Source organism: Trachemys scripta, chromosome 8 (genome assembly GCF_013100865.1).
Source record: "Trachemys scripta elegans isolate TJP31775 chromosome 8, CAS_Tse_1.0, whole genome shotgun sequence".
In the NCBI taxonomy this organism is placed as follows: Eukaryota; Metazoa; Chordata; order Testudines; family Emydidae; genus Trachemys; species Trachemys scripta.
The window spans coordinates 50,613,767-50,684,800 of NC_048305.1; the positions used below are offsets into that span (position 1 = coordinate 50,613,767).

At 52.4% G+C, this 71,034-nt stretch overlaps 1 protein-coding gene across 1 annotated transcript; it reads left to right on the forward strand.

Annotated features, from left to right (window-relative positions):
* Positions 1–312: 312 nt before the first annotated feature.
* Positions 313–56,289, forward strand: BRINP2 (BMP/retinoic acid inducible neural specific 2). Its single transcript, XM_034779289.1, has 8 exons — positions 313–1,043; positions 26,128–26,464; positions 41,043–41,233; positions 42,779–42,975; positions 46,850–46,955; positions 49,947–50,183; positions 53,543–53,765; positions 54,179–56,289. Exons 2-8 carry the CDS (start codon positions 26,202–26,204, stop codon positions 55,293–55,295), a joined length of 2,334 nt encoding a protein of 777 aa, XP_034635180.1. The 5' UTR covers positions 313–1,043; positions 26,128–26,201; the 3' UTR covers positions 55,296–56,289.
* The last annotated feature ends 14,745 nt before the right edge of the window (positions 56,290–71,034 follow it).

Sequence of the window (71,034 nt, forward strand, 5' to 3'; positions counted from 1 at the left end):
TGGGCACCAGTGGCTCGGATTTAAGGAGCAGCCCCCCGCCCCGTGTCCAGCCTTCCCCCAGCGCCCCAGGTCAGCGCTGCAGCCCAGCAGGGCTCGCCCAGCCTGTCCCTGGCCACTGGCCCTGAGCCGGGGGGGACCCAGAGCCCCCCCCCCCGCCCCCGGCGGCCGGGCCAATCAGGGAGCGCAGGCACTATGGCCGAGGCTCCCATTGGCTGCCCGCATGTATGCGGGCGGGCGGGCGGGGGAGTGTGCGGGGCGGGCGGCGCGGTTATCTCGGGGCCCCTCCAGCGCCGGAGCAGCGCGCAGGTGACAGTGGCGAGGTGGGCGCCAGCAGGGGCCAGCAGCAGCGCAGGGCTGCGCTCGCCCGCGCACGGTGCACGCAGTCCCGGGAGAGGCGCCGCCTGCAGCAGCCCCCGGCCTGGCCCAGCGGATCTGCCCCCGCCCTAGAGAGGCCAGCATGGCACGTGGCGAGCGCCACCCTGGCAGTGCCCGCGGCTCGCCGGGCGCTGGGCGAGCGCGCTAGAGCTGGTGCCTGGAGTTCGCCCGTGCACAGCAGCGTGGGACCCGGCCTCCTAATGTGCAAGGGCTGGTGCATCAGCCATGGTGGGGACTGAGCCGCTGGACGGGCAGAGCAGCGGAGCCGCGCAGCAGCGAGGACCGGGAAGGGTGCGATAAGGGGGTGTCTCCGCGCCCCGCCGGGCCCCCGAAATACGAGCGAACCCCGCCAGCAAGACTTTGGAAAGTTGCCACCGAGGATGATGGGCAGCGTCCTCCCCGAAGGGCAGGCTCCTGCGAGGAGCCAAGGGAGCGCTCTGGGGGCGCTGGTATCGGATGATCTTTGCCTCGACCGCTCTGAAAACTCCCCCCGGGGGTGCTAAGGGAGTTGGCTGCAGGCCTGCCCGGCTGGAAGGGCTTCGGGACAGCGCCGCGGGGCTTTCCCGTACCGGATCCTAGCGGAGTGCTCGCACCGGAGTTACCACTCCGGCTTCACAGCGGCTGGCGTCCCTGGTTTGCCTTCTTGACCCACAATCCTATTGCCTGGGGTAAGTCTTGAAAGTTCCTCTCCCTCGCAGCTGTAACGGGGCTGTTCTCATTGCAGGCACCGCTCGCTCTTTTCCTACCTGATGCAAGCAGGATTGGTTATGCTTATGTCGAGTATGCTGCGCTGCCTTGTATACAGTGTATTCACCTAGGCACATATAGATACGTGACTTACCATGGAGAGATGCCACACACAGGGGGAAATGTGCTAATGCTGAGCTCTGTTAAGCATTGGGATAGTCCCCTAAGGGAAGAAGAGGCAGATCCATGGCTTGAGTTGTTTAAAACTGGACTGGCAATGGCATTGGAAAATATGCTGCTGAACAGTCCTGAAACAGCCAGCGAATGGGCAAGATGACCTAATTCCATCTCTACTGTCTATATGAATATGCCTTTATATATCACATTATATGTCACCAGCAGATTACATTTGCCTTGTTCTAGCCACTAAAACATGAAATGCTCCCATCCTACAACTGCATGAACTTGTGAGCTGCTTCTCCCACCCTCCAGCTCACTTTTCGGCAGCCAATACTGTATCCATTGCTTACTTACCTAGAGCAGGGGCTCACAACCCAGCGGTCATGACCACCGCTGCCCTTTCCCCATTGCTAATTAACAGCATGGCCCTGGCTAGATCCCAGGTAGATGGGAGAGAGGTGCCAGTATGCGAAAGGTTGAGAACCGCTGACCTACAGTATGTACATGCAGTCCAAACAGAAACTAGAAAATGGATTAACCTGCCAGAAAAGAGTTCTGTGATCTGACCATAGAGGTACCTACTGTGCTTGGGCTTCTGACACTTGGAGTGGTACACAGGGCGGGAGGTTATAACAGGGATTAATGCATTTGGCAGCTAAGGAATGGCTGTTGTACCTTAGATACTACAGTGATTGGTGCCCTACGAATACCTACATTAGATAAAGCAGGTCTTAAACTGTGTGCACATGTGCTGTACAATCTGCGGCGTGTATTCCGTCTGATAACTTAACGTGAACATGTCTGGCTGTCTCTTTTAACAGAGAGAGATAAGCAACCACCTAATTCAAGTGTACTGCATCAAGTGGGGGTTCTGGAGACACTGTGGCTCAGGAGAGCAGAGCATGACAGAACCCTGCAACGGGGTTTCCTTGTAGTACATAGTTGCCTATTTTGTTCTTTTAAAAAAATCTGCTGTTTCTCTGTGTTCCCAAGATGGCATCTTAGCAGTGAGAGACTGTGTCACCTGGATAGTAACACGGGGTGTCCCAAAACCACAGTTGTGCTGCAGATGACTGTTCATTAGTGCAGTCAGAAATCCTATGTTGTTGTGTGTGCTGTACAGGGATTGGGTGGGTGGGTGTGAGGAAATCAGCGTGTGTGTTTATGTGCGTGTGTAAGGGGGGTGATATGTGCACACACTGTTGCCAGGAAGTGTTTGAGGATGAGCAGTCAGTGTAACATGTTCTGTTCGGCTGGAGTGCAGCTTGTTCTGAATAGCAGTGTAGTTTGGGCACAGACAAGTGGGGGAGAGGGGGAGAACAGGGCGTACTCGGGCGATCTTATTCCACTTGGCGTTCAGCATTTCAGCCTCTTTTGTTAGGACTAGCTGCCATCCTCTGGCCCTGCATTTAAGACCATCCTATGAATAACCCTCCTTCTGGCTTCAAAACAAGTTGTTTATGGGGCGCTGTCCCTGTGTCATCCAACTCCTTCCTCTCCCTGGGTGCAGAGGACTCATCGGGGAGGGCTCAGGAGATGCTGTAGTGCCCTGTACCTCGCCAGCCTACACAGAGGAGCCCCCAGGGAGAGCGGAGACAGCTGCCGGGGCACTTTCTGCTGACTACATGCTTCCCCCCGCTTTTCCTGTCTGAAATTTTTTGGAGATTCAGTGCTTTCCTCCCCCCTAAGCGTTGTTGTTGAACAGCAGGTTGGTGCTGGTGCATTGCTTGAGCTGATAGTTTCAGCCCTGCTGGGATAGGAGGCAGCAGTGCAGAGAGTGGAGCGAAAAAGGCTGGCCTGGAAACTTTCATATTGTCGTAGTAAAGGGGGAACTAACCTAGGAAGTCACCACCTTCATACCATAGACATTCTGGCTTCACATCACTGCTGGGCCCTGGAAAGGGAACTTGGTCGGGTAGCAATTGTCCCACTGCACAAATAGTGGCCAGTTGGGAGGACAACCGCAAACTGAGGTACAGATGCACCTGTGGGTTCAATTCTTGGCTCTGCCAGTCTCCCTTTGTGAAAGGCAGCATGACTCCCATAGGCCCAGATCCTCAAAGATATTTAGGGTCCTAATGTCTATTGGAATCAGTAGAAGATAGGAGCCTAAATACCTTTGAGGATCTGGGCTCTCTATGGCTCTGCTTCCTCATCTGTTCCATGGGGATAATCACACTTCCCTACATCACAGGGAGTCATTCCTTACTGTTTGTTGGGTATTCACATGCGGTGCTATGAAATTAATGGAGATATCCCATCTCCTAGAACTGGAAGGGACCTTGAAAGGTCATCAAGTCCAGCCCCCTGCCTTCACTAGCAGGACCAAGTACTGATTTTGCCCTAGATCACCCCTCAAGGATTAAACCCACAACCCTGGGTACAGCAGGCCAATGCTCAAACCACTGAGCTATCCCTCCCCCCTCTGTGCTGATGAGGGGAACCATCTATAGAGAGGAAGAGGATAGCAACAGTGAAAGGTGCCTGGGAAGGAGGAAAGGTATTTGGGTAGGGAGATAAAGGAAGAGTACTGGGGTACAAAAAGCACATTGGGATGTAGGGGAGGTATAGGGCATGAGGACATGGGAAGGATGGTAGGATGTAGAAAAGGACCTGGGAAAGATATCGAGATGTAAGGACAATTCTAGGGTACTTGTACATAGAAGAATGCTGGGATCCAAGAGAAATGCTAGGCTAGTAGGATGCAGAGTCCTGGGAAATTGGGAAGCTGGACTGATCCTGGGATTTAGGAGAAGTACTTGGGTATTTGATGGTCTGTAGAAAATATACAGGGATAGACTGGAAAATTACCGGAGTACTGGGCTGTATGCAAAATTCTGGGACAGGAGGATGTAAGAAGCATCACAGTACACATCCCTCTAATGAAACCCTAAATGCAACAGCAATCGCTCTGTCTGCCAGTGATTTCACTGCTGAATGATCAAATCCAGTCAGCCCAGCCCCTGACTGACATGCACTGGCCCACACCTGCCGGGGTCCTGGCTGATGTGCATTGGCCAACATGAAAAGAATGGCTTCTTGGTAAATATTTGCTCAGACCGCCCCCACACTCAAATTTGCATAGCACTTCGCATCTCTCCACCTTGGAGCCAGAGCGGCTAATTTCACTGGGACCTGGGTATGCTCATGCTCAGCTTAAACAGCTCTAAAAAAATCTCAGCCATACTGTTGATTTCCCAAAAAGATACTTCTCCCTCCTTGAATTTAACAGCTAAAATACCCAGGTCCCTGAAGCATCTGTTAGTGGAGATTCTGATCTTAAACTCCTGAGCATGCTGTACCTGTGCGGGTCACCTGCTGCACCTCTCGCCTCTTTTTCTAACTGAAACATGCACCATCTGCAGCAGGAAATGTATTCAGGCACATTGTAAGGAGCATTGTATTGCCTGCAGCCACACAGCACCTGTCAGCTCTCACAAGCATAGTGGAGTCAGGCTGGGCAAGCACTTGGGTGAGAGCAATCCTAGGAAAAGCCCAGGGTGCCGCCTGCTGTGGTTCTGATGAACCAGCAGGTGTCACTCTTCCCTCTCACTCCAAGCTGAACTCATCCAAGCATCCAAAGGGAGAGATGAGGCATAACACTGCAGCCCAAACCAGTGGTGGTGGTGAGGGATCCCCATGCTGCCTTTCAGAGGTGTCACTGATCTCAGTGTCCTGCAATCCAGTCCCATACCCTCAACTGCCCCTGCTATTTCCTTTGTGTGCGCTATATTCTTCCTCCCTGCCCCAAACTGCCCGGCGGGAGGGCTGCTGGGTGTGGCTAGACATCTGCAATATGCTACTCCCGGAGATGATCCCTGCCCACGGGCTACCAGCTAGGTTCACACTGGCTTTATGCCAGCTGCCGCCAGTGTCAGACCTGGCAGGAGGAGCCGAGGGTGGAAAATACACCAAGGGAGAAGGTTGTGGGAGGCGTACGGTTGTGCCAAGCACTGCGGGGACTATTGGTGGCAAACAGTGGCCCCCAAAAAGAGGAACCGCCCAAAGCCATAGGGCCTGTTTAGGGAGCGCACCAGTCAAGTGTTTTCTCTCAACAGCCTCTGCCAGCAGGACACCTACGCAGCCACCATGGGAATTCACACTGGCCTCCCCCAGGGGGAGTCCCATAAGAGTGCAAGCAGTAATCCTTCCAGCTGCCCTCTAAACCACCCTCTTGGCACTAGGGGGCTCCAATGCAGAGAACTGTGAATCCCCAGCTCTGGGGAATCTGACCCTGTAGATCAGCTTACAGGGACATTAATCACCTAGAAACCCAGACAGCACAGGTTAAAAGCAGTTTCAGGCCGTCCCCTGCCCCTGAGCCCCCTGCCAGTGATTGGTTTTGCAGTCCTGTTTTCCCCTCCCTGTGGCTGTGAGAAAAACCCACACAGACAATGGGAAGCAGATTATACAGGCTTTACTGCACTCTTCTTAAATCCCCAGCTCCTGGACTCCTGAGGTTACCTGAACAATCTCATTCATTTAAAACAAATCTATTTCATTAACCCCCACCCCCACCCCACATTTCTAGCCCTCCTGGTGGCAAGGAAAAGCTTGACAGTGTGAACCCTAAAGGCTCAAAAAGTAGATGCCAAACAAGGAGAACTCAGTCTCTCTTTATATACATAAAATCTTGATATTTTTAAGCCACTCTCTTGATTTTGGGGGCCATGATTCATGATTTTTGAATGTTGGCTGAGACATCAACCATACCCAAAGCAAACAAAGACAAAGAACGACCCATTTTTCTGTAATTCAGATTAAAGCATCTTCCCACGTCACATGTAGATTCATAGATTATAAGGTTAGAAGGGACCACTGTGACATCTGGTTTGACCTGCTTTATAACACAGGCCTAGAACTGTTCTGAATGACTTGTAACAGGAGGAGGTAAGACATATCCAGACGGCGCAATGATATGGCCCCTTTAAGTTTCCACAGTGTATTGGGATGGCAGGCATGGCATGCACATGAGATTACATTGCTGCGAGGTTCATAGCAGAAGGCCGAGTCCCTGAAGCATGATGCCTATGTGTGAATGTTGGGATAACTGCACAACCCGCAGAACGCTTACTGGCCCAATGAATTCCCCATTGTGCAAGGCCTGGGCCCATAGTTACCAAGCTTTTGGTTTCCATTAGCTAGTGAGATCAATGATTCCTTGACACTTCCTTGGGAGATTATGTATATGACACCTGCAGAGCAATAAACTGTGCTGTCTTGCGATTCATTAAGGGGAGGAATATAAGCCCAACAGCAAAAAGGACACAGGGTGGAAAGGAAAACTTGTGCCACGTAAAGGAGACAAGCACAGGGAGAGTTCCCTGAACCCAGACCTGGCATGTCTCAAGGCAAAGTACAAGTGCAGCCTAGAGACATAGGCCAGGGAGACTCTCCCCTCCACCTGGGACATCCTGGCTGGGGAGAGTTCTTTTCCCTGAGAGGCAATCAGGTGATTGGCCTACTCCGAGATCTGCCCTCATGAGTTCCAGCAGTGCAGCAGCTGTTTGCAGCTGGATCGCACGGGGTGGGGTGGGGTGGGCTGGGGGGGTTGATCCCACACGTAGGGCTGCTGCCTCTGAGATACAAAAAAACAGGACATCTGCCTGCCTCCCACACCACATACACCCCAGTGTACTGATGCCCCCCCCCCCACAGGGGACCGTCTCCCTGTCCCAGCCCCAGGAGAGGGCACCAGCCCCTGTGGGCTCCTGGGGCTGCCCTGGGCACCGACCTCACCAAGCAGTATGCAGTGCCAGCTGGATCCACCCTGATTCTGCCCAGCATGACCCCTGCAGTCGGTACGTGTGCAGCGGGTGACCAGGCACTGCCGGCCCCCCAAGCTCCCTGCCCCCACTCCTGAGCCGCCCCATCCCCAGGGCTCCCAGACACTCTGGAGCCAGAGCTCCCTCTCCCATGAGAGCCAGAGGGGGTGTGATTGGCAAACGCTGGGGCATTTAGTGTCCCGGGAAGACGTACAGATTTCGCAGGACAGCTACCTAGAAAAAGGGCCAATCATGGGAAAACCTGGACAGGCGGCAACTCTAAAGGCGCTGAGCACTCAAGCCCCAGTGCAGCAAGGCTTTTGGGCCCTGATTCAGGAAGTCTCTTAGGCATGTGCTTAAGTCCCATTGACTCCAGCGGCCACCACTCCTGTGTGCTCAAGTGCTGTGCAGGATTGGAGCCAGAGGGCTCAGCACCGGGCAGGATGGAGCCCTTTCTTTGGGGCCCAACTAGGGCTCTGAGTACATGGAAATCTGGCCCCTTAATCCTGCATGTCAGGGTCAGGCACAAGGAGGGAGAAGGAGAGTGATCCGGGGAACCGGGTGGACTGGGAGAGGAGAGTGGACATGAAGGCAGGGCCTTGAGCAGATAGAGACAGAGCTGGATGGGGCCTGCAGCAGCTGGAGTGATAGAGAAGGAGATCAGCAGCCAGTGGGGGGTGGCTAACAGAGCAGCGGGCAAAGGAGACTGAGCTGCTGAATGGGGGTTTGTGGGGATCAGAGAGACCAGGGCATTGGGGGCTGGAGTGAGAGCACAGGGACTGGATCAGGGGGATGGGGGGTTGCTGTACTGAACTCTCCTGCTGTGGGATTCTTCTGTGGGCTAACAAGAGGGCGAGCCCAGGGACAGCTCTGCTCACTCAGATTTGTGCAGGACTCTGCACCGAGAACAGGCAAGGTGATGGGAGCAAAGGGGGCAGAACATGGTGTTCTGTGACCCAATTCCTCAAAGCAGAGGCTGGGCTGGGCTGACCCTTCCCTAGGCCTCCTCCCACTTCTGTGCTGCTTTGCAGCAATTTCTGGTTTTTAAAGTACAGGAACATTTGAAAGTGAGGCCCATGAGCTCCTGTGCTTGGGGCACTGTGTCGTGCAAAGGGGAATGGGGGCAAGTACCTCTCCCCGTACATGGACAGGGGCTCTGTGCGGTGCTAGTTAAACACCAGGGGTGGCATAGAGTGTAGGTTAAAACACAGGCTGAACAAGCTATGGGTCTGGGTAGGGCTTGTGTCCCAGAAAACAGCGATATGTTGTTTCCACAGCCCCTGCGCTTAAAACAAATGTGACCGTGTAATTAAAGACTGTGTCGCCCTGCATATGTAGAAGGGGACAGAGTTAAGGGTGTATAGGCTCCCTTAATTCTGGCATTTCCTAAGTGTTGAGAACTTCATTTGGCAGCCTTAATGTTCTTTTATCATGGGGTTGTTGGTTTTTTTGGTGTTACAGTATATAAAGATCTCCACAGCACCCAATACAATGGGACCCCTCCCCCATGCCACATAGGCCATTGGGAACCACCATAACAACAATAATAAGAGTTTGAGAGGCAGCGTGAGCTAGTGGTTAGGGCCTTGGGGTCAGGAGATTTAAGTTCCATTCCTGACTCTGTCCCAGAGCTGTTGTGTGCTTTGGGGAAGTCACTTCCCCTCTCCATGCCTCCCTTTCCCCTCCCACCTTGCATCCAGCTTGTCTGGTTGGACTGTCAGCCTTCGGGGCAGAGACTGTCCCTTACTTTTACAGCACCTAGCTTAAGCCAATATCTATTGACTCTTTAGTCCATCTTGCTACCTTTCCTCAGTCTGCCTTGTACACCCTGGTGGTGAGTGGGGTGCTGGGCTCCATGGCTCAGCAATCACCCAAGAACAGTGGGGGTTTTGGTATTTGACTGGCCTAAGGGAGACACCTGCCTGAAGAACTCCTGGGGATATCTTCCCAGGTGGGGGAGTTAGCCAGGTGCCTTGTTAATAATGCTTGCATTAGGGTAGACTCTAGAGGCCACTGCCAAGATCCAGGTCCCATTGCCCCAGGCACTGTAAAAACACACAAGAATAGACAGTCCCTTATGCTACAGGTAGACAACCCAGCATTGTTAGCCCCACTGCCAGAGAACAAAGGCACAGAGAGGCTTGCTCTCTCCATGTGCGACTTTAGGCAAGGAATTGAACCCAGAGCTTCCGTGCCTCAGGCTAGTGCTGTATCCACCAGACCATCTCTCTTCTCTCCTCTTCCCATTAACGTCAATAGGGACTTTTAATGAGATCCCCACACCTGGCCATCTGAAAACGGACCACTTGATGGCACGTCTCATCACACCTCACCAGCATGGCATTGGCCCATGGGGGAACAGGATTAGAGCTCTAAGGTAAACCCAGGATACCGCAGGAAATAGAGTTGATGATTGAGTAGATAGCAACCTTCTCTCCGAAACAGTGCCCCAGCACGGTGCTAGGGGGCACTGTGTCAAGCCCCAAATTGCCACGGCTGAATTCCCATCCTTGTAATTACGCCTCCTTCAGATTCCTCCTGCAATTTTCAACTGGAGACAGTTTTCATGTACATCCTAAACTGCTGCGTAATGTTGCTCTGCAAAACATCTGCTGCATCCCCTCACCCCCACCCCCAGCCTATAAAGTGCTTTGAGTTGCTCTGTGCTGAATAAATACGTGATAAGATTATCCTGAATATGTGTTTCACATATGCTGGGCTTGATTCACTCAGGACTTACTCTGGCTTCTGGCAACATAGAAAATCTACCAGGACTGGTGGTGGGTGGAAGGAGGGATTGTGGTGAAGGAAAGCACTCTGGCAGGGGGCTGATAGCCAATTACTACAGTACCCAGACCAGGTGGCATTGGCTGGGGAGGAGCGGTACTGAATCAGAGCTGTGCATGGGACAACCTGGGCTGGTAGGACTCCTTTGGAAGGTGGAATCCCAAGGGAATGACAATTCCCATGGGACGTAGGAGCTGGCACTGGTGTAGGAGTTGCGGTTTGCAGCCCCTTGAGCAAACAACAGAGAATTGAAGCCAAGGGGCCAGACCCACAGCTGGTATAAATTGGCATTGAATCAATGGAGCTCCGCCAATTCATACCAGCTGGGGATCTGGCCTATGGTGAGTTTCAGAAGGTGTTTGGCCCTGCTTTAAATTATATTTAATCTACTGCAGAAAGTGATCTGGAAAATGTACATGGCCTGACAAAATCAATGTTAATGTCCCTGACAATTAGCTAATGCCTTAATAATTGAACTACACCTGATATACAGTTACATCTCCAGGGATTGCTTTGCCGTTGACTTCAAAAGGAGCAGGATCACAGTGCATAGCTGTGCACTATGTTGTACCTGCCATAGAACAAGCTTCTGGGTTCTGTTTCTGGGTGTTGTGACAAGGTACTTGGGTTGACCCCCTCCTCTCCAGGCTGGAAGCTCTAGGCTTTCCTACAGGAGATGGTTGTCTCGCCAGAGGCAAAAGGAGGATGGATCTTGAGGTTAAGGCACTGGCTTGGAAGGCAGGAGATCAGGGGAACACGCCTGGATCAGCTGCAGATTAACTGCATGACCCTGGGCAAATAACATCTCTTCCCATCAGTTCCCCCATCTGCAAAGAGGGGGTTAGACCATCCTGTCTAGATTGCAAGCTCTTTAGAGCAAGGGGCTGTCTCTCACCATGTATGCACACAGCGCCTGGCCCAATGGGTCCCTGCTTCAGATGGGGGCCTCTCACATTCCTACACTAACCAGTGCTGCTGGGGGTGGGAACAAAGCACGTCCTAACATGAGAAGCTGAATCAGAAGTGGAGATTTGATGCAAAAGCCTCTGTCTGAGTTTATTTGCCCCCACCACCCATCCCAAATATTGATGCTCTCTCCCCACTCCCACCCTGTCTCCGCAGCCCCAGCTGTTCCACTTGCTTATTAGCTGACCATACACCCCCTGCGTGGTCGCTCCTTTCCTTTCCCCAAAGCAGAGATGAATTAGCAGCTGCAGGGAAGAAAGCCGGACAGCTTGAAAGCGGTTTGTGATTCAGGTCTGCAGGACTCAGCAATTTGACATTCTTTCTAATCCTGTTATTTCTCACCTTAAACCTACCTGAGTGAGCAAGGTGCCTTTATTATTCATCTAGCTGCTTGCTGTAATCTCAAACTCTACCCGCCTCCCAGCATCTGCCATCTCCCCTCCTCCCTGCGGGCTTGTAGGAGTAGGACTAGACCCCGAGACCCGAGAGAGGTTTCCATCTCAGCAACTCCTTTTGGGCAGTGAGTGATACTGACCTGCCAGCCTAGTTCTGCCCTCCAGTTTTTATCTCAGAGCAAGCTTCGTCTGGGCTATTGATTTGTGCTATGAAGAGGGAGTGGGTTGAGAAGTGTCAAGCCAGCTACCTACAATCAATTGCAGTGAAGGGGCATACTGGATGGCTGCGAGGGGCCAGAACAGGGTTAGGCAGAGCTGCTCAGGAAATGGACTTTGTTCCCATGAAAAAATTAACAAACACTTTCTCATTTCCATTGGAATTTTTCTTTGAGAGTTTAAAGGGGGAGGGGGGGACAACAACTATGCATCAGGCGCCTGAAAATTCCAGGATTTTTTATGAAAATCCACCATCAAAATCAGACATTTCACATGGAAAGTTCCATTGTTTTGGTCAAAGAAATATTTTGAACCATAAGCTCTAGTGTTGGGTCAGTGATGGTTCCTAGGCACCGAGGAGACTCAATTAGGGTGACCAGAGAGCAAGTGTGAGAAAGCAGGACGGGTGGTGGTGGTCGGGGGGTAAACAGGTGCTTACATAAGATCAAGCCCTGCATATCAGGATGGTCCCTATAAAATCAGGACATCTGGTCACCCTTGACTCAATAGCCAGGCTTCCACAGAGAAACCTAATGTGCATACACATGTGAACCCTCTAGGAACCACACGCCCGAGCCCATGCACACATGCCAAGACCTGAGACACCCCCACGCAAACTCCCAGGGCTGGACAAACAGCACCTGGACACACAAGCACAAACCCACACAGGACAAAGTTACACCCAGCCACACGGGTGCATGCACACACCCAGACAGGGCCTGATCTCTGGGGTCTGCCTACTTCTCAGGCATAAACTAGCCATGAAGCCGGGAGCAGAGCTTGAAGGCAGGGGAGCAGCATGGTCCGTACTGAAGCAGTGGGCGCAGTTAGTACTGAGGCAAGTGAGAGACAGTTCGGCCTGGGTGTGGAGTCAGCGGAGATCCCAGCAAACGGCGTGCTGGCATCTCCCACCCCCAGCGCGCGCACAGACCCAGTTCTGAATGGCAGTGCTCCTGCTGCTGCCGTCGGGGGCCAGTGGTGCCATGTCACATCACATTGCGCCTTCTGAAGCGGCTGCTGCGCTCTGTGCCCCGGCCGACCCCATGCTGTCAGTGTGCCTGGCTGCGCTGTCTCGCGTCCAGCCCCCGATAGGAAATGCTCATCGTGCGTGCACCGCGGCCAATGTGCCATCTGTCACCCACCGCTAGAGAAGGAAGAAGCACAGCAAGATATTTTCTGCATCGTTTTCCCTCCTCCTGCTGCGGGTCTCAGAGCCTGGGCTTCCGGGGAAGTGGGACTCTCCTGCAGAGAGAGTGCTCAAGTGGATGGTCCCCTCTGCTGAACTTGAACAGATCCCCCAGTTAGCACTGGCTCCTATTCTGAGCCTGGGAACGGTGTGTTATCTCCCATTGTCCCATGTCATGGGTCCAGGGCTCCTGACCTCCGTGACATCAAACACGGCGCTGACCATCCCCAGCTGCTGTAGCCCATGGTAATCCACCTGCATCAGCCCACGACCTGGGGCACCTCAGGTTGGGGGAAGACAAGGCCGCCTGACCAATCTGGCCACAGGTTCAGCAGGGCCCCTACGCAATGCAATGTCCCTGCATGTAGCTAGATCCCCGCTCTTCTGCATGCCTTACACTTATGCTGGCTGTAATCCCCCTGGGGCTGTGTTCCGTCCTCTCTCCTGCTTGTGAAACTGAGATGCCTCTGCACTGTGAAGACAGGGTGGCTCTGATGAACCATGGGATATTGTAAGAGGTAGTGAGACTATAAGGGTGAATGAGTGGGAGGTTCTCCAGAGCTGACTACTTGAGGGGAGGGATAGCTCAGTGGTGTGAGCATTGGCCTGCTAAACCCATAGTTGTGAGTTCAATCCTTGTAGGGGCCATTTAGGGCAAAAATCTGTCTGGGGATTGGTCCTGCTTTCAAGCAGGGGGTTGGACTAGATGACCTCCTGATATTCTATGATTCTTTTCCCTGTCCCCCCTCCTGCCCCCCATGCCTCTGAGGCCTGTTTTCTTGGGCGCAGGAGTGTGATAATACAGGCTTTTGTAAGAATCCTCTGTGTGGTTTACCTCTTATCCACATCACCATCACCTAGAGAGAATCCAGCTCTGAGGTTGAAACATGGTTCAGAGACCCAGATAAATACAGGGTCCAGCCCCAGCGAACATCTCTGACCCAGCCATACAGAGATGGGATGATCTCTCTTGTCCGTCTCCCTCCCAGTAGCACTAGACTCTCCACAACACACAGGACTCTGAACCACGGTTTAACTGCGGTTGTTTCCATGCTGAAGATGGGCCCTCAGTTCCCATGCTGTGGGCCAGATGCTGCAGAGTGCAGCCTGGCACACACAGATGGCACTCTGGCACATCGTTCAGCTGTGAACTCACTGAGCTCAAGGGACAGGGGTGAGCATGGCAGAGCAACCGAGGGGTGCAGTTTACACTGATCGGCCAGTTGGTGAGTGTTCAATGCACACACGTGTTGAGGGTGCAAAAGTGTATGGCAGGAAAAGGTAACGGGAGGGGTTAGATTAAGATGCTGCCTCCAACTTTACCTGCCCCCTCGGTCCTGGCCAGGGAGCCCCAACCCACATCCATTAGAGGTGTTGGACTAGACTGTCCCCTGCTGGTGCAGGGAGGTACAAACACCCTGAGCCTGCCCAGCACACTGATTCACCTCCCTTGCCTCCCATCTCTCAGGGATTGTGCAGCGGGAGGGCAGCTTTAGCTTGTGGTCAGGACTTCCAAGCCAGCTGTGTAAATCCCCTAGCTGCCCCAGCCTTGCCTTCTACTTGGCCAAAGCTGCTCCCATTTTTGGCCCTGCAGAGGAGAGAGATTATGGTGCCCCCCACTTGTCACTTTGCTAACATGGGCCCTGCTGGTGTGGGTACTGTCTATGTGCACATATGGGCTCTAACCCACATAAACCCAGCATGCAGCTCTGCTGAGAATGCTCAATCCCCTCCCCTCCCTATCTCCTGCTCATTCCTTTCAGCTTCTGTTCTGTCTGCCCCCCACCCGGTTCTGTCAGCCAGCCCAGATCTCTCCAGCAGATGGCACCTAGGCTGCTTGAGCTGGCAGGTCCCTCTGGTCCCCCTTCTTTTTTGGGGGGCAATAGAGGAATGCCTCCTTTCACCAGACACCAGCAGCCCTCCCCGCTCCTTCTCCAAGATGGACAGACCCCCTTTGGGAACCAGGGCATTTGGATTCTCCGTGACAGAGCATCAAAATTAATCCAGGGGCATCTTTCTGACGACAGATGGCCATCTCGCTTTGTCAAGGAAGAACATGCAGCTGGGGACAGATAATATAGGAATCCATACACAGAGTTAGGTAGGGCAGGCCAGATCCTCAGCTGGTGTAAACCAGTATAGCTTCCCTGACATCAGTGGGACCCTGCCAACTCACACCAGCCAGGGATCCGGCCCAGGGGTTGGAGAGAGAGAGAGAGAGACGCACACTGTAAAAGCAGAAGTGATGGGGTGAAATTAAGCAAAGGAAAATTCTGAGCGAATATCAAGAAACGTTTCCTATCAGTCAGATCTATTAGACCGTGGACTAGGCTCCCGAGGGAAGCAGCTGGAGTCCCGTTGCTTGAGTCATTTGAAAGCTGGGCTAGACAAAGCACTGGAGAATGCAGCAGAGGGAACAACCCTGCGCTAGCCACGGAGGAAAGATGACCTAATAGGTTTTTCTAGCTCTAATTTCTATTATCCCTGCGGTCTACCTGAAGAGGTGTGTTAACCAGCAGCCTGGAAGATCTGCATTGCCTGGCTTTGATCTAGGAGGCTGAGAGAGTATGCTGCAGTAAGAAGTGATTCTCACCCACTAGGGCCAATTCTGCCCCTCACTCTGGTCCCTCTATACCCTGCCCCTTGTGAAACCCAACTCGGGGGGGGGTTGGGGGGGACAGGGAGAGGCACATCGGGGAGGGGTGGGGTGGGGGAGTAGCCCTTGCACTCAGCACTACAGACATTTTGGGCCATGGGACAGCCCACAGCCACCCCTGGAGAAGCTGCCCTAAGGTAAAGTCTTATACCCAGAGTATCCATTTATAGGAGGAATATTCTGTGAGGGAACCGATTTGAGAAGTGGAGAAAGGATCAAAGAGAGGGATTGACAAGCCCAAAATTTGCCTCCCCTTCTCTAGGATAAAGCATCCACGTGAGAGTGTGTGTGTGCGCACGTGTGTGAGAGAAAAAGAGTGTATTTGCATGTATTTTCAACACACTCAGCACTCCCCCCACCCCTCCATAAAAACAACCAAATCCAACTGCCCAGCAGCCTGCCAGCAGGATCAGAGCAGCCCACACAGCCCAGCACCAGGACCAAACCAACAGTTATCTGCAATAACAAACCAACATGCATGTGATGGGAAGGGAAAGAAAAATTTCTTTTCTGCAAAGAAACAGTTTTCACAGGGCCCGATCCAAAGCCGAGTGAAGTCCAGGGGATCCTTTCCTGTGACTTCAGTGTGCTTTGGATCAGGCCCGCCAACAAGCGTAAACACAGCCCACTAAACTTCAGACCCGGCGCAGTGTCACAACACGTGCCCCGGACAAGACACTGGCAGCCTCCCCCGTTTGAGATACTGCGAGGGGGAGGCATGGGAGACGCAAAGAGGAACATCTCTGCCTTCTAAGGGAAAGCAACGTTGGAATGCCATGGAGATCTACTGCCATTGGGTGCCAGTGGCTCTGCCCATGTGCCTCCCACAGCATCCAGTTCCACAAGCCACAGCACATGTTGTGTTATGAACAGCAAGGAATGCATGAAAATACGTGGCGGGCGGGGTGCGTAGGCGCAACCAGGGTACTGGTGGCTCTAGACCTTGTAGCAGCAGGGAGCTAGGCAATCAAGCCAGCATAGCGTCTCTCTGAAGTGCTACTAGGATCTCTATTGTATAGATGGGGCTCTGAGGCACAGAGAGGCTCAGGGACTTGCCCATGGGTAGGCAGGCAATCTGTGGTGGGGAGGGAATTGAAGCCAGATTCCCAGCTAGTGCCCTAACCACTGGACAATCCTTCCGGTCTGTAGCACTGCAAGACTAGACGCTGGGGAGACTGTGTGAAAATACTCTGCCTGTCTGTCTCAGTCAGAGACTGCAGAACACAGCCCTGATTTCCCCTCCGTGGCTCTGCGCCCTGATCTCAGCGAAAGAAAGAGAGAGCCTGCGAGCTTGTTGAAGAGCTCACAGCGGTCACACGGCATCAGCTAGTTAATGGTCACTCCGGTACACGCACAGCGCTGAGTGTCAGGGATGTGCAAACCTGCCGCCCCAACGGAGGAGTCGGCAGGGCAGTGAAAATAGAGGGAATTGCTCTAATTGCTGCTCAGAGCCACTATAATCCCAGCGCCTGGTTCTCCTTCCACTTAGGCTGAGGTCACACCAGAGTATCATGGGAATCCTGCCTGGTGTGACTGAAAGGAGAACAGAGCCCAAAACCCTGTGGGAGTCTAGCAGCCTCCAGATCGTCTGGGCTCTGCTCAGCTCAAGGAAGCTGATTGTTGTTCTACATCCCCTTCTGCAACAGGGGGTGACCCTGTTTGTGTAACACACACCCCACCCCACCACCAGAGTTCAGGGCCAGCAAGTCACAGGAGCCGATGCCTGGCCAGTTGCGCTCAGTGCAGGAACACTTCTGTCACTCATTTAATGTCACGGCCGGGGAGGAGGAAAAGAAGCCAGACACAAGGGACAAGAGAGGATTTGCCGCTAAGTCCAGGAAAACAGCGAGAGTCAGAGAGACAGACGCTCCCTCCTGACCTGGAGGGTGGTCACATGTACAGCTCTGGTCCCAGCTCACTCCTTACTCAGCAAGGGCTCCATCCTGCTGACAGAGCACCCTCAGTCTCCACTGAAGTCAGCACCTCACAGGAATGAGCCCCCAGTCTCTCAGGCCCAGATTCTCAAAAGTATTTAGGTCCCTGGTTCTCCCACTGATTACATTTAGGGGATCTGCCTGTTCCCTGTGGAAAGGTTAAAGATTAAAAGCCACCAGGCAGAGCTGGGATTTGGAGTAGCCACAGACTCTTGCAAGTGCCATATATGGTCGCTTGTATGTTTACTTCCTCCTCTTCCCTGCTGCTGGGCCCCCGGGGAGAGATGATGACTGTAGTGAATTGTTTGTTACATTTTCCATTCAGCTGCATCAGCAGTGCCAGGGGAGCTCAGCGCAGGACCCAGAGGAGGGGACAACCGCTCCCTGTTTGCACATGCAGAACCGACAGCAAAACAGCAGGGTGAAGCATGGGCCCTGGAGGGAGCCTGCCCGTGGCAGCACTCTCTGGGTGCAGCAGCTGCATGGCCTTAGGGCAAGAGGCCTGCCCTGGGCATTCTGAAGAGCAGCGGCCCCAGGCGACATGCACGAGGCTGGGGCACCGAGGACAATAGCGGAAGGGTGTTGGGCGACTGCATCGGAGCAGGTGAATTGGTGGCACACGTCCGGTTCTAGCTCTACAGCATTTTGGAGTCAGGGCTTCACAGCCACTTCCTATTTCTGCAGAGGGGCAGTCAGTCTCTAGAACCACAGAAATAAGAGATGCACCTGACGTATTCGCTCCTCTGTCTGATCCTCGGGGGCCAATGCAGGATTTCTAGATGCAGTCCTTTCTCCAGTGCTTTGACCTGGCCAGTTGGAAATCACCAGCAACAGGGTCTGGGCCAATTCTTTTGGGAGGCTATATGCAGCCAGGGGCGGCTCTAGGTACCAGCAAAGCAAGCACGTGCTTGGGGCAGCCCATTTGCAGGGGCGGCAGAGATCCAGCATGGGAGCTGAGAACCAACAGGGGGCCCTGGGAGCTGTAGTTCCTTGGTTAGCTCCCTGCCTATAGAACCAGCCCTGGAGCAGGGAAAGAACTACATTTCCCAGCATTCACTTTGCCGCTACCAACAGGAAAGAGGGGGAGGGAGTGAGGAAGCTGAGACCTCACTCTGCAGCCTGCAGTGAATGGAGAGCTGCACTGTGAGTAGGGATACCATATTTTAACATTCAAAAAATAGGACACTCCATGGGGAGGGAAGGTAGCCCCACCCTGCCACCATCCACTCCCTCCAACTGCCCCCCACAGGAACCCCAACCCATCCAACCCCCCTGCTCCCTGTCCCCTGATCACCCCCTCCCAGGACCCCTGCCCCAACTGCCCCCCAGGACTCCACCCCCTATCTAAGCCTCCCTTCTCCTTGTCCCCAACTGCCCCCTCCTGAGACCCCTCCCAACTTCCCCCCTAGGATCCCACCCCCTACCTGTCCCCTGACAAACCCCTGGGACTCCCATGCCTATCCAACTGCTGCCTGTCTGCTGACTGCCCCCCTCCCCGAAGCCCTGACCCATCTAGCCCCCCCTTCTCCCTGCCCCTGACTGCCCCCCCAAACCTCCACCCCATCCAACCCTCCCTGTCCCTTGACTGTCCCCTGGACCCCCCTACCCCTTCTCCAACACCCCAGCCCCCTTACCGGGCCACTCAGACCAGCATATCTGGCTTCGCGCAGCGCCAGACACGCTGCTGCATACATGCTGCCGTGCTCCCCTGCGGAGCCACAGCCCCCCGCAACATCTGCCCTCCAGATTTGAACATCTCAAAATTCAGGAGTGCTCAAGCTCAGTTTGGGCAGCTGTTACTTCATTTCCCCCAAATCAAATATACTGATCCACTGTAACTTGCTGTAGAAAAAGTAGGATAAAATTGAGCAAGAAATGCTTCCCAGTGGTTATTAGGACTGGAATTGCTATTTTCAACAGCCATTGCTTTTTGTTTGTTTGTTTCTTTAAAAGGAAGACATTGACATTGCATTGGCAAATTCCCCATAGAAAGAAAGAGTGGAACAAAAGAATAATAAAGGCACCTCAACTTTTCCTCATTTATGTAGGACAGTCTTATAATATGCATCCAGATATCCTCCAATCACACAAGCTGAAAATTGTTCCACTTCATGCAGTTCTGTAACCATATGGGAACCAATCCTGTTTGTGTTCTGTGCACACCTAAAATTCCTGCTGAATGACCCGCCCTGGGAGCGAGTTACCAGTGATCCAGGGCTGCGGCGGAAGGAGGGTGCAGGGCGGGGGGGTGAAAGCCCAGGGTGGGGGCAGCAGGGGGGTGTGGCGAGGAGCCCAGGGCTGGGACGGGGGGCAGCCAAAATTTTTTTTGCTTGGGGCGGCAAAAAACCTAGAGCCGGCCCTGTATACAGCCCAGTAGATCTCTCCATTAGGAAAGCCTCCTGATGTTCGGCCAAAAAAGGGCCTTGGTTAATTTCATTTGGGCACTTGGTACTATGGAAAAGGCTGGGGTAGATTACTCCTAGCTATAGCTTGCAAAATGCTCCACGGCTCAGAACCTTTTAAATACGAGACAGATACTTGATCCACGAGGCCAGCGTCTCCAACTGTTTCTCACTCACTAGCGCACATCCAACCTATTTCAGGGATGACCCAAGCCAGAGTCTTTTCAAGTTTGGCCCTACTCTAAAACCCCCCACCAACCATCCAGCTGTTTATTGTCTTCCTGCGACTCCATAACCAGATCTGCTCAATTGACAAGGAAAAGGGATTTGTATGTGAGATAACCGCTCAACCTCTGCCCAGGATCCATAATGGCCAATTGTTAACCTCTTACACTGATGAGCGTTGACTCCAAGGGGCTGTACCTGAGTAACGGAAGGCCCAGTTCCTGAACTCTGATGACTATGGGGGAATTGCAGCTCCCCTTTCAATAATAAGTTCCCAGCCCTGCTGGTTGAGGAGAAAAGCTTGACAACATGGCCAGAGTGCACCCCAAAGGTGCAAAGAAAGAACCTCCCACTGGATGATTTTTTTCAATCTCCTGATTTTTAAGCCAGACTCATGAGCCTTCTGGGCCTGACATATGCCGGTTTGGCACTTGTGATTGGCAGTAACGGCTTGCCAGCAATGAAGGGGTTCACACTCCAGCCCTAAACAAAGCCAGCTTTTCTGGCTCATGCATCGCCCCCTGCAAGGAAAATACTGCCACTGGAACCTAGTGAACAATTTGACTGACAATACATGAGCAAGAATAGAATCCGGCTCCATGTCTGATAGCTCCACTGGGCCTGCAGGGCTGCAGGGGGGAGGAACAACACACCTTCCCCGCAACCCTTCACTGGGCCGCTGGGAAAGAAACTGCTTCCAGGTTGGAAAAAGAGAATCAGAAAGTGCTGGGATTCACTGAAAATCAGCCATGTCTAAGAGGAAGAGGCATCTCTGCTGACAGCTCCCCCTTCTGCCATGCAGCATGTCCAGGAGGCCCCAGGACTCTTTACACCATTGATCCCTCTCCTCCTTTGGAGACCCTGAGCCCCACCCTCCTTTTCTCCTCCAGAGGCCCCTGCTTCTCTCTCATATGAGGTGCTCCAAGATCTTTAGCTGCCCTGAAGCTTCCCAGTGTTGGTCTCCCTCCACCTTCTGACTTTCCCTTCTCCTCGGACCTCCCTACCCTTGTGCCCCAGACCCCCAGCTCTGGGGAACCCCGATTCCAGTCCCCACTTCTGAGGTTTGGGCACCACAATGATGGTGGGGAACAGCTCTGAGCCAACTGACTCTTGGCCAGGGCGCTCTCCGCCCTCAACGCCTGCTCCCCAGAGAGGGGCCTGATCCGGAGAGGTGCTCTATGCCTGGGACATCCCACTGAAGGCAGTGGGCACTGAGGGTGCATGGCTCAGGATCAGGCCTACAGAGAGGAAGGAGGAGCAAGGGGTAGTGAACACAGAGCCTGATCCAGAGCCCCTTGAAATCAGTGAGAGTCTTTCCGTTGACTTCAGTGTGCATTGGCCCAGGCCCAGGTGGCTGGAGTAGAGAAAGGGCAGTACGTCAGCTGCTAGCGCGTTGCCAGCCCCGGGGCAGGAGGTGTCATTAGTGAAGTAATCCCCTGGATGTGCAGCTGAAAATACCAGAGAAGCTGGTGGGAGGCCAGAGATTCAGCATTTCTGCACCTTTAACAACATGCAGTAGGCTGTCAGACAACAGCCATCACTGTGTGCGGAGGGTGACTGTCCTCACACCCTCCACACCTTCCTCCAGCTGCCCCCTTTAGTCCTGCGCTTGCACCAGGGGAAGCCTAGGTATTTTGTGAAAGCGAGACCTGTGGTGACAAAGCCCTGGAAATCTCTCCTTGGCTACGCATTGTTCAGATGTCGACCCTTTACCCCACCCCTCCTCAGAAGAAGCCGTAGGCTGGAACAGAGGTCAGGGTTGGCGAGCTGTGAGGGGCTTTGTACTGGGAGAACTGGGGTGCTGCAGGGCAGAAATGAAGTGCAAAGACAGAGAGCTGTGAGGGAGGATAGAACAACAGGCGGTATTGAAGGCATGATTGAGATTCATGAGAAGAACTACGTGGGGCCCCCGAATTGGATTAGCAGGGGGTGTTGAATGCTACGATTGACATGCATTAGCAGAGCTGCATGGAGGCCCAGGACGCATCGCAGTGGGATGCTGTCGGTCTGGATTGACATGCATTAGCGGCGCTGCGAGAGGGCCTGGCACTGGAATGGCAGGGCTGCTGCAGGTAATAATGGAGACATATTATTAGAGCTGCATGGGGGCCGAGGACTGGCATATCAGTGGGGTTTCGGATCAGGAGTGAGAGGCACTGGCAGAGCTGGGCGAGCTCGAGCATCTGCCTGCTGTAAATGTTGCTCATGACTCACAAGAAAGTTTGCTAAACATATGGAAATAATTCTTAATATCACATCGCCCAGATGGTTTTGATGGGGAACATATTTGCTAGAACAGTAGATCAAAAGCCCTTATATGGTTTGGGCCACTTCTTGAGAGAGAGATTCCCCCCTCTTCACCAGGGACGCTTCCCCCTCCCAGCCTCCAACCCCAATCCCACATGCTCAGACAGGAAAAAACATTAGGACAGTATTAAGGAGGCAGATTGTAAATAAACTCCCTTAAATCTGATGGCTCCAGTCTATATCTGTTCTGTTTATTTCCTTTTTCAGGGGGTGGGACACTGTTCTATTGGTCCCCAAAATCCCTTTGTCTCCTGCCACCCCCATAAGAATAGCTCTTGTATAGACGGGTCATGCATACATGCAGACGTCTCCAGGGGAAGGGAACTATTGTTAGTCATAATAAGTGGGGGAAGCAGAGGTAGAGAGAAGGGAAAGGGTTTGGCTAAGGTCACACTGGTGCAGGGGCAGAACCAGGGATGGAAACCAAATCTCCCGATTCCTAGCCCTTTGCCCTAGCCACTAATCTGTCCAGGTTACTTGATAGTTTGCTCCTCTCCTTTGTGTTTGTTGCATCTACAGTTTGAGGTCATCTACCAATTAGATTGACTTCACCTGCCAGAAGAGCCCAAAGCCAGACATGAAGCAGCCGTGCAGATGGGGGCTTGTTGTTTTGAGCTTAGTTGGTCAAAATCTCCTGGCACCATAAAAAGAGCCCGGGGATGAGCCATAGCAAGCAGGAATTGCCTTGAAAACCCTATCTCAGCAGCTTCCATGTAAAATCAATAGCAAAGCCCCTAGCAGACTTCATGGAGTGTCTGGCAGTTCTCGCTTTACTGGGTCAGAACTCTGCTTGGCTTAGGGTTTTTTTTTTAAGGGGGGTTGGATTCAAAAGTGTTTGAATTGGGACCGTCACTTATGGTGGAAAGGCTTTCTCAGAGATGACATCCTTGCAGTGTTTCCTAAAGACGGTCAGAGTTGGGGTTCCTCTAGAAGGTTGTTCCATAGCTAGAACCTCTCCCCCGGCAGACACTCCGTCATTGTGACAATAGCAACTTCATAGACCTCTGGCACAGGGACAGGCACGGCCAGCAAATGCCTCCTTTATGGCCCAGCTACATGCCAGCAAGTGCCTCCCACTATGTACTTTTACACCCCTGCACTTATTTCAGCTAAAAAGAGAGCCCGAGTCAAAAGTGTTGGTTTGAACTCTTCTTTGTTCTGTAGATATTTTTAGTCCTCACCGCCTAAGAAAAACCCCTAATAAGGAAGAAAATGTTCTATTCACAGTCCGATTCTGCTGAGCAGCAGGCCCTGAACCTTGTAACTCACCATCTTCAGCCAACCCGCCCCCATCGAACAAGCAGGAAACGCTGACTCACAAAGCAAAACTCCTACCTAGCATCCATTCCGGGGGGGCACTCAAATCCCACGTGGAATGTCTGTTACCAAGTAAGAAGACAGACTCATCACACGTCCTCCTGAATCCACCACAGGACGCAGGGCTGGCTCCAGCTTTTTTGCCGCTCCAAGCGGCAAAGCCACAAAAAAAAAAAAAAAGATAAAGCCGTGATTGGCGGCACTTCGGCAGCAGCTCTACCGCACCGCTTCATTCTTTGGTGGCAATTTGGCGGCGGGTCCTTCCCTCTGAGAGGGAGTGAGGGACCCGCTGCCAAATTGCTGCCGAAGACCCGGACGTGCCGCCCCTTTCCAATGGCCGCCCCAAGCACCTGCTTCCTTTGCTGGTGCCTGGAGCCGGCCTTGGCAGGATGACCCCTATTGGGTCACTCCCTGCCAAGGGGCCATGAGGGTCTTCCTTTGAGGTCAGCTCTGGTTATGAGCAAAATGCTGACCCAGCCAGCCACCAGAGGGATGGGAGACTTTGGTCTCTCACTAAGGCTGCTCCAGTATCAGATCCCTTGTTGGCAGAACCAATACAGTGTAAATAAAGGCTGCCACTAGTCGCAGAACCCGGTTGTCAGTCAAGCTGGTTCTGCAACAGGCTGGATCTTCTGGGGACCAGCCTTCCAACTAGGTCACCTTTCAAGTTCAGGCCCCTTCCAGGATAACAGAAGTCTTGTTCTTCCACCCACCTTGTGGGCTTAGTTCTCTGCTCCTTCTAGGCTATCTTGAAGGCTTTCTGTCTTTTTTAGAGACTTGGATCCCAGGATGCTTCCTTTGGAGTCTCTCTCAGAGTCTATCACTCGTTGGAGTTCCCTGCTCTTTGCCCTCTACTCCCACAGGCCTGTAGAGTTCTTGCTCCTTTAGCAGGGCACTTTCTCCACAGAGGCTCTTTCTCTCCTAGCAGCTTTCTCCCACTGCCTTCCCTCCCTGTGGAGCCCACAAGCTTCTCTCAGGGACCTTCCTGCAGGCCATATCTCAGGGACCTACGCTGCACCCTGCCCCCTGCCAGAGGAGCCTGCTTTCTGCGGTCACTACCACAGCTTGCTCCCAGAACTGTGCCTCTCAAGCCTCTTTACAAAGCCCAGCTGTTTGCCATACTCACACCCGCCCCATTAGTCCCACCTCCTCAGGAGGAGAGGCAGCTAATTATGGCACAGATGGGGCTAACTGGACAGGGCCAGCTGACCCTTAAAGCGACAGGCTGCCCTATTAGACAGATAAAGGGGCCCCTCAATCCCATTTTACCTGCCCTTCTCTATGTGCTAATGCACTTAGGAAATGGTTGTGAAAGAGGATTTCTTTGCCTGCCTGGACTGGACATCGGGTACCATCCCCAGGAAAAGAAGACGCTCAGGACCAAATTGTCAAGTGCTCAGCACCCTCCCGTGAGAGTGACCTTTACAAAGCACTTGCCACCCAGCCACTCCCAGAGGGATGCTCCTGGCCCAATTTTCTAACCACTTTGGTGCTTAAATGGAAGCGCTGCTTTGCAGAGCTCTGGCCTTGGTTGGAAGTGATACACGTTTCTTCAACAGTTTATTGGTTTGTTTGGTTTTCTGGCTGTCTGGGTTTTTTTTATTTGTCTAGTTGCTTTGGCAGTCAGGGCTGCGATGCTGACACATTGTTCCCCTCACTGTTACTGAGCGTTTCATTTCCTCAACAATCAGAACCCTGGACCAAAGGACTTAGCTGGGCGCAGTAGGTTTGTGCAGAGTAAGCACATGCTAGATAGCGGCTTTCGGGACTGTGCACCCCGTCCAGAGCACGAGTCCACTCCTCTGTGTGCATGGCAGGTCCAGTCAGAGGGTAGGAGCATCCATGCAGCAAAGGAGGAAAGGTCGGGAAGCGTGTCACAGAATTGAGGAGCAAGGTAGCAGCTGAGCGTGGTTTGGGATACAGTGATGCTAAAGGGAACTGGTCCCCAAGCAAGTAGCTATGACTCCTCGGGGTTGGATGCACACCCTGAGATAGGACGATAGGTCTCAGCTCCTAAATCCATGGAAGCCCATTGAAATCTCCACTGGAGCTGCCCAAGAGGTCACATCCATAGTGACACATTGCAAAAATGCCTTGTGGCAGGATGGACAAGGAGCTTCCTTTGGGCCAGGCCTGTCTTGGAAGGTCACCATAGGCACCATTTTGCCAAATGGCAGGGCGTTTAGTGAACTGGATGAAACTGGGAGGAGTGACACGCCCGATGCCCTCTGGAATCTGTCAAAGTGGTATTGCATTTTGCAGCTTTGTCCCCAGACCCTGTGAATTCCCCCTGTCCTGGAGCCCTGCACCTTCTCCCTTTGCATCTTTCTACACCACCAACATCACCATCCCACAGCCGAGACCCGGAGCACTCTGGTCAGCAGCCACAGCTCAAGGCCAGAACAGGGCCAGGAGAAGGAATTTCCCCTACTCATGGGAGCTGAGCTACGCTGGTGGGGCAGCATGGGGCAAGCCTGTCCTGATATTGCCCAGTGGTAGTTGTTCTGGTAAAGAGAGGACTTTGGAGTCCAGCACCTTTCACCAGTGCCAAACACACTGACAAGTGCCAAACTCAGGGTAGAACAAACAGCCACCGACAGGGTTCAGACCTAGCTATTTGCCTGCCATGTGTTTCTCCCCAGTACCTAGCATAAGAGCATGTAGGCTACCAGTGGGTTCTCTGCCTGTCGGTCTCTCTCACTAACGCCCTTCCCCTCGTGCCGTTGCAGCGCCGGAGGTCCTGAGGAGCGCCGAGGGGGAGAGAGTGGCGAGAGAATGAAGAAGCCAACCGCGCAGGAGAAGCATGAGGTGGCAGCAGTTTGAAGGGCTCCGGCTGATGGTCCCATGGGCATTGCCGCTATTGGTCCTGAGTCTGTGCTGCCGGGGGTTGGTAGCCGCCGCCGCTGCCGGCCCGGTGCCTGACCAGCATGCCGCCTCCTCCTCCCCCGGCCAGGCGCCGCTGGACTGGCTGCTCACCGACCGGGGACCATTTCACCGAGCTCAGGAATACACCGACTTCGCCGAGCGCTACCGGCAGGGTTTCACCACCAGGTACAGGATCTACAGGTGAGAGGGGGAGCTGGCATTCCTTCCCTAGCGGGCTGTCTCTCTACAGGGGCGAGGTGAATGCGCTCGGAGAGGAGGGGAGAAAAGAGAGACAGGGTGGGGCAGGCAAAAATGACGAGCTAGCATGTGTATGCGCACGTGTGTGCATTGCTGCCCTCTAGTGGAATAGAACAGATCTGCTCAGATAGGAGTGCTGTTCACCTCTTAATTCCCATGTAAGCCCCCATGGGGTGAATCTTCCCCCATCGCCCTCCCATGAATTGGGTGATTGCAAACAGATCCTGGCAAATCCTCAGGAGCCACTGTCCCAACTCTGCTGCTCTGATGCGCATTTGTACATTACCACTGGGGATAACGCTAGAAGATCACCCAGTGTGAGCCAAACTCTGCCTTCTCAATGACACACACACGGCTGCAAGTGGTGTTTGGCCATGGATTTGCAGTTTAAATAGAAAGGATCAAATTCATTAAAGCCAGGGCTGGATTAGGCCCAAGGAGTTTCCAAAGCAAATACACCCGACCCTTGCTAACCGCCCTGCTATACTCCACTGACCACCCTGGGGCTTCAGCCGACTGAGAGGTGGAGCTAGTTAACAAGGAAATATTGTCATACATAATTGAACCCCTTTTGTCTAAATAACTGAACGAAGCCTGTTTGGGGGTGCTAGATCTCAGGATGGGTTTTTAGGTATTGTCTTTGTTCATTTACTCATGGAGTCACTAACTCTGGCAAAGCCTGTCCCAGTCAGACATGAGCTTTTAGGCCAGGCTGTTCAGACCCAATGCTCCTCAGGATGGAGACTGGCTTGCACTATGGGCTGGTTACGGTGAGGCCCTAATCTCAGTTGCAGCCTCTAGCCTCTCTTCTACTAGAAATAAACAACGCCAACAGGCCAGATTCTCAGATCTTCCGTCCTTGGGTGCCGCTCAGGGGATGCCAAGGGAGAAGAAACCGCCCTCCATGCTTTCTTGGGGATATCCCAAGTAGTGCAGAGGGCATGTCAATGTAAAGGTGGAAGGAAGCAGCAAGTGGAGTGACCAATATGCCTAGTCCTTTGGCAGTTTCCAGCTGCCATGTGGTCCCTATGGGCCATAGCCAGCTGGTGCAGTTTGATGCTGCTCTAAGCTGTTCTGAGTCCAAGGGCAGAGATTCAGGAAGCTGTAACTGGCCACAACTGGCTCCCAAAAGCTCTCCTCCTCCCCCTTTCCACTATACTCAGCATAATCTGGGCCAGCAAGTGCAAATCAATGAGGCTTCAGTGTCATTCACCTCACCAGCTGGCACAGAGCTGATCCCAGGGCAGGAGCAAGATGAATTCTAATGGGTCCAGTAGCGAGCCAGGCCTTGGAATCCAGAGCAGGCAGCTCAATGCACAAGCGGGTTGAACCAAAGCTAAATGTGATTGAGAAACAAAACAGGCAGGCAAATAACCCCGCGATGCCGTCAGACCTTACTGTGACTTCAGAGAGCACTGGAAAAGACGTGCTATTTATAGGCCATCCTGATTGCATATGTAGAGCAAACAGGGGACAGGTTATTCATGGAGCTTATGGCAGAAGGGGGGCTGTGGTGCTGAGCCTTGCAGGAGCAAGTCAGGCAGTGTGATGGGCTTTGATAAAGGGCTGGATCATTTTATAGGCAGCAATAACAGTTATAGCTCCAATAACACCACTTTTCATGTCTCTAGCCTGGCCATCTGAGCATCTCTGAGTGCTTGGCCAGCTCCCAGAATACAATCTTTCAACGCCCTTGTGCGCAGCAGGGAAAGGCTGGTTAGCATGTCGTTCTCGCAGCGACGGGCCAGGGTGGGTGCTTGGCACAATGGCCTGCGTTGAGGGGCCACCTGGAGCTGTATTACCTCAGGGAGAGATTTGGCTTGGGAAAGTACAGCCCTTCCTCCAACTTGGGGTTTGAGCCTGGGACTTACAAAGCTAAAAGCATGAGAGGCTATAGTAGGGCCATTAGCCTCTGATGTGGAGCAGCCACTAGAGGGGGACATAGAGCCCCATTCGCTCCATGGGTTACACATGCACTGTCCCTGTACCATCTCTTAGAATGGTTTAAAATATTCCTCCTCTCCCCCCCCCCCCTCCAATCTGCCCAGCCAGCTGCAGTGATCAGTAAAGAGGGGAAATGGAGCCCTGGCTTCCCTCTTCCATGTCCCTAGGGGTTGGTAGGAGGGAGTGCTCCTTCCACTGTCCTGAGCACAGGGGCTGTGATACTTCCTTACCCTTGCACACTGGACACAAGGCAGGGGAAAGATGGCTCCTTGCTCCAGTCTAGCCTTGGGTCAGCAATTAGGAAAAGGCTGCCCCATTCTATCCAAGTGAAACCCAGGCGTCTCACAGGATTCCTCCAGGAGAGAAAGAAGAGACAAGGCATCTTCACCCTGCTGCCGCACACAAAGGGTTAATTTCTACACCCTTTCAGAAGAGCAGATTCTGGAGAGAAGGCGGGTTGCAAAAACCATGGTTGTCTGTGAGGCACAGAGAGAGTGTCTGCTGGGGGCAGGGATGGGGGGAGAAAAGAAAAGAAAAGAAAAGATGACTATTTGAAGGCAATCAACATCTTGCTTTCAGCATTGGGAAAACTCTGCTTTAATCTGCCACGGCTGTCACTGCAGTGCCAGAGCGCGTTTGGGTGACAGAAGTGGGGAAAGGAGCTGCTTGTTAGCACCAGTGTACAGAGGGCAGGGGACCCAGGGCTGGGTGGCTACTGGGGAGGACATTGCTCACTGGGAAAGCATGAGCACAAAACTATTGGGGAAGTGAAATCTGCGTGGTGTTTTGTGCACCTGTCCAGTCACCTGCTGGAAGCTCAGCTGGATTCCTCACTGGCACAGGGAATTCCTGACTTCCTCACACCAGGGGTGAAATGGACATGGCCTGTATGTCACTTTTAGCCCTGCTTAAGTCCTCAGGCTTCAGTGGTGCCTAGGCTTTGTGCTGGTCTCCTGCATAGGGCGTCGTGGATTTCACCCTTAAATAGCTCTTCTGCTGACCTATTTTCCTGCCTGGTTCAGCCATGGCCCGCCCCAGACATCTGGAGTAAATGACAGGAGTGTTGGGAAGCACATGGGCTTGGGGTTGATGGAACTGACTCCCCTTGCCCTGGCCCTCAGGTGGGCTGTGGTAAGTGGCGACCCAAAGTCATAACCCCAGGATCGATGTGGTGGCCTCAGGGCCGGCTCTAACTTTTTTGCTGCCCCAAGCAGCAAAAAAAAGTGCCGCCCCCGCCGAGCGCCGCGCCGCACCCCCGCCGGAACCCGCCCCCCCCGCCGCGCGCCCCCCGGACCCCCCCCCCCAGCGCCGCCCCCCCCACCGAGCGCCGTGCCGCCGGAGCACCCCCCTCCCCGCGGAATGCTGCGCCGCGCTCCCCCCGCCGCCCTTTACCAGGTGCCGCCCCAAGCATGTGCTTGGTTGCCTGGTGCCTGGAGCCGGCCCTGGGTGGCCTATGGGAAAGGATTCTGGCGGGTCTCCGTTCAATTCTGAACCAGCAGAGTCTATGTCACAAAGCCCAGGCGACCCTCAGAATGGGAGCTAGCACAGAATCAATGGAGACCAATCTAATCTACACCCTCCTCCCTAGAGGTATTGTATAGAGATTGGCTAGCGCTTCAAAGGTAAATTCCCTGAACATTTCATCCACACTGAACATGCTCCAACCTGGGGCCGAGCAGGACTTTTGCTGCAACTGCAGCTCCAGGCTGCTACAGGCCGGGCCTGGCCAGAATGGGCACTGGAACCGAGAGCAGGGATCTGGGCTCTCCTGTGCTCTCCATGACCTCCCTGCTCGGCCTAGCCTCCACAGCGGAGGAAGCTGCCTGGTTTGAATACAGAGGGGACAAGCGGCAGACCTGAGGGAGTAGATTGGGACCAGGAGCCTTGGGAGGAGACTGGGACTAGAGGGGAGGGAAAATGTGACTGGTAGTTGGGATGGGGGGGAAAGACTGGGAGTGGCTAGGCAAGGAAACTGGAGTGGGAGCCAGGAGAGACTGGAGCTGAGGAAGGAAATGAGGGAGAGACTGGGAACCAGTGGGTGTGAGGGGGAACTGAGATCAGATGATGAGCTGGGTCAGGGAGCCACTCGGGACAGGGGAAGTGGGCAAGTTGGCAGGGGCTGACTGGAGGCTAAAGCCAGAGGAGAGAAGACAGATTGGATTAAGAGTTGGGAGAGGTGAACTCAGACTGGCTGAGCAAGGAAACTGGGACTGGGATGAGAGGCCTGAGAGTGGAGACTGGGATTAGCGATGTGGGGCAAACTGAACTGGAATTAGGAGCCAGGAGTGGGGAAGAAACAGGACTGGGACAGGGACAGATTGGAGGGAAGGGTGCAAAACGGTCAAGCTTGGGGCGGTGGGGAAACAGATGCAGAAGAGTCTGTGCCCACTAGAGCACACACCCCTCCAGAGCCTGGAATGGAGCCCAAAATTCCTGAGCCATGTCATTCCTCCGCTGTCAGCAAAGAGTTGTGAAACCCACTGGCAAGTTGTCCCATTCCCCCCTTCTAGTGCTGGTCCAGAAAGAGGTTAATATACTAATACTGCTATCCACCTACTAATACTACAGTTCCTCCATCAGCTCCAGTGGCAGAGATCTATGTGCGGGAGCGAAGGGTTCCAACCCTGCTGATTCCGAGATTCCAAGGCCAGAAAGGAACACCGGATCATCTAGTCTGACCTCCTGTGTAACACAGGCCAGAGAACTTCCCCAAAAACAATTCTGAGAGCAGAGCTTTTAGCAAAACACCCAAAGACCTAAAGATTTCCAGTGATGGAGCATCCACCATTACCCCTTAGAAGTTGTTTCAATGCTTAATTACCCTCACTATTAAAAATACACACATTTCCAGTCTGAATTTGTCTAGCTTCCGCTTCTTGTTATCCCTTTCTCTGCACAACTGAAGAGCCCATTAGCCAATATTTGTTCACCAGGCTGGTACTTATACACTGTGATCAAGTCATCCTTTAACCTTCTCTTTATTAAGCTAAATAGATTGAGCTCTTTGAGTCTGTCACTGTAAGGCATGTTTTCTAATCCTCTAATCATTCTCATGGCTTTTCTCTGAATCCTCTCCGATTTATCAACATCCTTCTTGATTTGTGGACACAAGAACTGGACACAGGATTCCAGCAGTGGTCACACCAGTGCCAAATACGGGGTAAAATAACCTCGCTACTCCTACTTGTGATTCTGTTTATGCATCCAAAGATAGCATTAGCCCTTTTTGCAACAGCCTTGCACTGGGAGCTCATGTTCAGCTGATTATCCACCATAACCCCCAAATCTTTTTCAGAGTCTCTGCTTCCCAGGGCAGAGTGCCCCATCCTGTAAGTATGGCCTATGTTCTTTGTTCCTAGAGGTACCCATTTACATTTAGCTTTGTTAAAACTCATATTGTTTGCTTGTGCCCTGCTTGCCAAGCGATTCAGAGCACTCTGTGTCAGTGACCTGTCCTCTTCATTATTTACCACTCCCTCAATTTTTGGGTCATCTGCAAACTTTATCAGTGATGATTTTATGTTTTCTTCCAAGTCATTGATAAAAATGTTGGGGCCAAGAACTGATCCCCAGAGGAGCTCACTAGAAACACACCTGCTCGATGATGATTCAGTGTATACAGTTATATTTGAGATCTATCAGTTAGCCAGTTTTTAATCCATTCAAATTGTGCCATATTTATTTGATCCCATTCTAGTTTTGTAATCAAAATGTTGTGTGGTATCAAGTCAAATGCCTTACAAAAGTCTAAGTATATTGCATCAACACTATTATCAACTGAATGTGTAATCCCATCAAAAAATATATCCAGATTCGTTTGACAGAATCTGTTTTCCACAAACCCATGTTGATTGGCATTAATTATATTACCCTCCTTTAGTTCTTAATTAATTGGGTCTCGTATTAGCCGCTCCATTATTTTATGTGGGCGTGATGTCAGACTGCAATGAATCATATGGGGTGTCAATATGATGCCACGTGACAGAATTTCTGTTTGTTCTGTTTGCTTTTTTAAAAACCCAGGAAATCACACACATTAAAAATAACTTAGGTTGCAAAGTCAAGCACTCAAAAGTTAGGAAATTCCAGTATTAAGTTTGGTGTGTAATCTTAATTTGGCACCCTTGTGCAAATGCATTATGATACCATTGTTAATTACAGGATCACATACATTTTTTTTCCACAAAACCCTTGCCTCATTTGGTATGTGGCATGGATCTGCTCTGGAGACTAATCAGGCTGTGTAGTGAAGGAGGCCGTTGCCTGTAGGACCTTGCTTCATTTGTTGCAGAATTGGGAATGGTGTAGTGAAGGAGACAGGGGATTGCAAGAAGAGAAAGAATGGTTTTATGGCTAAGGCAGTGAGATGCTGCCCTGGATAACTGAATTCTATCCCCTCCTCTGCCACAGAGATTCTGTGTGATGCTGGGCAAGTCACCTAAACCCAACTTTTCACAGAGGGCCACTAATTATGTATTCCTCATTTTCTTGGGTGCCCAAATTGAGATCCTGTGATCTGATTTGCAGAAGCACTGAGTATGCACCGCTGCAACTAAAGTCAATGGGCTGTGCTTTAAACACATAATGTACTATAAATTAATACTAAGTTCTCTAAAAAACCGGGCCCTAGGTATCTATTAAATTAGTGATTATTTTTTACTTTAATCTCTGTGTGCTCCTAATCTGGAAAATGGAGATAATACTCCCTTATCTCACAGGGGTATTGTGACAATGAATTAATATTTGTGAAGCACTCCTATACTGTAGTGACAAGCACCACAGAGAAGCCCATTTAATTAATAATTCTGTCTTCAGACAGGGTTGGAATAGTGTGCAGTAAATAAGGCCTGAGGCTACCCATTGAACAATGAGGAGAAAACAAAATATTGGCTAGCTGCTCCTTCAGTGAGCACTGTCCATCCTGTGCATTGAAGGAGACAGGACTCGGGAGGAAAAAATAGTATGTGATCACATAATTAAAGACTGTACCATACAGCATACACACAGGGGGCCAAAATAAGGTGAGACAGGCAACCTTAATTCTAGCATTTCCTAACTTTTGAACAATTGACTTTGCAACCTTAATAATGTTCTTTTAATGGAGGTTTTTGTGGTGTAGTAATTATTTATATTGCAACAGTCACAGACTAGGACCCCATTTTGTGGGCAAGGTATAATACAATGTATTATATTATTACATTCATGTAAATATCACAGGCCCAGGGCTTTTTTTGAAGTTATCCATTTTTCAGGACAACCCCAAATCCAAACATGTCCAAGTTTTCATTTTCCCCTTTATTTCTCTCTCTTTCTCTTCCCTTTTTAGTGGCAAAATGAAAAAGAGGGCAAAACACAGAAAACAAACCACCCCCCGGTTCCCAAAAACTGGAGGAAAAAGTGAAAAATTTTGAAACCAAAATAACTTTAAATACAGATTTTCACAAAATATTCCAAAGAAATGAAAACCCTTTAGAACCCGTCAAAAGAAAAATTGTTTAGAAAATTTTGAAAACACTCATGAAAAAAATCTTTCCCTTCTTTCAACCAGCTCTTGCACTAGCCATGAATGAGCAGAACAGCCTGGGGAACTATTAATTGAAGGTCAGCTCTAGCTGGGGAGGCGTGTACTGGAAACAGTGAGAATTCCAGTTAGAGGGGGGTGATGACACCAGTTGGGTTTGCTGATTAATAACACCCTAGCAGCCTTTAACCTCGGGAGGCTGTTCAGATAGACACTGATGGGCTTTTTTCTCCCTTTTTGCTCACTGTCCTCTTCCTTCTCCCATCCACCCACCCACAATTAGATGCATCTGATGTTTCTAGCCAGCAGAAAACTTAGGGCTGGAATAGCAGGGGTCATGATGGAAGCACTTTGGCAGAGCTGTATGCGTGGGAATCTTGCACATTGCTTGCCTAACACTCTGCCTTCCTCTAATCAGTGCTGTCAGTTTCTCACTTTAATGAGCATCAGCACCTAATTGTCTCTAAAAGACTATATGGGGTTTTTCTGTACAAAACCCTTACAGCCGGGGAGGTGGTTTTTGAAAGGCAGAGAAAAGCAGAGATTCTAGTACAAGGCCCTTTTTGACAACAAACAAAGCAGCTGCTGCCAGTGCTGTGATCAGCTTGTTGTTATGTATCCTGGTGCCTTCAGGGGATTGATTTTCACCACCACCACCCTGGCCTCCATGCTGCTGCTCTGGGACCCAGAGGTCTCTGGAGAAAATGCTGGTGACGAAGGTGAGACAGGAAGAAAGAACCCCACATGGATTAAGGCAACCATTGTTTCTCAGCTCCTCCGAGGCATGTAATCAGCTAGCAACCCTTTGGATTTGTTTTGATAGCACAACAGCAAAACTCAGGGTAAACTAATCCACCTCCACTTGACAGAGCCTTCTGCACTTGGATCTAAAGAGCCTCTCTGAGAAGGACCTGCATGGCATTGGGGAGTCGCGCTGTTGTTTTCTGGGTGGAGCCCAGCGTTCAGATTTGCTGTTGGTCCCGTGTGAATCAAGTGTGGGGGGAGGTTTGTGGGGCACATGCTAAGCTAGCACATGGCCACGAACTGGAATAGGCGGGAGTGCTGATTAAGTCACATTGGGGAGCTGGAAGAGCAGGCACTGCTAAAGATCAGGACTGAGGTGCCTTGAGGGAGCGGGGCAATGCTCTGGTTGGCACAGCCAGAGGTGAGGCAGGTCAGGGTGTCAGTGCTTTGGCAGTGTGTGGGCACAGGAAGAGCCAGGGACCTACTGTGGGACAGAACCTAGGGGTGTTGATGTATGGGGGCCCAGCACTGGAATGGGGGGGGGGCTTTGCTGATGAGGACAGGACACTGACCATGTATGGGGTATAATAGGTTTGTCAGAATAAAGCATCTCTCACTCCTAAGCCCTCACACATGCTGACATAGGAGCAAGTCCTCAAGGCCAAAACTCAGCCCCTCTGACAGGTGCCCAGTCCATACCACTAACCATCCAACAAAGGCCAAGGCCTAGCCCCTGATGGCAGGAGTGTCTGCCCCTCCAACCCATTAGCCAGAGCAAAGGAGGCTTTGTCTGTGGTGAGGAAATGGGGCCAAGAGGTTTCTTCACCCCTCCCCCGCCAGGTCAAAGCAGGGGGACGCTATTCCAGAGAGACATGTACCCCAGGCAAGGGACATAAGGCTTCTGCCGAGACATGGCCCCCACGCCTGTGGCTGGAAGAGGACGGATCTCAGACATAGTCAGAAGCAGGGGAGAGTGGGATAAATGGGGCCTAATGCCAAACACCAGTCCCTGCTCTTTCTCCCAGCTCCCCATACGCAGACCCTTTGGTCTTCTTCCTTCAGCACCTGGACAGACTCTTCTTCTCAGTCCTTCCCGGCCACGGGTGATCTTCCTCTCCCACCCTCCCCTTCCTTGCTCCCCAGCACATCACCCCCCTGCATAGACTTCACCCCTCTCACTGATTCACTGTTCAGCTGGGCCCCTCAGAGGAGCTGGGCCCACAGCCCAAAGGTGGTGATGGGAAGGAACAAGTGACCGAAATGAACAAAAAGTGCCAAACCTGAGCCTCCATTCTCCCTCTGGAATAGACTCTGGGCTGTCGGTGGTGATAATTTCTGGGCCAGGCCGATTGTGAAGAGCACAGGCACGCTTGGCTGCTCAGGGCTTTGCAGTCTCACAGCGGCAACTTCAAGCGCTTGTCTGCTCTCCGACATGGCTGTTGCGCTGCCCATTTAACCTAATAAAAACCCACACGGGGTGCCATCACTGGAGCGATGGCAGATACTCCGGCTGGCCGCTCACCCCAGCCTCTCCTCCATCTCTTCCAATCACCCTTAATTAAACCGGCTGAAAGCCACAGCCTGATTTTAATTAGAGCAAAATTGCAAAGATTAGAATGAAATTGGCCAATCATTGTTTACAGGGCCATTGTTTGGGAACACAGCGGGCTGGTAAATTGCCTCTATGCCGACCTTGCAGTGAGTGCAGATGGTGCCAGGGATGTGGGAGTCCTTTTAAACGGGGCTTGGCACGTACCATATGGCACATTTTGCAGGCTGCAGATGTTGAGATGTTACTTACCAAATTACCCAATGCCAGCACATGCTGCCAACCTCCTTCCCCTGATGGTGCCCCTCAATACGGCAGGGGGGTGCAGTGCTTGGCAAAGCGTGGGTATAAACCCTTGTGCACTAGCAGGGCTTGTGACAGGGTAACAGCTGAGTAGGAGGGATGATCTAGGGGAGAGGGCACTGAGTTGCGACCCAGGAGATCTGGAGTCAATTCCTAGTTCAGCCATAGACTGCCTGCTTGACTTTGGGCAAGTTACTTGGTGTTTCTCAGTGCTTCGGTTCTTCCTTTATAAAACAGGGATAATACGTCCCTTCCTGCCAGAGGTGCTGGGAGGGTAAGGGAAGGTGCTATGTGCCAAGAGAGGTTATGAGTTTGAATTCCATTGTTTACACTCTAGTTTCCTTTCCTGTCCCCCTCCATTCCCAGAATTCCCACCTCCAGGAGGTGGCATAGCTGAGCATACTCCCACGCTGCGTGGGAAAGCATCAGATCGGGCCTTCCCTTCCACCCCGTTCCTGCAACAGCCCTGTCTGGGGATAGCAGCCAAGTTGGCAGCCTCACATTGCTTGGAGAGCCCCGGGCGGTGGGGCTGTGGACACCTGTGGAGGGTATTCCTGAGGACCCCTGCTGACTTGTGCCCTACTCCCATTCATAAGCCGACCCAGACAGGTCAGTGGGAGTTTTGCCTGTAGTTTCAATAGGAGCAGTGTCAGGCACTGATTTTATAGCACTGTTTCTAGTAGAGATAACACTGTATTTACAGGGTAATAACATTTTAAACCTCAGACCCCTTGGCTCAGGCATGCCCAGAGAACGGCTGTGTCCTATAGTCCATTGTTCAGTATCTTAGATATGGAGGGGCAGAGTGCCGGGGAAAATGATTTTAACAGGCCAGAGCCCCAGCCTTCCAAATCCTTTTTATTTAGTCAGTCTCCATGTACAATTATATTTACATGTAAGTATATTAGCATACCGGGGACTGAGTCTCCTCTCACCTACAGCTGTGTAAATCAGGACAATGAAGTCAAGGGTGTAAACCAGAGAAAAATCAGGCCCAGGATGTTGCATGTGGCATAAGATCTGTTCCTATAACTGAATGGTTCCATAGCCTTTATAAATAGTTCAGACCATTTAGGATTAATTTATTACTATTGCACATAGCATTAATACATACTGGCTTGCTACTATAACTAATGGCTCTGGGATTACCTACATTTGTTTATAACTTTAATTTTTAACTGATATAATTAGCAAGCAGTGTGGTCTAGTCGGTAGACCTGAGTTCTATTTCCTGGCTGTGCCATTGACCTGCTGAGTGCCTTTGGGCAAAACACTTCATCTATTTCCCCTCCCACTCCTTGTCTATTTAGACTGCAAGATCTAAGGTGCAGGCACTCTCTTGCCATGTGTGTACAGTGCACAGCATACTGGGGCCCTGATCTCATGCTACCATAATACCGAGCATCATGTGCCTTTCTTTGGGGCTAATACAAAACCATCAGGAGTCTTTTCATTGATTTCAGTGGGCTTCAGCTCACGCTCTCTGAAAACATCTGCAGGGTGGGAACTGCATGAGGAGAACACTGTGATCAGCTACTAGTGTGTCTTGTGGGTGGAATCCATCAGCCAGCAGTCCACACCTGTCTATCACCGGAGAGGCAAGGGAGAAGCAAGCAGCATAGCTGTGTGCATGCATTTTTCATTTCTGAACTTCGGCAAATGTTCCTGCAGATTAGATGCAGCCCTCTGGTGAGGTGTCAGTGGACCAAGCCTGAAGTTTTGGCATGTCTGCCTTAGCTCTGAGTACCGGTCTGTATATCTAACCTTGGAAACATTTCCAGTGTCCTGCCCACCAGGAATAGCTGATACACACAGCTGCATAGCAGAGCAAAGATTTCAGCCGCAGAATTCCCCGATGGGATCACTGTGCTGTCAGCCGAGTCCACATAGCACTTTTAGCCTGTCCACACTACCTACAAACTTGTGCACCATTGGCTGGGGCTGGTAGTAAGCATTCTCACATGCATCCACCCATCAACCCTGAGACTGGGGTTATGTCCCCCTAAGCATTCACTGGGCTGCGGTGTGGGGAAATGCCTGTGGTAGCCTACTAGCCTACGGGTTAATCCATTTAGATCAAAGGGTGGTAAATGCTTCTTGCAAATCGTCAGGATTGGCCTTTTTACCAATGGATTCGCTGGTTCGAATTTGGCTCACATGTGAAATGAGTTTGGATGCCTCAGCAGCAGGGGATGGGTAGATTCATAAACTGGAAAGCCAGAAGGGATCATTGTGATCATCCGGTCCAACCTTCTGCATCACCCAGGCCAGTGAACATCACCCAGTGATCCCCACTTCAGGTCCTTAATGTGTGGTGGAACTAGTGCATATCCTATAGGAGGCCATCCATGCAGTCTCATGCTAAAGCTGCAGAGTGATGGAGCATCCCTTGGGAAGCTTTACCTGTGGTTCATCATCATCATCATCACTGTGCCTTACTCCCAGGCTGACGTTGTTTCATTTCAACTTCTTGCCTTGGTCTTTGGAATAGCAGCTGTGCATGCAGCCTCCATCCATTCTCTCTCACCCCCATCTCCTTTGAACTGAGCTGGAATTGTTTCCATTCCAGTCTCTCCTCTCGGCTGCCAGAGCAGAGTTATTGATCATACGAGGGGCGCGTTGGAGGGAGCTAGACCTGTTAGATATTGTCTGTTACCGCCAGTTATGAGAGACTCTGGCTAAATCCCTAATCTATTCAGTTCTCTGTGGGCGTACTTAACCAGCTGATATTGCAATATCCCTAGCCCAGCTCCCTCCAAATGAGATGTTTCCAGCACACATGTGGGACTTGTCGTATATACATGGATTTGTATTGCGCTGCATGCCGGCAGGGGCTCATGTACTCCACAACAAAGGGAGCCAGCACGCCTGCAGGACAGAGCATAGAGGAAGCCGGGCTTTACCTGACTCCACGTACTAAGGGAAAGCAACTGAGATGATGTGAGGTGGTAGCTGAAGGAGAGAGAGGCTGGCCTTGTGGTTACAGCCCTGGGCTGGAATGCAGGAGATTTGGATCCAATTCCCTGCTCTACCACTGACTCCCCTTGTGACCCTGGGTTCTGTGCCTCAGTTCCCCATCTGTACAGCATGTAACAGGGTGGCACCCCACCTCTGAGGAGCACCCTCTGGCTAGGTGTGTCTGCACCTCTGTCAGTCTGTGGTGACCCCTCCAGCCAAGTCTCACACCGTGTATATGGAACACAACTCAGAGCCCTTCTGGGGTAGCAGTGCAACAAAGTCTTTCAGCGCTCCTGGCCCTGGTAGGGAGCCGTGCCCGCAGGGCCTCCTCTGTGGAGGCTCTTCTCCTGCTCTGGTCAGTTCTGGCCCCAGCTGAGCCTCTTAACAGTTCAGATCCCCTTCTGGAGTTTATCACTGTACAATTTAGATCTCTTCCCCATTGGCCTATGGGGGGGGACTTGGGCCCGCCCACTACTCTGGGTCCCCACCCAGGGACCCTAAGAATCACAGCCACATCCCACCATGTCCCCTTAACAACCACTTTCAGTTCCCGGGGCCACTTTCCTGCAGCCCCAGCCTTCACCAAAGCTTTACCCTACCTCAGGGCTCTTTTGTGTTCAGGCCCAACAGCCAGCCAGCAGCTCTTTCTGGCTCCCCCAGTCCCTGCCCACACTGAGTTGTCTGTGGTGCTGCAGTTCCCTTTGGCCAGCCAGGAGCACCACCTGCACTTCCCTGGCTGTAAGCAGCAACTGAGGCTAGGTCTACACTACCCGCCTGAATCGGGGGGTAGAAATCGATCTCTCGGGGATCAAATTATCGTGTCTCGTCAGGACGCAACAATCGATCCCCGAATCGACGCTCTTACTCCACCAGCGGAGGTGGGAGTAAGCGCCGTTGACGGGGAGCCGCGGAGGTCAATTTTGCCGCCGTCCTCACAGCGGGGTAAGTCGGCTCCGATACGTCGAATTCAGCTACGCTATTCGCGTAGCTGAATTTGCGTATCTTAAATCGACCTCCCCTGTAGTGAAGACCTGCCCTCAGTTGGGGCTGTGCTGCAGCTCCTTTTATACTAACTTGCAATCCTGTGAATGGCTAGCCCCTTGCAGCCTTCCTCATTGGCTATATCCCACACAGCCTCTCTGTGCAGCTTGGAGGACTCCTTTACTATACTTTCCTGGGATGGGTATGAGAGACCCTAGTCCTGCCTGTCACAAGTGGGGATGAGAATCCTGTCTGGTCTATTAGAGCGTGAGCTCTTGTGGGCAGAGCCTGTCTCACTAGGTGCCTGTTACAGTGCCTGGCACAATAGGCCCTGATCTTGCTTGGGTCTCCTTGGAACTACCTTCACCCACCACTAATGGAAGGCGGTACAATGACCAGTACATACTACAGCCTTTGTGACTGCGATGGGGGTTTATGTTCTCTCCCATTTCCCCATCCTCCCCTCCCTCTCACCTGGATACTGGAGTTCATGGCTGCTTTTCCTTGACTTCTTTCTCCAGAGAGTTTGCCCGCTGGAAGGTGAATAACTTAGCCTTGGAAAGGAAAGATTTCTTCAGCTTACCGCTGCCCTTGGCCCCCGAATTCATCCGGAACATCCGCCTCTTGGGACGAAGGCCCAGCCTGCAACAGATTACAGAAAACCTGATTAAAAAATATGGCACGCATTTCCTGCTCTCCGCCACTCTGGGAGGTAAGTGCCCCCTGTGCCAAAGTTATGCTCCTGGGGACAGATCCTCAGCTGGTGCGAATTGACATTGATGTCAGTGATGCTAACTCCATTTCCACCAGCTGAGGATCTGGCCCATGCAAAATGGCCTTTTCCTTTCCTGCCTTACTTATGTAGCAGCATCGAGATGTGAACATGGTCCGCCCAGTTCTGGGGACACTGCTTGCTCATGGAACCATGAGCTAGCAGCAGCGGAAGTGACGACCAGCCAAGATCTTCCAAAGTGGCTAGTGATTTTGGGGTCCCAACCTGAGAACCCTGAAAAGAGACTCTTTTTTGGAGGGTGGATGTGCTGCACTTCCTGAGAAGCAGGCCCCTTTCCGGCATCTCAAGTTGGGTCCCTCAAACCACTAGTGACTTTGGAAAATCTTGGCTGCTGTTGCTTTGGTGGGGCCCATAAAAACAGCAACTAGTGTTTGGCAAGGAGAGCAGCAGAGAGAGGGGGTGGGTTTTGAAAGAGACGCATGGGTGTTTTCGATGTCTGGGATCAGCTCGGAGCAATGGGATACAAGCAGCAGCAGAACAAGCCCTAAATACAAGGGCTCCAATAAGCATGGGGACTCTTTACTGAGCAACCATGGGGCTGGGAGCAGACAGACATTTCCACTTAGCCGAGGCTAACACCTACAGGTGATCTCAGCGCTCCCAGTCTGCAGAGGGCCAGGCAAGGCACGCTCCATCTCCGAATGGAGCAGGAGAGTCTCCTATGACTCAACCGCAGTCCTCTGGCCAAGCGTCACTGGATCCCCCAAAGGAATGCCCCGATGCTCCGCAAGCCTCAAGCACTGGGTTGCTTGGCATTGGGGGCAAGTCCTGGAGCATGGCTCAGGGCTCTGACGGGGACATGAGAGATGCAGGAGAGATGGAGGGAAGAAGTGGAATGGGTTGTATTTGTGTGCTAGCCTCTCGTGTTCTGTCCTGCAAATGGGCCACTCTGCGAGAGCCAAGGCAATAGAAGATAAGACGCAATGGCCCTTTAATAAGAGGCTGGTTCTGTAAATCCACCCACAGGGACGTGTCCCCAGGCAGAGGAAGGGCCGATGTAATGGAGAGATGGCCTCCAATGGTGCCCTCCCGCCTGCCCATCAGAACCAGTTTGGATTCCTGGAGGTCTCCGCATGATTGAGCCTCCTAGTTGGGCACTGGCGAGCTGGCCAGGGAGTGGCAATGTCTTAGAGCCAGCTCAGGATGGCCACCGAGCAGCAGGGGGCTGTGACACTGCTTGGGCGATCCGGGGTTCAGTCTTCAGGGTCTGATTAGAGTGGCTGGAAATCAGAGGGGCTGCAGGCTGACGTCCCCCACTGGGCCAACTCGCGTGCCTGCGAGAGGCCTTGTGGGGCAGACCTACCCAGCAGCCCATCCTTCAGACTTGTATTGCTGTGAGGGATGGCCAGCCCGGAGGGGCAGCAGGGAGGCGGGCTCTGGCTCCGTTCCTGCCCATGGATGACTGACGGTGAAGCAGAGCTGAGCGTCGCTGGAGCACACTGACCTGCTCATGTGCCTCTGCAGGAGAAGAGTCCCTGACCATTTTCGTGGACAAGCGCAAGCTGAGCCGGAAGGCGGAAACGGTCGGGACGGGAGGGGGCGGGAACAGCTCCACTGTCTCCTTGGAGACTCTGCACCAGCTGGCTGCTTCGTACTTCATTGACCGGGAAAGCACGCTGCGCAGGCTCCACCACATCCAGATAGCCACAGCCGCCATCAAGGTAATACCGCCGCTGAGTGCGGAGCAGGAAGCCCCAGGACGATGGGGGTGGGGGTGACAGCAAGGGGGACCCTGCCTATGCAGATGGGGATGGGAGCTTAGCACCTCTGGCATTAGCTTTCCAAAGTAAAGCAAAGGTGAAAGGGGTACAGAGCTCATTCCAGGAGGGATGGCCTTGCAAGTACTTACTCTGCGTATTACAGTAGCCGCTAGACACAACAGATGCTGCACAAACACATTGGAAGGAACCATCTCTGTCCCTACGAACTTACAATCAAAGTACACAAGGCAGATAAAGGGTGAGAGGGGAAACTGAGGCATGGGGCAGGGCATGACATGCCTAAGGTCACCCAGCTGGTCAGTGGCAGAACCAGGAAGAGATCCCATGTCTCCAGACTCCCACTTCACTGCCCTAGGCACTGAGCCATTGTCACAGGGTGGCCCCTCCTCACATGCCCCTCCTGTGGTAGGCTGTGGCATGATATGTGCTCCTGACTCAGTTTCCCCTCGGTCCAGCCATAAAGAGAGACAGTCTGTCTCACTGTCCAGTTCAGAGACTCACCTCTAGGCATAACTTAGTCATGTACACATGCAATAGTGCATAAAACTCTCATGCTAAAACAGTTCTCCCAGTTCCCACAGGAACACTCCTCTAGATACAGGGATTTCTCCAGTCCCCTCTCTGGGGACAACGCTTCCAGGTCACCCACCCGTGAGTCCCCCAGCACTCCTTTCCGCCCTTGTTCCAGAGCCCCTCTCTCCCAGCCAGCCACCTGAGAGCCACCACTGGCCTCCACTGGCCTCCTAGCATTTCCTCCCTATTCCCAGGGAAGACCCACATCATTTTCTCCTCTTTGCAACTTCCCCATCTCTCCCAGGCAGCTCTCACCTGCTACCGCCTGACGCTCTCTTTATAAGGGTCCAGCTGCTTTCTTTTAATCCCCGTTGGGCAGCTGCTAATCAGTCACAGGTGCACTGGACTCTCTTCCCTCCCATAGGGCACAGTCATGCTGTGACTGCCACTCCCTCACAAGGCATTGCCCTCTGGCTGAGAAAGCTGGGGTTCGGTGGCTGCTTCTGCTACAGAACGTGTGTGACTTCAAGCAAGTTGCTTCTGTTCCCCTCTGTGATGCAGGGCCAGTAACGCACTTCCTTGGTCTGCCCTGTAAGGGGTTGTCTATGGCTGTCTCTTGCTCTGTGTTTGTACAGCGCCTGGCACAATATACACCTCTACCCTGATATAACGCGACCCGATATAACACGAATTCGGATATAACGCGGTAAAGCAGTGCTCTGGGGGGGGCGGGACTGCACACTCTGGCGAATCAAAGCAAGTTCGATATAACGCGGTTTCACCTATAACGCGGTACGATTTTTTGGCTCCTGAGGACAGCGTTATATTGAGGTAGAGGTGTACATAAATAATAATCAAATATCTGGGCAGGGGAGTCTTTACCGGACCCTCCAAACGATGTGTCTTGTTCTGACCATCTCTGTCCCTTAGCAAGCTGATGTCTTGCTTTCACCTTGTTCCCTCTGTTGAGGTCCATACTGGCTCCTGTGGCTTAGCCCCTGGGTATCTTATATGGCTGAGAACAATCCACCAGGAAATAAAACACCAGCCTTTCATCGTAAGAGCCAGCAATGAAATCCACCGCTCGGTATCCCACCCGTCTGCTCCAAATGCCTACCATTAAACTGCCCCACCTGGCGACCGTTCGCGGCACGGACCAGCACGGCATTCTTATGCTGCGGTCTGCAGCTGGTGTTCTGTCATCAGAGTGGGGGGCTCAGGGAAACAGCTGGTGTCCAGACTCACAGGGAGACATTGGCCAGAGGGTGTGAAAAGCTCCCCTCCACCGCTCTGCTGGTGCACCTCAGCCCTGACCTACAGCCCACTACTGGGCCAGTGCTGGGCCTCCACACCCTGCTACGTTGTGGGTAGAGAAGCCAAGTCAATCTCCTTGTGTGGTTGGAGATTGGGCTGAGAGGCTCCATTGTAAACCCTTCCTGAGCTCTGATCTTCATGCTGTAGGCGGGGGAGCTCGCTGTGGAAGGGGGAGGGGCAGAAATGGTGAGTGGTCGAAGGAGTAAAACAGTGGTTCAGTTCATATGAAATAGAAGGAACATGGGAAGAGGCCAGAAGGGCGGTGAGGTCCCCTTGCGAAATCCCGTCCCATGTGGTCTCAGGCGGCAGGTGACCTTGGAAAGCAAATGTAAGTCAGAGGCCGCAGGGCCGTCCTTGCTGAGGAGGGCTGAGGAGTTGCTGCTCTCGCGCTGGCATTGCTCTGCTACATCTGTGCCTTTCCTCTGAAAGTGTCATGCCGGTCCCAGCCTGGAGCTGCTGGGTACAGATCAGGCAAAGCACTCATTGTGGTGGGCTATATAGGAGAGGGCTCAGCCTCCATCCTGGCCTGTTTCTCTGAAAATGGGAGGCCAACTGTGCACCTCCTCCTTCCCCTCCACGTAGAACCCAACGTAAGTGTATTTCCTCTCGCCCACTGGCTGCTGACAGCGTGGCCCAGAGGATGCGGCATGAACTGGGGAATCAGGACATCTGCTTACTAGTCCGGGCTGTGCCGCTGAGTTACTTGGGGCAAATCTCTATGCTCTGAATTCCTTCTGTAAAACAGCTGTGCTTTGAGATCTCTGGACAGGCTGGTCTCATCTGGGCCTTTGGGGATCGCCTTGTGACTGTCGGATCTGCCCTCCTCTGCTCTTTGAAGTTAACTGATTGAGCTAAGTGGATCTAACATGATTGATGAGCATAGAGCAGGTGTGCCACATAGAGTCAGGGGACAGGAAGGGAATCTCCTGGTCCCTGTTCTCCCCACCCCCACCCCGATGCTGCACTTGGGATGCAAACTGTGGCTGGTTGAAGCCCAGTCCCGCCCTGGGCTCTCCTCCCGCAGCCTGGCAATTATAAGCCCATCTCTGGCAGCCAGTGTCCCCGCTGGGAGGGGAAAAGGAGCCTGAGCGAGGTTAGTGCCTTCCTGTTAGTTATGGGAAATTGGCCACGCTAACGAAGCCGAGCTGCATCAGGCTGGAGGCAGAGCTGCTCTCTGTCAACAGGCCAATTAGCACGCAATTATTTCCCCCTTCTCCCAGCGCTGCCGGGCCGCCTGTCTCTCGCGCTGCCGCAGACGCCCTCGCTCGGGACTGCTCTGCTGGCCTGGCTGGCTCCTTGTTGGCAGCAAGGACGGCCCTGCGGCCTCTGACTTACATTTGCTTTCCAAGGTCACCCCGCCTGAGACCACCTGGGCCGGGATTTCGCAAGGGGACCTCATCACCCTTCTGGCCTCTTCCCATGTTCCTTCTATTTCATATGAACCGGACCACTGTATTGTGCCTTCGCTGCTCACCATTTCTGCCCCCTCCTGCTCCTTCTATAGCCCTGCCTGGCCTCCAGGAGCTGAGAACAGAGCTTGGACTATTAGTGTCGAGTTGGCTAATGCCTGATGGGGCCACCACCAGCAGACGCCGCCCGGCCATTGCTGGGGGTGGGCTCTGGGATGTAATAGGTCCTTTTCCTTCCCTAACTACTCATCTGGTGTACCAGGCTTCCTGGGCTGGGAATTGGCCAGCATCCAGCTTCTCCCTGGCAATGCAGCAGGGCAAATCCCCTCACATGTGCAATGACTTCAGCAAGGGGACGAGAGTTCTCTGTGGCCCCAGGTCTGGCACAGCCGGGGGTACTGAGAGTCAGGCCTGCGGTGCCCGGGTAGAGGGGCACAGAGCCCAGCACTGGCATAGGAAGGAGTGCAGGTCAGAGCTCTGCACGTTTTCAGCTGCAGGCTCAGACCCTAACTGCTGAGGTGTGATGCAAACACCAGGTCCCACCTCACTCGCTCTCTTACTACCCCCTGGTCTCGCAGGTAACCGAAACCCGGACGGGCCCTCTCGGCTGCAGTAACTACGATAACTTGGATTCGGTCAGCTCAGTTCTCGTCCAGAGCCCTGAGAACAAAGTACAGCTACTAGGTGAGGATGGCAGCCTTCCTCCTTTCATCCCCCATGCCTAGCAAGGGGCAGACCAGCCGCTACAATGGTCATCAAGGGAGGGAGAGGCCAGTGGGAGAGAGGAGGGATACTGAAGCAAGGACGGGTAGGGCCCCAAGTAGAGGGAGTGGGAGAGTGTACAGGAGTTAGGTCAAAAAAGGGCCCCATTTACCCAGAATGCCCTGATGTTGGGGGGCATGCCCCGTGTCATAGGTGATCCCAGTAGGTTAGGTCATGTCTTCATTGCACGCTGACTCCTATCAGGGCCCAAGCATGCACTGCCCCACTAGTCCCAGCTGGGCCCTGGGCCCCTATAAGGTTGGATGGGAAGGTGCTTTGGAGGATGGGGAAGAGAACTGCAAAGTGGGGGTGGCTGACACCAGGAGGCCAGCCCTGGAGAAGGAACGACCCTGCCCCGGCTGCCAGAATCCTCCTGCGTGATGCCTCCTGCCCCCAGCCTGGGGCAATGTGAAGCAGGATGGTTTGGTTTGACATGTGGAGATATTTAAATGCGTTGCCACTGTGGGGAGAAAAGCAACAGGAGGCGGGGTGAGAAGAAGTGGGGCAGAGGAAGGAAAAGGGGGAGGGCGGTGGGCTTTGTCGATGTAGGACATGAATGGGATTGCCAAGTGCTTTTTTGTCCCCCCTCCCCCCCCCGCCCCATTCCCACAGCCTGCACGGTGCACACTGAGCTAGGCAGAGCCATGCGGTAGGAATGCAGCTCATCCCTTGGATGGCTTAACTGAACTGGACTCTGGTTAAGGCAGTATTGTCTGTTATTATCAAATCAGTAACCCACAGAGGGGAGTGCTTATTGCAGAGGCACACAGTCTCAGCTACCTGGGGAGCGACACAACACTGCTTGAGAAGGGCAAAGGACCTGGCTGTTCCGTTCCACTCCTGCAGTATCCACAGCCCTCTCCCTGCCCTTTGTCTAGCGAGTGCCCCCAGACTGCACATTCGGAGAATTCACCCACTTCCCTCCTGTGATGGGTTGTTGAGACAGGAGTCTCACCGCCCACCACAGTGACCCAACTGGGGATTGAATGGCCCAGGGCGAAGGGGTGGGGAGGGGGGACAGCAGTCCAGGGAGGCATGAGGAACTGTCAGTAATCATTAAGGCGGGCAGGCAAGTCACTAGCAATTCAGTGGCTGTAAGCAGGATAGAAGGGGGAGGGTTTGAGGTGATTTTTTTAAAGGAAAAGGCTGCGGTGGGAGGGCCTTGACTGACAGCTGAGGTGGCAGCAAGTGATCTGTACAGGGTCCCCAGCTCGGCTGGCAGCAGCGAATGGACCCAGCGAGGATGCCCGTAGCTGGTGCAGTGACAGCAACAATCCAGCCCAAATGTTTGTGGGCTTGAACTTGCAGCCGTGCTGAGTGTGGAACAGCTACTACAGGGTTGCTCAGCCTGTGGGTTGGGACCCAAAACTGGGTCACCAGCATGTTTCAAAGGATTGCATGGCAGCTCCTGTGGCTCCTGTCCCACGGGGCTGGCTGGGCTCGCCTCCCTGCTCCAGGCACTGCAGCCTCTGGGGTCCCAGCATCACGCAGGTTTGGCCCAGCTGCCATGATGATGGGAGTCCAGGTAGACCGGATTTCAGTGAGTGGCACTACAACCCCATGAGCCAGGTCACAGCTCCACTCACACTAATTTGGTCCAGGCATGGGGGTAGGGACTAACCTGAGTGGCGCAGCAAGCCAAGCCCAGCCAGCCCCACAGCACAGGAGCTGCAGGATCCGCCACTGTGGGATGAGTGCCAGGTAGGATCTCACCAAAACCACCCCAGGGCAAGTCTGTAACCAGGGCGGGACGAGCGGGGCAGCTGCCCAGGGTGCAAAGCCACAGGGGCGGCTCAGACCGGAGATGCCAGATGGCATGGAGCTCGAGTGGGGTCAGCAATGCCAGGGAGGCTCGGTGGGGCCAGCTCCACAGTGTGGGAGCAACACCTCCATCCCGACTCCCCTCAGTGGGCCACCCAGCCTGTCTGGGTCAGGGGAGCACAACCAAAAAATATAGGGGAGCATGTGACCCCACATGCTCCCCCACACGTCGCCTCTGGTAGAGGGCACAAATACGCTTGCTTGCTCCCAGGCTCTGGGACTCTTTACTGGGTCGTAACAGGCCATAACCATTTACAAGGGGTCCTGAGCCCCAAGAGGTTGAGAACCACTGAGCTGCAGTACCCTCAGCTGGTGTAAATCGGCAGAGCAGCCCATGGAGCTATTCTGAGTGACCCCAGCGGAGGAGCCAGCCCTGGATGTTTGGCTGGACCTGATCCAAATTACTGCAGATTCTTTGGGTTTGCAAAGCTAGGCGAGGGGTCTCCCAAGAAGAGGCTTCCAGGTGAGATGTCCGGCACTTCCAGGGTCAGTCCCGGTCGGAACCCATAAACAAAGAACCCACTTAGAGCTGGGGACAGGACCCGGGAAAAAGTGAATTCAGCTTTTCCAGCTCTCCCAAAGGTTGAGGGACAGGGCTGAGTTTGGGGATGAAGGTGCCAGTCATTGCTCAGTTCAACCATCTCTGTCTCTGAAATGCCAGGACAGACCCTGACGCCTGAGAGTCCCAGCCTGTTTTGCATGTTTAAAATGAGCATCTGCACTTTTGTAGCTTCTCTGAACTGAGGCTCTGCAGCTGTAGAAATCCATCCCTTCCTAGACCGGAGCTTCCACCCTGGTAGTTATTGGGCAAAGTGGGGAGAGGTCCTCAAGTCCCAGATCACATCATGTCTGATGCTCCAGGTCCAGAACCTCCACGCATGTAAACTGGTGTAGCTCCACTGTGGTTGATGTAGCTACATCAATACTGCAGACTCTGGGCCAGAGTCAGCCCTGTATTAATGGATGTGGCTCCACTGCCGTTTGTAATGCTGAATTTGGCCCAGATCCCCGCAGATGGGGAAACACAGAATGCTGGGGTACATGTGGGGTATCTGCTTGTCTCACCTTTCTTGGGACTCTCCCTTTGTGCAGGGCTGCAGGTGCTGCTGCCCGACTACCTGCGGGAATGCTTTGTGGCGGCCGCGCTCAGCTACATCACCTGCAGTTCAGAGGGAGAGCTCATCTGCCGGAAGAATGACTGCTGGTGCCAATGCGGGCCTGGCTTCCCGGATTGCAATTGCCCTGAAGCCGACATTCAGGCAATGGAAGACAGTCTGCTGCAGATGCAGGATGCCTGGGACAATCACAATAGACAGTTTGAGGAGTCAGGTGAGGCCAGGAATGTGTGAGCTCACTGAGACCCACTCCTCTTACTGAGACTGCCGTGCTGGAATAGACCAGTAACCCTGCTAGTCTGCTGTCCTAGCTCTGACAGTGCCAGATACTTCCCAGTAGTATTAGCTAAGCGATTAGCCAAGATGGTCAGGGACGCAACCCCATGCTCTGGGTGTCCCTAAACTTCCAATTTGCAGAAGCTGGGACTGGACAACGGGGGATGGATCACTCAATAATTGCACTGTTCTGTTCATTCCCTCTGAAGCATCTGGTGCCAGCCACTGTTGGAAGACAGGATACTGGGCTAGATTGGTCTGACCTATAATGGCCGTTTTTATGTGGGAAGGTTTACTCCATTATGCAATAATTTACCCTCTGTGTGCAGATTTCTTCCTGACCCAGATTGTAATCAGTTTACACCTGGACGAATGAAAATGTAGACCCTCAATGTTTATCCCAGCCAGTCTCACTGCAATGTTTTTTTCATTATAAAATGTTCTTTAAAAATGACCACCATTTGCCTCAGTGATATCCAGTGGCAGTGAGTTCCACAGGTTCATCATATGTAGACTAAAAAAAACCCCATAATTGCTTTTTAGGGTGTCCCCTTGTTCTTTTGTTATTATGGGACGGGGTAAACAACAGCAGCTGGGATCACAGCCACATCTGTCCCCTTGTCAGTTTTAAACCTGAATTCAGTATTGTTAATGCTTCGGAGGCAGTGTGGCTAGTGGAAAGGACCTGGACTGGGAATCAGAACTGCCCAGAGGGACAGGGAAAAGAGAATTACAAAAGAGGCATGAAGTGGGATTTTGGAAGCAAAGGGGGTTCTTGCATTGCCCTCTTTCTCTTGGCAATCTGGGTTCAGATCCTGAAAGTCGCCCAAGTGGAAATGGGTAGAAGGAGTCTCTGTCTTTCGTACTTATCTGAATCCCATTATTATAGTGTTTGACAGCTTCCCCGAGACGATTTTTGTTAATTACAAAGGCCAGATTCTGACTGCCTCACTCATAGTAAATAGCACCTTACAGCCTGATCCAAAGTCCATTAATGCCAATGGGAAGATTCCCACTGAGATCACTGGGCTCTGATCAGGGCATTAAGCCACCAAAAACCTCATTGAAAACAATGGGACCCTGGAGAGTAAAATGCCATTCAGTCTGAGTACAGGAGTCAGCCTGTGGCACCCTAATTTTAGGCCCCATTGGTGATCTCTGGCATGACATATTAAGGGTGCTGACGGTCGGGAGCGCAGGGCAACTGGCAAAGCTTCATGCGTCCAGGACTGAAACAGCTGGTGTGGTGGGTTGCAAGGAAGGTGCAGTGGCAGAGCTGTTTGGATCCCCACGACTGAAACAGCCAGTCGGGAGTGAGGTGCATTGGCCTAGCTGCATGGGAGGAGTTTGACAGCTCAATACCTGGCTTCGACAAGGGCTACCAGCCTCTCCACTAACACCATGTGCAACGGAAGATTAATCCATTAGCTCCAGTGTAGGGAAAATAACTTCAGAAATCTCTGCCTCGGTCTCCAAATGGTTTCTCCTTTCCACCAGGGACACCCTTGCCAGGGGGGCAGTATCTAGGCCTAGCGAGCAGATTAAAGGTACAACCCCATATGGGTGTTGAGCCATCCCAACTCCAGTGACAGTCAGTAGGAGCAGAGGGCTCTCAAGAGATGCGCACAGTGCCTTGGGGAACTGGCCCTGCCCCTAGGAATTCAGTACTCTGAGAAGCGTGCGTTAGAGCTGCTGTGGCAGGATGTTGCAGGGAACCAGCACCTCTTTGGTTAAGTCTGGCAGGGGGAACCAAATGGTACCTGCCTTGCTCTCGCCTGGGGGGACCTGCTTGAGTCCCAAGGGGGACTTGTGTGCAGAAAACTAGCGTGAGGTCTGGCTGGGAAAGGTGGGAACTGTCTGAATGTGAAGGATTGGCGTCACGGCTAGAGCAGGCCCCAGCGGTCACTGGTGACACTTTCTCCGCCAATACATTAACAGCAACAGAGCATGGCCTAGTGGATCGGGCATCTGATTGGGACTCAGGAGGCCGTGGTTCTATTCTAGGCTCCTTTCATGTGACCACGGGCAAGTCGCTTCATGGCATTCTGCCTTGGTTTCCCTTCCAACCCCGTGTCTGTCTGATCTAGTTAGAATATCAGCTCTCTGGGCAGGTGGACTGCCTCTGACTCTGTGTATGTGCAGCACATGGGACTGTGATGTTCATTGCCTACCCTTAGGTGCTATGAAAAAACAATAAATAAAACTGCATTAAATAAACTAGTGGTGTTTCATTATAGAAATGAAACTTACTATTAGTCTAACCAGGTAGCGTGACCTAATGAATCAAACCCTGGCCTGGTATTCAGGGTCTATTCCCAGCCCTGCCACTGGCCTGCTAGGTGTCTTTGTGTAAGTCATGTGCCCTGTCTCTGCCTCAGTTTCCCCAGCTGTAGAATGGGGATAATGATTCAGAGCTCCCTTGTAAAATGTCTTAAACTCTAGTGATGAAAATTGCTGAATGAGAGCTAGGTATCATTACTATAATTCTATCATAAGGAGGGAGGGATAGCTCAGTGGTTTGAGCATTGGCCTGCTAAACCCAGGGTTGTGAGTTCAATCCTTGAGGGGGCCACTTAGGGATCTGGGGTAAAATCAGTACTTGGTCCTGCTAGTGAAGGCAGGGGGCTGGACTCGATGACCTTTCAAGGTGCCTTTCAGCTCTATGAGATAGGTGTATCTATACTGCACTAGTACTTAGTGTCGCATGCATTGCTCAAAACCCCCTTGTGCTAGGCATTGGCCATGTACATAACAAGAAGATGGGCCCTGCCACAAAGAGCTTACAGCCTAAATGTGTTTTTCCATTGAGGGAAATGGTGTCTAGCAACTCCAGCTAGGACGTGTCCTGAGTTCTAATCCTGCCTCTGTAACCCAGGGCGAGTCAGTTCATCCCCCTGCCTCAGTTTCTCCATCTGGAAAATAAGGACAGTGCTCCTCCCTGACCTAGCTGCCAGGGGCATTGTGAGGACAGTTTGTAGGGTAAGTATTATTATTGTGTAATTCTAGCAAATCTACAAGCTACCAGAAGCCAAATTCCAAGTTGATGTGTTGGGGGTGGGAAGGGCTGGTGGCATGGGGGCAGGCGAGCTCTGTCCCACCAGTCCTTGCAAAGAACCCCTGTGCTAAGTCTATTTACATGAGTGTTGTGCAGGGGCCATATGTTTGGACTGGGGGCTAAGCCAGGGGAAAGACTCTAACGGGGATGATAGGCCCCACTTGAGGGTGACTCCAGCCTTATCAGACAGCTCTTCCTGCGTTGCATTCCTGCTCTGCTGACTTCCCCTTCTCTACCCACAGAGGAGCTCCAGTCCCTGGTGAAGAGACTCCCGGAGGATCGCTTCGTGAACATGACGACAGTCTCCCAGTACTGGGCAATGGACCTCGATGTGCAGCATCGCTACCAGCAGCTGGGCACCAGCCTGAAGCTGCTGCTCAAGAAAACCCATCGAATCATCCGGCGTCTCTTCAACCTCTGCAAACGCTGCCACAGGCAGCCTCGCTTCAGACTGCCAAAGGAGAGGTACAGTGTCCCCTGGCGCCAGCCCTCGGCTGGGTGGGGCAAGGCCTGGGATCACCTGGCCCAGTTGTTATGCACTGCACTGACCAAACTGCGACTAGAAGGATGACCACCCATCTCCTAATGTGTCATGCCATGGAAGCATTACCCAGTGTGATGAGGAGCTGAGTAGAGAAGCCAGCCCTTGGTGACTGAACTGCTTTAGTGCTGGTTCTTCCAGGCTCGGGGCGGTGTCATGGGGATCCTTGCCTGTACCGTGGCTAACCTGAGGACTCCAGTCTCCAGGGCTGGTCCCTCTCCCCAGAACAATAAATATGTCCAGGGGACAGGCCACCACACTGTCCCTCGGGAAGAGTGGTAGCCGTGTTCACGCTGGCACTAAGGAGCCTTTTCTCTCTTGCCTCCTTCTCCTTTAGATCTTTACCCTACTGGTGGAACCGCATTCAGTCCTTCCTGTACTGCAGTGAGACCACCCCACTGGGGACTTTCCTGGAAGACAGCCACAGCTGCACCTGCCCCTCCGACCAAGTCTCCTGCCAGGGGTCCATACCATGTGCCTTGGGTGACGGGCCAGCCTGCGCTGCCTGCGCTGAGGAGAACAGCACCCGCTGTGGGACCTGCAACCCAGGCTACGTGCTCAGCCAGGGCTTATGCCGTCCGGAGGTGGCAGAGTCCCTGGAGCACTATCTTGGCCTGGAGACGGACCTGCAGGACTTGGAGCTCAAGTACCTCCTCCAGAAACGGGACAGCCGCATCGAGGTGCACTCCATCTTCATCAGCAACGATATGCGACTGGGGAGCTGGTTCGATCCCTCCTGGAGGAAACGCATGCTGCTGACCCTCAAGAGCAACAAGTACAAGCCAGGGTTGGTCCACATCATGCTGGCCCTCTCCCTCCAGATATGCCTCACCAAGAACAGCACCCTGGAGCCAGTCATGGCCGTCTACGTCAACCCGTTCGGGGGCAGCCACTCAGAGAGCTGGTTCATGCCTGTGAAGGAGGGGGGCTTCCCAGACTGGGAAAGGACTAGCGTGGATGCCTCGGCCCTGTGCCAAAATTGGACACTCACCTTAGGAAACAAGTGGAAGACCTTCTTTGAGACGGTCCACGTGTACTTGAGGAGCCGGATCAAGTCTTTGGATGACAGCTCCAATGAGACTATCTATTACGAGCCCCTAGAGATGGTGGATCCATCTAAGAACTTGGGCTACATGAAAATCAATAGCTTGCAAGTCTTTGGCTTCAGCATGCCATTTGACCCGGATGCCATCCGGGACCTGATCCTTCAGCTAGATTACCCATACACCCAGGGCTCCCAGGACTCGGCCCTGTTACAGCTCATAGAGATCAGGGATCGGGTGAACCGGCTTTCACCGCCCGGCAAAACCCGGCTTGATCTTTTCTCTTGCTTGCTCCGGCACCGGCTCAAGCTGGCCAACAACGAAGTGGGAAGGATCCAATCCTCCATGCAGGCCTTCAGTGCTAAACTGCCAAGCCCCATGGAGTATGAGACTGGCAAATTGTGCAGCTAGCCTTGGGGCACCTGGAATCTCTGAGGAGGGGCCCAAGAAAAGGGAGGGGGATGGAGAACCGAGACTTCCGAAGGCCTTACCTTAGTGCCAACCGTGTGCTTCCACGGGACACCACGTGACCAGCCACAGGGATGGCGGCACGTGAAGGATGCAAGGAGATGCCCAGGCCATGGCAAGAGACTGCAAGGCAGCAGATGCAAATTGGTCAGAAAGGGGAGTCAGGCCTAGGGAGATAGGGTGCTCACCTTGTAATGGCTTGTATTTCTCCCTCTTCCCAGTCACAAATGACAATTGTGACCAGGCAGAAAAATCAACAGGTTATTTCACCTGGGAACAGGCCCATGCAGGGGAGAAAGCTGGTGGGAGGAGTCTGCCCTAGAGAGGAGACATCTGGTAGTACCTCTGCCTGTGACCTTGCCTCCTGGTCTGTGAGCCCAGTCAGTGCGCCACACAGAGCTGGGAGGCAAAGAGACGGGCGGCAAGACCTCAGACCCCCAGCAGGCCAGAACTGCTCAGAGCGCTTCACTCCCACCCACCCCGTGGGAAGAGGCTAGCTGCGGCCTTCCTCAGCGCAGGCACTTTTGTATTCTTTTTAACAGACATTTCTACCCACATCCCGGATTTTCCATTCTCCGTGTCACTTTCTAAGTCATCATATTCCCTGCCTCTTCCTCCCACCCTGCTCTCTGGCATCATTCCCTTGATGGCGGGGGAGAAGCTGGCCGATCCCAGCTGGGGGGTCTGTGGGACAGGCAGCCCTGCCTGATCTCCCCTATTCCCCACATGGAAGCCGGGAGCAGTCCGCCCTCCTTCTACGTCACGGCACCATCAATGCACCTCGGTACATTGAGCCAAGACGTTCCATCGTCGACATGAACAGCGACTGGGCACCCGGACGGACACACCTGTCGTTACAGTCAGAGGTGGAGCTTTGTGGGTAGCTTCTCCTTTCAGGTTTTTATTTATTTAATCAATTGTTGGGTTTTTTTTTTTTTTTAAAGTATTTATTTGGGGGGAGAGGATTCAATTCTTGTCGATTTCTCCAGCCGAGATCCACCTTAGTCAAATGTATCTGGTTTAATATATTTTTTAAAAGATTGCCTTTTTGAGCAAAACAAAACAAAGTTGAAAACAACGTGGTCTCGGGCTGTGTCTTTTTGAATGGAGACGCTCTCTGGGCATGTGTGAAGAGGTGCTCGGCGTAAACGTGGACAGATACCTAGGGGCAACTATCAGTAGATGGGGTGCAGAGGTGGAGATATGAACGGCAAGATGCACGTGTGATTATGTAGATGCGATGGCAGAGGGATGGTGCGCATAGGCAGGGAAGGACACCTGCGGGCCAGTGTGGATGTGAATGGAGAGCCAGGGGGAGGTGGTGGTAGATAGGTATTGATGGTTCTGAGAGGGCAGGTGTGGATGTGAAATCAGAGGGGGTTGGGATGAAGGTGGGGGGCTGTAGAGGTGAAATAACCTGTAGAGAGATCTGTGCATGTCCATCCACACACATGTAGCAGAAGTTCCCAACCTATTTTTGGCACGGTTGCCATGGCTCCTTTTCTGCTGAGCCTTTTCAGTTTTTTTCCTCCTCACTTTGTTTTCCCTTTTGTTTGAAGTCTATTTATAACCCTTGTACCTCTGCTCCTAGCCACACACAGATCAGGAGCCCCCACTGATTTGAGCACCGATGCTGGTTTCTCATTGTTAATGAAGCCCCTATCCCCAGGTGTGGTCCCCTGTCTGATGGCTGCAGCCAATAGAACCTGTAGCGAGATGCTGTGGCCCAATCCTCAGTGTTGGCCAACCTTTGCCATCCCCTGAACCTGGGGGCAGTCAGAGCCTACTTGAGTCCTGGGTGCAATTTAGAGTGGCCTTTGGGCTGGTGTAGCATAAGGGATGCTGCTGTATGTGGGGAACGCCCGGAGCACAGCATGACTCGCATACTGTGCTTTCCCCCACGCTGGCCACGCCCCCCATGCTGAGGGCTGCAGGAAGGTTTGTGTACAGCCAGTTATGGCAGCTGCACACCACCTGTGGATGTCCCCAGATGGGCTGTCTGATGCCGCACGGGGGCCCCTTTGCATCACTGGAGAGGGGCTAGAGCTCTGGGACAGGGCTCACAACATGTGTCCCTGCAATGTCAGGCCAGGAGCTCTTTAAACGCTTTTGTAAACCCCTTGGAATCAATGTGGAGATTTACAGGGAGCCAACAGGGGAAGGTGGGTTAGTTTAAAGGTGGGGGGGCTGGTGAATAGAGACAGCAGCGAGGGAGAGCTGGAGCTGCTGAGTCTGTATTAGCCGGCGCCAACAGGCAGCACAGTCTGGGGAAAATCTATACGTGGAGAAGTGGAGAATTACAGAAAGGGGAGAAAAGCCCAGCCCAGCTTCTCCATATCCCCTTCTACCAAGCAGCAACTCAGCCACAGGTAACACTCTCAGGCCTTCAGTTCACATATGAGCAACGTGGATCCAATCCACCATCTCCCCAGCCAGCTCGAATCCAGACAAGGTACCCGAGCCCTGTGCTATTGAAATGTAATCCGAAGAGGACACACCTGTATTTCCCTGCTGCTGGCGTGCCAGCCTTTCACAGCAGGCCATAAAGTCACTACACAGCTTTCTTTGTGGATACTGGAAACAGAACAGGCCTTACGTCTATTAAAAATCCCTGAGTGAAGCAGAGAATTGCAGATGCCTTTTGAGGGGGCACGGACCTCGAGCATGCACCCTTGTGGCAGAGAGTGGCCCTGCAGGCCTTCTGCCCCTTGCAAGAATTACTCCCAGACCAGAATTCTTAGACTACCAGGGAAGGGCTTTAGACCCTCAAACTCCACCCTGGTTCTGGAAGCCTGGGTGCTAATTCAGGCAGGCATCTCCTCCTAACTTCAGGAATCCCGCAGCCTCCCCTGGGCAATAATTCTGGCAGGCTTACCTCCTGGTTTTCAAGAGTCCACTGTCTGGTTCCTGTATATGTTAGGACTACCTGTCCCTCAGATCCTTATCTCTAGGAGCATAGTCCTTCAACTGAGTGCTGGTAGCCTTTTATCTGTCCAGGTGCTTGTTAGTTAGCTGCCAACCAGCCACCTAAGCAGTTAACTAATTACAGTGGGGCCAAGATGGACTCAGTCTCTCATAGAAGCCCACTTTGGATAGACTGGGTCCTGATTCCACTTAAAGTCCCTGCCACTCCCTTTAACAGCTGCTGAAAGGTCCAGATATGTCCCAGTAGACTGTACCTGCCCTCCTGCTAACTATTCCAGGTTCTCCCTGTTAGCACACTTGTGCTGCAATATATGGTGCAAGCACACCCTGGGGGAAGTCACTGACCATGCTGCTGAGCACTCCAGCTATGTTTTGGCAGTCCGCACGTCCTGTGTGTTTGAAGTACTTCCCAGGAGAACTCACCTGCCCTGCAATTAAACACAGCACTTGCTCCAAATGGCACTTGCTTGGTAGGCCTGGGAAAAACATTGTTTCTTTGTTGCTGAGCATTCCTGCTGCAGCCTGATAGAACTCACCTGCTCTGTGCTCCAGGTACAGCCCAGCAGCTTACAAGGCCTGCTGGGTACTCAATGTGCCAGTTACAGCCTGGTTGAATGTACCTGCCATGCTGCTGCATATGCCAGGCAGCCCCCCACTGTAACACACCTGCCTTGCGGCTGCAAGGGCTAGACAGACCCTGGTGTAACCCACCTGCCAGGCGGTCCAGGCGCATTCCATTTGCACACACCATAATTCAGGCCATGGATTCCGTGATTTTAAGAGATGGCTGCGAGCGCTTCAGCCCCAGCTGCACTAGGACTTCAGCTTCAGCCCCGTGTGGTAGGGTTCAGGCTTCAGCCCGAGTTTAATAGGCAATTTAAAAGCTTCTGTACTGATGTAGTGAAAACTGCATTACTGCATGTACACTTCCGTGATTTATTGTCCGTGTCCTGTCCATGGCTTTTAATAAAAATCCCTGTGTCAAAATCGTAGCCTTAACCATAATGCCCCCATCATCAGTCCACTGGGATGTTAATGGCTCATGAGTGGCAAAGCAGAGCGGGGCTAAAGGGATGGGTTCATGTCTGTCTTACTGTAGTGGGGTGGTTGCCCCACACCAGGAGGAGGAAGGGTTAAAGCAGGCCAGAGGGAGCCTGTGCAGAACCCTCCATTTAGAGGAGGGCTCACTAAACAAGCCAATCAGGAGGTGGCTTGTTGCAGCGGCCAAGCAGGGGCCATATATAAAGAGCCGCTCAACAGAGCAGAGGGTAGTCTCCCCCTGGCCTGTTAGGGAGAAGGACTGGCTGCCTAGGAGCACCATGGCTAGAGCAGTGTTGGGCAGGGTAGCAGAGCAGAAGAAGCTTTTGGCTGACTGCTGCCAGCCTAAGGCCCTGGAGGAAGGGCAAATAAGGTGCTAGGGCTGCCCCCACTTGCCCTGAGGGAAGTGGCCAACACAGACTGCAGTTTACCCCAGGCACAAGGGACTAGACTGGTGGCTGGACTATAGACTGCTGGTTCCCCCAAAAGGAGGGGAGACAGCAGAGCAGGGGCTGTATCCAGAAGACTCCAGGGAGCAACACGGGTCCCAGAGAAGTGGAGACAGCAAAGCGGGAGTAACGGCGAGCGAGACACCACCGGAGGCAGGTGCCCTACAGAAGGACTTGAGCTAATTCCAGAACGGCCAGCAGGAGGCGCCACTGTGATGAGTTGCGCCACAGTGATGAGTCTCACCCCGCTACACTTACCATACAGCTGTCAAAGCCCCATAGATACGTTCTCATTACCACCTAGAATTAAATTGCCCATCCAGCCGGACGCATGGATGTCTGACCCACATTTACTGACTGAAGCATCAACGTAATTTACTAATTAACCAAAACTCCTGGCTGCCGCCACCCAGAGTGTTTCTAAAGCAGGTGTACTGATACGCTGCTCTTTCACTGGCTGACTGGCATGGAAAGCTCTGTTCTCCTCCACCAATCAGAATGCATCCCTTCAATTAATGGCACACTGAGCAAGTGTCACCCTGTTGCAGCCATCATCCATCAAGCCAGCTGATTAAATTTATATCAGTCATTTGGAAGCACTGACAGGCCCTGGCCTTGAGGATTGCCAGGGCTCTGACTGTATATTGTATTTCCCGGAGAATAGTACGCCTCCTTCATTGTCACCTACAGAGCGAAATGGCCACCTTTTCATTTTGAGTTTTTTGCCTCTAAAGGTCTTCTCTGTGCCGCCCCTCCAGTCTGTTTGTGGTGACCCAGCCCTACCTCCTTCATTCCTTTTTCTTCCCCTGCCCAGGGGGGTCGCACAGACGCCACCACTGTTGAGGTTGCACTGAGTTTTTCGGGTCACTCTCCTCTTTCAGCTGCCAAGGGGAGATGCAAGGCCAGAATATAGCAGTTCCCCTTTACACTTGCTTTGCTTGTGTGCTCACAAGCCTGTAGCTGTGCAGAATAAATGGCTGCTAAGCGCCTACACCCTGTGGCAGCCCGGGATTTAATTTGCAGTTAAGGACAGAAAAGTCATCATGTAAAATGACCCATTCTTATTCCGCATACTCCCCTGTGCGGCTGTAAGCCCTAACTACATACTTCGGGCCAGCTTTTCCGATGGCTTCAATCAGCATAGCTCCATTAACTTCAGTGGTGCTATGTCCATTTACCCCAGCTAGCTAGTACTTTTATCACCAGAGTATCTAAGTGCCTCACAATCTTTTTGGATGTATTTACATTATCAGCGGTGGCTCTGGCCATTGTTAGCACTGTTCATATTACAATCGTGTCTAGACACCCCATTTGAGATCAGGGGCTCCCTGTGCCAGGCGTGGCACTACGTACATTAAGAGCTAGGCCTGGCCTGCTCACACTCCTTAGACCAGGCAACCAAAGGAAGTGCTGTCATCCCCATTATACAGATGGTGAATTGAGGCACAGAGAGATTAAATAACTTGCCAAAGGTAATCCAGGGACTCTGTGACAGATGTGGGGATCAAACCCAGGGCTCCTGATTTCCAATTCAGTCCAGAAAGTGCTGAAAATCACTCTCTGAAAATCAGGCATCCCTCTCTCATGTTGGGCCCACGAAATCATGAGTCACTTTCAAAATCTTGGCCTTAATTCTCCACTTCTATTAATGCAGGCACCTTTCACTACTATTCTGTGTGGTTTATACTTCAGCTGTAGTGTGTTGTCTATGGTGCCCTGAATGCTTTTCCTATAAAAGTGAAAAGTGGGCATTCACCCACGAAAACTTATGCTCCAATACATCTGTTAGTCTTTAAGGTGCCACAGGACTCTCTGTTGCTTTTTCCTATAAATGAATCTTATGGGGTCTGTTTTTGGGGCATAGAACAGATCACAGTACTGCAAGATGCCACCCATGTGAATCTATGGTGGAAATAAAAATGGTATGCTCTTATATTGTATTATCAGTGAAACAGTGTGTGACCATGTAATTAAATACCACATCATACAGTGCATGCACAAAGAAACAGAATTAGGGTTGGACGTACCAGCCCAGATCCTCGTATTTAGGCTCCTAATGCCCATTGATTTCAAATTCCTCAATAGCTTTGAGGTGCTGAGCCACTATTCTATTCTGTGCAGTTTCCTGAATTTTAAGTGCTTAGCTGGGCATCTTTGCTGCTCTTTGGCATGGAATTTCCTAGGTTTATTTATTTTAATAAAAAAAAAAATCCCCAGGAGCAGCAATCTACAGAGCTCTGAAGGGCGGCTGGTTTTCAAAACAATTGCAACTGCAATCTAAATTCCACACTCTGGAACTATTTGGCTAGAGACCTCCAGATGGTGTGGCCAAAGTCACCAGAACCCAGCTGGCCATGACCAAGGCCTCCTGACTACTAAGGAAAACATCCCCTCTATGATAAAGGAAGACCCCCTAATCAGCAAAAAATTAAGACTTGAGCAGCCCCTTGTTTAATGAAGAGCCTGGCATGGGGAAGCTAGAGCAAGGCATAAAGTGGGCTGGTTTGCCGGGGGGGGGGGGGGGGGGCATAAAAAAAGAGCTCTGAGACTCATCCCTTACTGGTGAGCCATGGCTGTTCTGCCAATTTTCAGCAGTGTGAATGCTGCTAGAGGGCTTGGTGTGTCCTTGGCAAGGGGTGGGGTCAAAAATGGGCACACCCACCTCCAATAATGGACATACTCAGAGCCCCCGACCCCATATACAGAAAGAGAGGCTCTGAAATACCTCCCCTGCCCACGTCCAGGCAGGTTCCTGTAAAGCACCGTGCCCCACACACTCGCCATCCTTTCCTATGCTGCAGCTCCTCTCTGTGGATCCCTGTGCACTGCTTGCAGGCAACAGCCAGCCCCATGAACTGGCGGCTGCTGCTAATGCTGCTGCCACCTAGGAATAGCCCCCCGTGAGGAAAAAGGCACCCGGTTGCTAGCCCAGAGGTGGAAAGCAGCAGGAATCCCAGAAGAGACACCCGAGCAAGCGGCTACTGTGCCACCCCGGAGGAACAAGTAGTGGGGGTGCTCACCGAGTGGCAGCAGCCAGTTTAGGATAGTGTGCTGGGACCCTTGCTTCACTATCATGTCTATCACATGGCAGGCCTGGGGTGCCATTTCCTGCACCCTCACCCCCCCCCCCCAACTCTGGTGGCACGAGAACATCATATATGTGCTGGGACCAGCTATCTCAACCCTTACATTGCATTAGGACTCAACAAAATCCCGCCCTCAGGCACAATCCTTTAAACTCATCCCCTAAGCTCTGAGTTCAGGGAAATAATCATCTGCTTAGCACAACCCTGGCACTGTATGTTTTAACACGTGAGGCCACTTCAGCCGCTCACAGCAGCCACAGTTGCTGCCAGCAGATAGGATGTGTCTCTTGATGATCATCAGAGCTGCTGCTGACTAGAATGTCAGAGGAAGCTTTTTAATGGCATTATTGGGCTGACTTCAGTCTGTTCTTACACCACAGCAATAAGCTTTTCCCTCTGTTAATGACATATGGAACACCTCACAGGAGCAGCGCCAGGGTTTTTGTCACCCTAGGCGGCAGCGCTCCTCCTCTGAGCATTCGGCGGCGCGGGTCCTTCCACTCCGCGTCTTTGGGGCACTTCGGCGGCAGGTCCCAGAGCGAGTGAAGGACCCGCCGCCGAATTTCCACCAAAGACCCGGAGCGGAAGGACCCCCCACTGCCGAATTTCCGCCGAGGACAGCAAAATGCCGCCCCCCAAATCCTGCCGCCCTAGGTGACCGCCTAGGGTCACCTAGTGGAAGCGTCGGCCCTGACGCCTCAGTTTACAATACTGTAGCAGAGTGCAGCAGGGCCCCTTTGGCTCCTGCCTCTGCTAGGTCCACAAAGTCACTCTGAGACCCTGGGATTAGTAACCACAGGTGCAGTTTATTTACAGGCTTGTTCCTACCACAGTTTCACAATGTGCGGTTGGCCCTTCACCATCTGCAGGCAGGTGGGCGGGAAGAGCTACTGCCCTGCTTCTACTCCCGGCCTTTTCCCTTTCCTTCTGCTCTTCCCTTGGCTTCCTTCCCCTGAGGCTCTTAAAAAGCCCCGGGCTAATTAGGCAGCAGCTGTCTCTGCCTCCTCAATTAGGGTCAGGTTATCTCCAGCCAGCTCTAATCTATCCCCCTAAATGGGAGCCTGCATGACAGACGGCTGAATCAGCAACGCTTTGCCCAGCACTCTGTCACAACTACACTCTTCATATTTATATTCTAATGCATAACAGTGCCCTCTATTGGCTGGAGTAAGAATGGCTCAGCTATATGTCATAGATCCTATATTGCTAAGCCCCAATGGAGCTTTTCCTTTGATTCCAGTTAGAGAAGAATCTCGGTTTTAATCCTGTGAAGTCCTTCACAGCCATAATGGGCAGCAGAGGGCTAGCTTAGAAGTCTGTATATGTGCTATATTTGTTATATATGTGATTTTATATATGTGCTCTATTATATATCTGTGATATATTTATTACATTGAGCATACAAAAGCAGGAGTCTGGTTAGCAGATAGCTCAGAATACCTGCATCGGTCAAGACTTCTTAGCTAGGTTTTTGCTCATATTCAGATCCCCATAGAGAAAGGCCGAAGAATGAAGATAAGAAAATAATCTCTGTTTAACCAGTTACTATCTTTATTCATTGTTCCCTCCATTTCAGCTAATTTGACTGTAATTCTGATGTGCCAGCATAACATCGAGCTCTTGGCAGGAATGGCTGAGCCAGATGTGCCAAAACAAGGAATCCACTGACTCTTTGCCCAAAACTCAAAGGGGCTTGGTTAATTTCCCTCCAGTATTTTTCACATTCATGTCCCTTGCATAGAAGTTGCCCCAGTTAGAAGTGAAAGGGCCCGAATAACAGGAAAAAGGCCTGCCTACGATATTGCTGGCTTCCTACGAAGCACCTGTGCTCATGCGATTTCCACCCAATTTCACAGACGCAAGAGGCTTGCGAGCATCTGGGTATTTATCCAGACTGAACACCTGCCCCTCCTGAGGTTCACCCAGGCCTAGTGCCTCCGGAAGCAGCTCCCTGCAGTTTGGAGCTAGACGGAGCCAACGGCTCTGGGAGGAAGTGTAGGAGGTGAGGAACCCCGTTAGCTAGAGGGAGGCAGTCGCAAGAGGACAGATCTGTCTGTGTCAGTAAGTCTGTTGGGTATTTCTCCTGGCATCTGGAGGCACTTTGCAGCATCCCATAGATCACATTAAAACCGCAGCTCGGCAGCCTTTATGAGCAAGTCAATTCTGAGCAATTGTTCAACGGGCGGTAAGATCCGAGCTCTGGGAAGGATGTCAGGTGTGGGGCTCAGCCCCCCGGTCTCTCCCATCCTGTAGGGAAGTTGCCTCCTTTGCATTCTTGGCTGCACAGGGCTCTGCACCAATTTTCTGGGCATGCTGCCACATGGGCATTAGATGCTTTTATTCCTCCCTGCTTCCACCTTTCCAGGTGCTTGGAATAAAAAGTGACTTTGGAGGCAACATACTGGCTGATTAGCCCAGCTGTCTGGCTGACAGGCCAGGGAGTTGGGGCGGGGGAGATCAGCAAGGCAGCTTAGCCTCCTTCTGCCCCCGCCCCAGGAGGGGTTTCAGCCTTGCCAGAGACAGCGCTGTCAGTAAAGGAGGCCTGACAGCTGACAGCTTTCAGGAGCAGTTGGAGGGTTGGTTCTCCCCCGCTTTCCCCGTTGTTGTAGAGCTCGGTGCCTGACTGGAATTTAAAGCAGCACCATTCCAAGGCTTTAGGATAAAATGTATATATGCACCGAGCTCTCACTTTGCTCCATCTCCAGACTGGCAGCTGTCCCAATTTCTAGGCAGAGTCAAGGCTTCCATGTATTACTCCAACGATGGATGAGGGGCTGGGTGGGTGTGAAGCTCCCACATGGGCCCTGAAAACCACAGCACCATTCTTCTCAGGGCCGGGACCCTCGGGATAGTGAGAAAAAAATCCTTGTACAAATCCACACGCCACCTCCTAATCCTCGCAACTAGGAGGAACTTGGCTTTTTTAATGCCGCCAAAGCTATGGTAACCCCACATAATCTATCCTGCTTCTATTATCTGTCTGTTCTCCCTATCTGTCTGCATGTTAGATTGCTAGAGAGATAAGCGAGAGAAAATATAAACAGGGTAGATAAACTATCCTATTTATATTCACTGTCTAATCTATCAATCTATCAGTCTGTCAATTGCATTTATAGTCTCTCTCAATCTGTCGCTTGGACTTCTGTTCTCCATTCATCTGTCTCACTTTGCCCATGTCTTTTCCCTCACCTCTCATCCTTAAAAGAAAAGCAGATGATTGAACACACAGAAAGGAAATGGAAAGTCAGAGACGAAAATCAGCTAGATGCTCTGTGACACAGAAGGCCCAAGGGTGGTTCACAACTTGTGTCCACAACTCATGGCAGGCCTGGCATACTCATTACACCTAACACTCTGCTTTGTAGTTGGTCTCTAAAAGGAGTCATGTAAGGGATCATATAAAAACTGGTAACACGCTGGTCCCGAAAATCATTGCATGGTGTATGTACAAAGAGATATAAGTATGTGGTGAAAATATGTTCTTAAAATGCATTTGGCAAGCAGTGCCTAAGCCACACCTGTTCCAGACAAAGCAATGTGGTTCTGACTTCTTGAATGTGTCTCCACTGTGTGACTAAAGACAAAGAAAAGTACATTTTTCCATGCAAGGTAAACAAAACCATCAGGAGAGCAACTGGGAAAGACGACCACTTAACACTATCCACGGAGAATGGAGACTGCACCCCCAGAACACCTTCCTGCCTCTTGCAGCAGGGTTAGTGAATTTTAGGAAGATACAAGGAAAGAGAAAAAGCCATTTTGGCACCCTTCACCTAGTGAGACCAAGCACTTTGAGCTCTGTGAAGGGGCCTGGCCAAAGTGTCTGGTCAGCCATGCTGGAAAAGAGACTTGGTGAGAAACGCATCTTTGAACATGAGACTCTAGTTTGTTCAATCAGGTTTAGTTTTAGAAGTGTATTTTTACTTTTGTTTGCTTGTTCTATCTTTATTCCTTATACTGGGTGTCACTTATACCTATGACTTTTTAATAGACTTGTTCTACTTTTACTATAAACCATTCAACGCTTTGATTAAAATAGAGTTTGTTAAACCCAGTTGAGGTAATAAGCTGGTGGGTACTGTCTCTTTAAGGGAGCAGCAAAGGTAATTGTTTTTGCAAGTGAGTAAAGAAGGGGCTACAGGGCAAATGGCTGGGGGAAATTCATGAGGTTGGGGGTCACTCTGCAAAGAGTAACTGGGCAGTGAATATAAGACTGGCCATACTGGGTCAGTCCAATGGTCCTTCTAGCCCAGTATCCTGTCTTCCGACAGTGGCCAGTGCCAGATGCTTCAGAGGGAATGAACAGAACAGGGCAATGATCAAGTGATCCATTCCCTATTGTCCAGTCCCAGCTTCTGGCAGTCAGAGGCCTAGGGACACCCAGAGCTTGGGGTTGCATCCCTGACCATCTATGGTAATAGCCATTGATGGATGCATTGGTGGAAGCCAGGGTCTGACCTACATGCTTGTACACTGGCTGCTAGTGTCAGGGCTCTCAGCCACAGCAGCATAGCATGTATGGCCCCCAGAGTTGCAGGGCAGGCAGTGACACAACCCCTTATTGGTCTGGGTGAATCCTAAAGTGTCACATGCTCCCACTCCCATTAGTATAAAAGCTGCTGCTGCCAATGGGGACTCAGGGATAAATCTGTTGGTGGGACAAAATCGCCTAAACACCCAGGGAACCGATTCTGCTCCCACCTACCTCTGCGTACTCTCAGGGCCGGCTCCAGGGTTTTGGCCGTCCCAAACAGCCAAAACAAAACAAACAAACAAAAAAGCTGCGATCGCGATCTGCGGCGGCAATTCGGCGGGGGGTCCTTCACTCCCAGGTGGAGTGAGGGACCGTCCGCCGAATTGCCGCCGAATACCTGGACGTGCGCCCCTCTCCGGAGCGGCCGCCCCAAGCACCTGCTTTCGAAGCTGGTGCCTGGAGCCGGCCCTGTGTATTGTCATGAGAATCGCATGTGTGCCACTGGGGTGGCACAGATGGACGTGAAGCGGGTTTGGGCCTCAGGAGTGCCAATATGACAGAACAGTCAGGAATCAGTAGTCTATCAATTTGTCCGTTTCATGGCGTCCAGTATTCTCAGTGGGCAAGACCCACTGCTGGTAAGGTTCAGGGACTTGCTGCCCCATGACATGTTTGAAGCTCAACGTGGAACATACATTTTAGAGCACACTGCAATGGTCCTGATTCTCCTGGGATATTGACAGAAGCCCTTCTTATTCCCCTTAATGCTACAGCTATCACTGGGTCAGAGTGGTTTTTGCTGCCCTTCAACTCTCAAAGGACAGTTTATTTAGGGTGACCAGACGTCCCGATTTTGTCGGGACTGTCCCAATATTTGCTCGTTTGTCCTGCGTCCCGACCAATGTTTGGTCGGGACACTGGACAAACAAGCAATTTTTGCCCTCCGCTCTGGCTCGCGCCCCCTCCCTCGCCCCAACTCCGCCCCCTCCTTCCCCCATTGGATAACTCCCCAAATCCTCGCCCTGGCCCCACCCCCTCAACTGCCCCATTGGATCCCTCCCCAAATCCCCGCCTCTTTCCGAAGCACGCTGCATTCCTCCTCCCTCCCAGGCAAGCGCTGGAGGGAGGTGGCCCGGGGACAGCGGGGTGAGTCCGGCCTGGCCCTGGCCCAATCGCAGGCAGGAGGGCGGGGGGTACCTGCAGGGGGGCAGCCCCGGGTCCAGCCTGGGGAACCGGCTCCCTACGCGCCCATGGGTGGGGATGGGGGGCAGCAGCTACCCGCGTGGGGACTCTGGTTCCTCGGGGCTTCACCTCTGCCACATGCGCTCCGGCCCCGGAGGGGTGTAGTTGGCGCTGGGTGCCAGGCAGATGCCTCTGCCTGACACGCGGCGAGGGAGAGGCGGAGTAGCAGCTGGAAGGGCCGGTCGGGCTGCGGCTCCGCCGTGGTGCTGGGGATAATTAGAGTCTGTCTGCCTCCGGGGGGCAGGGTGGGGGCAGCAGTGCATGCCTGGCTGGGTGTGCGACCCTAGGTGAGGCGATCCCGTCCCGCGATGCTTGGGCGAGTCCCGGCCTGGGGGCCGCGGCAAGGTCCCACTTCTCCAGCGGGGTGTAGCCCAGTGGCGCGAAGGTAGCTACAGCTCTGCACTCCCGGGCCCGTGGGCAGCTGAAGCCTGCCAGGGAAGGGGCTGCCACACGCTGGCGCGCCCGCGGCCAGCCCAGGACGGTCTCTGCGCAGGGACTTGGCGGGGGTGCTCCCCCTGTCCGTGCCCATCTCTGCGGCATCGGGGTCCGGGCAGGGGTTGTTGCATCCCGGGACCCGGGGGCCGCTGTTTACCGGCACCAGCCTAGGCGCTTCCCGCTTGTTCGTGCTTTTTTTTTTTTTTCTCCCCACCGGCTTTTTTATTTTTTGGCTCCGCCCCCTTCCCTCCCCCGCCCCCCCCCCGCGTCCCGATATTTCGCCTCTCTGATCTGGTCACCCTAAGTTTATTTATGCCGCCTTGCTCTCCATTGGGAGATGCTGGAGGAAGTCAGCTTCATGAGAGAACGTTTACTAAATCTGGAGGTCGAATGAGCATGCACAGTGGATTTCAGCAAGTGCCAAAGCCTCTTGGGGTTGGGAGAAGTTGGGGATTACTCATTCAAGCTCTTTCCAGGCCAGAAGTAGAGGCTTGGTTCACTTCATCAAGATTACAGCAGAGATTCTGGTCAGCAATTAGTTTGCAAAAGCAACTCAGCCGTCTTTGCTGGAGATTATGGAGATGGGGGAGGGGGGATGTTGTGTGCAAGGGGGAAGGGGGGAAAGAGAAGGAAAAAGAGAGGATTCATTGAGGGAAGCCCAAATCACAATGAAAAGTGAAACTCTGTGAAGCTAACTCTTGTGTACATCTATCTCTAGTAGTGTAGAGAGCAGACAAGAAAGGAGGAAAATGGCCTTTGTGAAGGAAACACAAGAGATCTACATTTGGGTCTTTGCTCTGCCACAGATTGCATGTACGACCTTGGGCAAATCACTTCATCTCTCATTTCCTCCTGTATGTAGTTTAAAAGGGCTAACATTCCATTTCTCCCATCCTTTGTCTCTTTTGTCTTGATCACAATCTCTTTGGGGCAAGGAATGTGGATGGACCTGTGAATTGGAATTCCAGAGACCTGGATTCTAGTCCTGACTCTGCCACTGGCCTTGTGGGTAATCTTGAGCAAGACACCCCACCCCCCATGCCTCAGATTCTCCATATGTAAAAATGGGGATAATGATACTGACCCCCACTGGGACCGAAGGATGAAGAGCCCTAGATAAGCACTAGGTGGTATTATTATTATTATTATTTCTACAGCGCCTAGTGCAATGGAGCAATTATTCAGATCAGGACTCTCAAGGCACTACTGGAACATAAATAAAACAGCAGGTTTTGGTGTATTAGCACCGTGTCTTCAAGAACTGATCGGTCAGATGCACATCAATCAGTAGAAGGATGTGGCTCCTGCTCTAATGAAGCTCTGGGTGGATGAACACCAGTCGCTGATCAAAACAGACCTATTGTCTTGACTGTGAGTGCCAGCTGCGTATAGCTATTTCAGAGTGAACTCTCCCTGGCTTTCCAGAATGTGCTAACTCAGGATCTTACTGTATTGACTGCAGAAGCCCCAGTGCTACTGGGAAATGCTTCTCGGGGCAAAAGAGAAATCCAGGCTCTAGTCTCTTGCTGCTGACTGGATTCCCCTGGTAGCAGAGTGACCCAGGCTTACCCAGCCTGGTGCTCAGTTAGCCCCTGTGGCTGTTTGCTGTCAATCAGACAGACAGGTGCTGCTACCAGAGCAGTAGCCTAGTGTGGATGAGTGAGGGGGAGGTTGTTTACTTTTAATTTAATGACAGGAGGAAAAACAAGAACTCCACAGGCAGCTGGAGGGAATTATCGACCGCTTTTCAGGCTGCATCTCCTGGTAACCACAGCAAGGGCAAGACAGGAGATGTGAGAACTGATAGGACAGATGTGGGAGAAAGGCCTTCAGTGAGCTGGCCTGGCTAGCTTTCCCCTGGGCCACTCTGACTGCCGCACTAAGCCTCCTCACTGAGGTCTGGAACCATGTGATGGCCAGGGATTGGTGAACAATACAATCAGCCAACTGAGCTTGGATCCAGAACGCCTATGGAAGCTTTTCCAAGGTCAGAAAAAGTTTGAGCCACATTGTCCCTCCATTAAAAAAAATAT

Bases quoted from the DNA above. Each gene is read 5' to 3' on its own strand.
- BRINP2 (XM_034779289.1), top strand. From the start codon at position 26,202: ATGAGGTGGCAGCAGTTTGAAGGGCTCCGGCTGATGGTCCCATGGGCA. The intron at 26,465-41,042 runs GTGAGAGGGGGA...TTCTTTCTCCAG, and splicing joins ACCAGGTACAGGATCTACAG to AGAGTTTGCCCGCTGGAAGG. The intron at 50,184-53,542 runs GTGAGGCCAGGA...CTCTACCCACAG, and splicing joins TAGACAGTTTGAGGAGTCAG to AGGAGCTCCAGTCCCTGGTG.